Genomic DNA, 67,129 nt, shown 5'->3' with positions numbered 1-67,129 from the left:
GAAAATAAATAGTTATCTCAAAATTTTAAAACAAGTCTTTGTATTCAATGGAAGAGTCAAAATATTTTGTTGAAGATGACGAAATTAAATTATATATTTTTACTATAATAAATATATAATTTTATCATTTTAATAACTTATATTTTTATAATTTTTAATAAATTAAATTAAATTTTTATTATTTAAAAATTTCAAAAGATTAAATTAAAAATTTATCATTTTAGCGGTGATTTACTATGCTCCATCACTATTTATAATAAAAAAAAAGTGAAAAAAAACCCTGAAAAGGTGACAAAATCTTTGCAGACACCCAGGGACATCCAACTGAATATTCTTTATTATGCCCTTTTTTTCATTTTCATGGTATCTTTTGTAAAGTCAAGTAAAATGGAATAAACCTGGACATTTTTCAGAATGACGTGTGACAGTACAAACACATTCACAATTTAAAAGAAAAAAAAGGAAAAAAAAACTTGATTATGAGTTTAGATCGAGTTTGAATTAGGCCAATACTAAATTGTATAGTTTCATTTTCTAAGTTTGAATCCTGATTCCACTTAAAAAATGAGCTGAAATTTATGCCTAAACCCGACCCAGATAAAAAATACTAAACTCAAGCTTGATCCCGCTAGCCTGTATTAAAATTTTTTATATAATTTTTAATAAATATAATACATCAAATATATTAAAAATATTAAAATAATATTTTTAACAAATTAAAAAAATATTTGTACTTAATAACACTAATATAATTGTAACTTAGCAAACAAATCACTTAAAAATAGTAATAAAATCAATAATAAAATAAAAATTATATAATATCCAAATAATAACAACAAAATAATAACAATATATAATAGCAAAATAGTAGCAAAACAATAACAAATCAACATCAAACAATAGTAGAAAAAAAGTTTGTATTTCAAGCGAGTCGGGCCAAGCTTAGGTCAAAAAAATTCTTATTCAAGGCCTAATCTTTTTAAAAAGTAAATTTTATTTTTTGTTTAAACTCATTTTTGACTCATATTTTTATTTAAAGGCTCTCACTTTTCGAACAAACCTTTAAATTTGGACAAATGAATTAACCCATGATCAAATCTAATTGAAAATCAGCTAATCCTATGGACTTGTATTGAATTATGTATACCAAATACATATATTTAATTTTATTTAAAATCTTTATGTACATTAAGAGTTGTTAAAAAATTGTTAAATAGTGCGAAACTAAAAATATTAAATATAATATTAAAAAAAATGTTGCAGACATCATCAAAATCTGAAACACTTCTTTTTTCTTTTTTTTTCCCTGAACTTCCTTTATTGCTAAACTAAAAAGATTTTAAGAAAGAAACTATGTTCAATTGCCTATTTCCCAAGAAGGAAAGAATTTATCTTCCACATGAACAAAGCTATCCCATGAAAGAAATGAATCTACACCATCAACCCAATATTCTTCTTCAACACATGCTGTTTCACCCATTGAAACATTGTTGGATTCCTTCAACCAATCTAAATCAGAGCTTCCAGATAACATCTGGTAATTGTTCAATGGATCATTTGTTTCATCCACAGTTGCTTTCATTTCTTCTGGTCTTTCAGCTTTTTTTGGACAAATTTTCATGCCATGATCATCCTCAGGCCTTGATTCTAAGCTAATTGCTTCTTGTTTATTTGATGAACTAGAGTCTGAATTCATGTTGTTTTTATTACCATAATTTTTCCGGGATTTCTCAATCTCAAAAGGTTTTTGTGAGTCTAAACCGAGCTGTTTTAGCTTCTTCTTGATTCGAGTATTCCAATGATTCTTGATTTCATTGTCTGTACGGCCAGGGAAATGTGAAGCAATCTTGGACCACCTGGAAAATATTCTTTCTTGTGTTACAAGAAACAAATAATTAACTGGTTCAATGTGTATTGAAACATCGGTATTGGATATGTTCCTTCTAATTACATGAAAATTAGAAAACAATCACACTCGAGTTCAAAGATGTTTACCTATTCCCGAGACGTGAATGAAGTTGAATAATCTGATGTTCTTCAGAATCTGTAAAAGACCCTCTCTTAAGGCCAGGTCTTAGATAATTTATCCATCTTAATCTGCAACTTTTTCCACATCTTAACAGCCCTACAACATCACCATACGGTCATTATTTTTAAAGCATATGGATATGATCATAATTTAACAAATTTACCTGCAAGCTTGGGAACCTTTCGCCAACAGATAATACCATTGTTGAGTATGAAATTGGTGAGCTTATGATCTTCTTCGATTGTCCATTGACCTCGCTTTAATCCAACTTTATCACAACAAGGTTGTCTTCCCATTTTGAAAACTCAAACAAGCAAAATCGTAAAAAGGGAAGGTGGTGTTGTAATTCATGATTGAATTTGAAAGGCAAAATTTAAGACATGAAGGGTTTGCATGAGACAGTGGAAATGGTCCAATTTGGTTTTGGTTTTTACGTAAAAATGAAGTAAGAAAATTTATTCCTGCCATAAAAGAAAATTTACATAAAAGAAAATTTAAATCATTTGATGCGATTCTTTGGCCACTAATGCTGGCCAGTTTTGTCGTTGAAGTCACTTTTTTCCTCTGTGGAGGGGAATCAAAAAAGATTCTTCATTTTCCTCGTATTTAGATATTTGTCTTTGGTAATATTATATTTTTCATTCCAATCCAGTATATATACTTGTCCTATCACTTGATATTTAACTGCCTTGGGCTGAGATTCCTGCCATGGATTTTACCTGGTGAAACCGTTCTACTTATTCATGCTTATAAACTTAAAAAATAAAATTAATCAATCAATCAACTTACTCGTGTTTCTCATGTTTATATGTTTTTAGCAAAGCATTAATTCAATGGGCCTTTTAGGGTTAAGTTTAGTTTAAGAAATGTAATATTTTTAAATTAATTTGAATTTCAAGCATTAACTTAAACCCACAACGTCGCATTTTCAATAATATTAATTAAAGATTTCAGAATAGGGGTAAGGTTAAAATTTTTTTTAAGAGCTGGAATTAAATTCTATATTTTATAATAATAAAAATGTAATTTTGTCATTTTAATAGTATATATCTTTATAATTTTAAAAAATTACATCAATTTTTATCATTTTTGAAGGACTAAATTATAATTTTACCATTATTATAAATTATAAAGGGACCTAAATAAAAAGAATTTCATTTTAGGAGATCGGGGACCCTGTTTAAGAATGTATCTGAGTAATCTCAATATATTCTTTTTCTTTAGGTATTATGACATTTTTTTATTTATAATTTTACTCTATTTTTAATGATTTTAAATTATTTACTTAAACTAAAATCGAGTAATAATAACTAATGAATTAAATTCTCTAATTTTTTGATGTGTTTTTAAAATAATATTTTAACTATATATATTTATTATTATAAATCGAGAAAAAATAAATTTTATTAATAATATTATTGGTTTTATCATTCGATCAAATTTGCCTGGAAATCATGTAAAATAATATGTTTTAATAAAAAAAAAACTTCTTTCCTTCCTCTATCATTTTGATTAAAAGAGAAGGCTTTTCTTTCTTTTTCCAATGTCAACTTATTTATTTGAAAAAGGTTATTAAAATTAATTTCTTAGAGAAATACATAAAATAAAATATTATATGCTTCAACTGTTGTATGGTACACAATTAAAAAATAAATTCTATGAGCATAATTTAATAAAATATATTTTTAAATCATGTTAATCAATCATCAAAATTTGACATTTCAATCGAACGAACCCAATAAGATAATATAATAAATAATCTTACATTTTAATAATTTTATAATTTTTTTTAATTAATTACAAAGTTTATTCAGAATTAAACATCCATAAGCATTGACTTAAAATTGTTAATGCTCTTTTTTATTATTATTAATGTAAACAAAGCTATAAATGCTCTAATTTTCTATTTTTAATAGTTTTTTTGATGTTATATTTGTACATCAATACGATAATATCAGTCCTTCAAGGAAAAGCAGTAAGAAAGAAAAATAAGAACACACAGATTTTACATGAAAAACCCTCTTATCGATAAAAATTACAAAAAGAGGAGAAAAAATTTACTATTGTTAAAAAAAAACAATATAAAAAATTTGTGGTTATGCACAATTTTTAAAGGTTAAACAACTCTAGCATGTGTATATATATTTTTACTCAACATTTACTTTTGTACCCAAAAAAGATATAGTATAAAAAAGTAAATTTGATATTATTATAATGGAGTTTTTCTTAAAACAAATGTCTAAGAACAAAAATTGATGAAACTTTAATATTCCATTTATGATTTAATTGTTGCATAATTTTTTTTATAATTTTTTTATAATATAGTTTTTTATTCACATAGTGACAAAATTTTAGTGTATATATATCCCTTTCTATATGCATGAATCACAATATATATATGTGATTTGTTCATGCATGAAGGAATAAATATTCCTTATAATTGCACGATTATCCATTACGAACAAGTTTATATTTTTGAGGCCAGTGCTGGCTTTGTTGGGGGTTGAGAAACTACAAGCTATAGAATATAATACGGATACTGAAATAGCATTGTTTGACATCATAATGATGGATGAAAAAATTATTATTATTTTAACATTTGTGTGTTATTGGATCATTATTTATGGTTGAATTTTTAATTTTACAAACAATGTTAAAAAATTGTTGTATATTTCATTTAATTGGAGAAAAAAGAATTTAAATTTACAGGTTTTAATTGTATTATTATTCACAGTAGTGAATTTAGGGGCTGCCAGGGCTTTAGTCCCCTTAAAATGATTTTTTTTTCATACAGTTCATTTAAAATTTTTAAAATTTAAATTTAATAAAAATAAAATTATGTTTTAGCTCCTTAAAATATAAAAATTTGATTTAATCCTTTAAAAATTATAAAGATATAATCTATTAAAATGGTAAAATTACATTTTTTTTATTGTAAAAGTTACAATTTAATTTTAACCTCTCTAAAAAACATTTATAATTTCACCCCTGATTATTGAAGCAATGTTCGGTGATGCGCAGAGAAAGGCATTGTATAGATTAATTATGATTTAATTTGTTTATTCTTTGTTTAAAGAAAATCTCCATAATTAATATATCAAATATAATTATCTTTTCTTGTTTTATTGTACAATTAAAAATATCTATATGTTTTAAGGGAAAAACTTCAAAACTATATATAAATTTTGGTCCAACATGCAATGTTATACCATGAAATTTAATTTTATGTCTTTTTATATATGGAATGTTGATTTGGTTCAATTTGCAATGTTATACCATGAAATTTAATTTTATGTCTTTTTATATATGGAATGTTGATTTGGTTCAATTTTCACGTACAATTAACATCGCTATCGATATATCATCATTACATATTATATATCAAAATAATTATACTTATCTAATATACAAATAAATTGATGTCTTTATTTCTTTAAATGTATGCAATTGAATTTGTAATATCCTGATTTTGGGCCTAGTCGGAATAGTGGTTTCGTGACCACAAAATCCGAGATAGAAATAATTATTTTATGATTATTTTTAGGTCTATGATATGATTGCATGATTGTGTGAAAATTTCGTGAAGAAATTTTATGCATAAAGTGCTTAAATTGAAATTAGGGACTAAATCGAATAATTTGTAAAACTTGCATTCTAGAAGTTTCTAGTATGAGATTGTTTTGAAATATTAATTAGGAGGTCTTAAATAGCAATTTTACCAATTTCTAAGTCTATGGACAAAAATTGGACATGGATGGAATTTTTGGAAAGTTTAGTAGTAAGGGCATTTTGGTCATTTAGGGGTAAAATGAATTAAAATACAAAATTAAAAGCCAATTTTGCTCATCTTCAACCCCATGGCCGAATATAGCAAGGAGAAACCATGGCTAGGGTTTTGTCAAGCTTCCAAGCTCAATTGTAAGTCCGTTCTAGCCTCGTTTTTAATGATTTTTACGTTTTTGGAGTCTTGGTAGCTCGATTAAGCTTATGCTAGCAATAATTTAACCTAGGGTTCATATTTGAAAAAATACCCATAGGTTAAATTTGTGTATTTTGGTGTTTTATGATAGAATATGAGGTTTTAAATTATGTTAGACAACTTGTACTACTTGGTTTTAAGCGAAAACTAGCAAAAGGGTTTAATCGGTAAAAATACCTAATAGTCATAAGTACATGTTAGAGTGAGAATTTGATGTTTCCATAGAAGGGAAAAATGATCAGTATGTCATAAAACATAAGAAAATAGGTTGAAGTTTAATTTACGAGCTTTGGGGCAAAAGTGTAAATATGCAAAAGTTTAGGGGCAAAACTGTAATTTTTCCAAAATATGATTTTGGGTCAATTTGAATAATGTGAGTCCTAATTAGACTATATTTTAAATGATAGATTAAGGAAAACTGAAATTCGGGCTAAAATAGGGAAAATACCAAGTTGTGGACGAAATGGTAAAAGTATCCATTTTCGCATACGAGATAAGTTCATGTGTAAATGTAGTAACATAATTGTCATTTTAAGCAATTTAATGTTGTTTATATGATATGATGCTGATTATTATCATGAAATATTATGCTTTGTGGTTATTGTTGAATAATATGTAATTATGTGAATTACTTGATGAGTATGAACTATCACCGAAGTATCAATTTTGATATTCCGTGGAAGATGGTAAAGATGTGTGATCGAGGAAAACGCCCGTTTGAACCTTAGGAATAGAATAGGATACAAGTGACATGTCACTAGGATGGTTGAGCATCCGAACTCGTTGAGTTGAGTCTGAGTTCACTTATGGATGCAAATGTCCGAACTCGTTGAGTTGAGTCCGAGTTCGAGAAATGTAACTAGGCATCCGAACTCGTTGAGTTGAGTCCGAGTTCACTTATGGATGCAAACGCCCGAGCTCGTTGAGTTGAGTCCGAGTTCACTTATGGGCGGGTTGCATGGTAGCTTGGCTACATATGTGGCACTTATGTGCAAACTTTCCATGTATCCGAATTATATTCCGACGTGTTCAACGGGTAAAATTCTACTCAAATGGAGGAATACTCGAGATGAAAGGGACATATTGGTAAGTGTTGTGAAATGGTACTTTGAACAGGTATGTACTTAACCCTCGGGTTGAAAAATCGATATAACAACAATTTGGTAAGATGATAAATGAAAATATGATATGAATGTCTTGGTGATGATTATGCAAATGATGTTTTATGTTTGCTTATATGGTTATGTTACTTGCTATTTGCATGTGAGCTTACTAAGCATTTATGCTTACTCCATCCTTTTCATTCCTTGTAGTTTTGACAAGCCAGCTCGGAAATCGGGAACGGTCGGAGGTTCACTCACACTATCTGTATACCATCTTGGCATAATGGCTTGTATATTTTGAGTATGGCATGTATAGCATTATAATCATTTTGTATATATGGTCTTATGATATGGTTATTGAGTGGTATGGAAATGCTTGGTAATGATTATCCATTGGAATGACTAATCATGATCATATTTGGTGTTATGTATGTCAAATTGCTAGCTAATCCATGGAAACCATGAAATGGGTAAAATTTACCATAAAATAGATTCAGACAGCAACAGTGATGTGAGTTTGAAAAATCATTAAAAATAGTAGAGATACAATTAGATGATGAATAAAATATAGAATTGAAGAATTATGAGTCTATTTTCATATGGATGGAACAAAACAAGTATATGAGTTATATTTTATGAGATGTTTAAATTTTTGTGAAATAGGGCCAGAGCGATTTCTGGATCCCCTGTTCTGACTTTAAAAATTTATCATAAATTGTACAAATATAATTAGAAGTCATTCTTTATATGTAAAGATTCCTTATTGAGTCTAGTTTTAATAGAAACAAACTTCATAGTCATTGAAATTTTTTATAGAGAGATATCTAATTCGTAATACACAGATATTAGAGTAGTTGAACCCTGAAACAGGGGAGACTTTAACTAATAAACTATACTAATTGGCCCAACCAAAAATTCTAGAAAAAATTAGTAAATAGATATATAAGTCTAGATTTAGGGAAAATTTACGGATCTTGATTTTGAGTTTCATAACTCGAGATATGAATTTTTAAGCGACTATGACGCAGATTGTTAGCTTGACTGAAAATTTTAAAAATAAATTGTTTGAGCTGTTTAAGTAATGAATTAAGTCTGTTAACACCTCGTGTTCGACTCCGGCGACGGTCTCGGGTACGGGGCGTTACATTTTATGGTATCAGAGCAGGTTTAGTCGGTTCTCGGACTAACCTAGCAAATTTGTAAAAGTTTAGCTATACATGCCACTGATCTGTGATAGTGTGATGTCTTCCGAAGCGTATGAGTACCGTCTTATTTAGACAGGGTACTCTCCAACCGAGCTGCGCCGACCATGTTCAATGTTATGTGAAGGTATTTGAGTAAAATTATGATTATGATAAGTCTCGGTTCAGAAAAGTATGAATAAAAGTTTATGATACATATGTGATGAATATCCATATTTGCTTCATGCTCATATGATGTAGTGTATATGGCTTACTTGATAAGATGAACGGAATAAATAGAAAGTAGTAGAGGTATGAATAAAAGTCATAATATTATGATATGAATGAAAATGTCATTGTCTTGATTTGGACATCGAACGTTGATGAATGCTAATGATATATAATTTTTATGAGATAAAGGATTATAATGAAATGAACTTATCTATGTTAAATTGTTGGACTGAATTATATGATTGTAATGATATGTACATGATGATGCACGAAATGAAAGTTGTGATTGTGATGCAAATATCTATGTTTGTTTGGCCTTATATGATGTCATGAGCATGAATTAATTTAATTAAATGAATGGATAAGTAAAGCTATCTAGAAAACATAAAATTTATGCATAAGTATATTGTCTAAATGGGACAATAGGAAAATTGGTGTAAGCCAACATGAATGTGTATGTATAAGAAAGTCGAGTCAGAGGTCCTACAACCCCTCCCCCTTACCAAAGTGGTACTTATAATGGAATTTCATGAGATTTGTATTGAATAAGTTTCCGGTTGAGAACCCAAAGAGTTCAGTGATAGAATAATTATAAGTATGATCAGAGATTGAAAATGAGCTGATAAGTAAAGTCAGAGCCAGTAAAGTATCGGATTGACGTAAAGATTATTGGAGTTATGCACTGTCCCAGTTAGAAAAATTCTCCTTGGTAAACCGAATTACTCAGGTGCAAGGTCGAGAAAAGTGTAAATCGAAATTTATTCAGAACTGGCATTCTTTAGTGAATGGTTTAATATGAAATTTGTGACGGCAGAACTAGTTGGGGAAATGATATTTGAAATGTGAACTATCTGAGTGTGACAGTTATGACTGGACAGATTTAGCAGTCTCTTTTGAGATGTTCTATGTGTTTACCCGTTCTCAAAAATATTTCTATGGCTATTGATCTTCTGAAGAAATTCTTGTTATATGGGAATGTCTTCTAATTCTGGTGTTGGATGAAAGCATTGGTAGTCTGACTGGTTTATAATTTATATTGCTCTATTTCATCGGGTATTCTATTTCATTTCGTCTGATAAGAATTGATGAGAGAATACGTAAGATATTATGTTTCTGTTTCTTCTACTTGATGCTTCATCTGATATATATGTATGAGAAGATATATTGTTCTTGTTATATTTGATTCCAGTGGGATTAAATGATGTTTTCTTTTGGACTTTCTTTCTTTGAAGAATTATCGGGGTATTCTGTATTTTCTCTATGAGTTTGGTTTTCGATTCTCCGGCATAGTATCATATCTTGGGTTTCTTTATCCTGGATCTCTTTATTCTGGATTTCTTTATTCTGGGTTTCTCTGTCTTGGATTTCTTTAGGTTTTCTTGTTATCTTTGTTCCATAATTTGTCAATTAAGACTCATGTTCGAAGTGCGTTCTTCAGCTCGTGATAATCATGTCAAATATGACTATACTTCTAATTTGATCTTGGTAATGTGGTGATTTTAGTATTGGGATTTTTTCTAATTTCTATATAAGGATTTGACATCAGTAAAGGCATAGGTGATAAAAGCGCGAGTTTCAGTCGGTATGGTGAATTATTTATTTGAAAGATTTCATGTGACAATTATGTCAGGATTATTTTTCTCAAGTCTGATAATAGAATTTCATTTTGTACAGATAAAAGAGTAAATAGTCTGAACGAGAAATGTATATTTATTAGAAAGAGTTGGATATTAGTTAAAGTCACTATGAATGATAAGGTTTTCGTCTTGTGAAAGCTGAAAAGTTTATTACATGTTGACAAAGTTTGGATAGATGAGAATATTGGTAACCGAAGCGTCTGAACTAGACTAGTCTACATTGAGTAAAGACTTCCTGACTTTCAGTAATGTACTGTTGTATGAATTGTGATGTGTTTCAAGACAGTGAGGTAATGTGATAGTTTAGAGCATTCGATGTTACATAAAATCGGAGTTGTTAAAGGGGTTAAAGCCGAACATTGGGATCTATCAAAATTATCCTTGTCAGTGTTGATATTGGGATGAAAATGAGAAGGATTATTCTTGAGGCCATATCAGAAATATTTCCATGGCGGAAAGAGGAAAATGTGATGTATCCTATTGTTAAATGTTTGGCGAGATCTATAAATCATATATGTATTGAATGAATTCCTACTCATCAGATTCATGGAATTTCAGGTCTCTTTGATTGTTGGATTTCTTGGAATTCCGGTCTCCATTAAATCAAGTTGAGATCTGGGTTTTATGTCATGATATCATGGGAAACTGAGAAGGGTTGAAAATTTAAGAACAGTTGAGAGTTGAGACTGTAAGCTTTTAGATCATATTAGAAATTAAAGAGATGTATTGGAGGTACAGCCTAAGTGAAAGTTTTTCGGCACCGAATATGAGATTAAAAGTGAAGACCACTTTTCTGGTAAGATTTTCGGGGACGAAAATCCCTAAAAGGGGGGAGAGTTGTAATATCCTGATTTTGGGCCTAGTAAAAAAAGTGGTTTCGTGACCACAAAATCCGAGATAGAAATAATTATTTTATGATTATTTTTAGGTCTATGATATGATTGCATGATTGTGTGAAAATTTCGTGAAGAAATTTTATGCATAAAGTGCTTAAATTGAAATTAGGGACTAAATCGAATAATTTGTAAAACTTGCATTCTAGAAGTTTCTAGTATGAAATGAAATTGTTTTGAAATATTAATTAGGAGGTCTTAAATAGCAATTTTACCAATTTCTAAGTCTATGGACAAAAATTGGACATGGATGGAATTTTTAGAAAGTTTAGTAGTAAGGGCATTTTGGTCATTTAGGGGTAAAATGAATTAAAATACAAAATTAAAAGTCAATTTTGCTCATCTTCAACCCCATGGCCGAATATAGCAAGGAGAAACCATGGCTAGGGTTTTTCAAGCTTCCAAGCTCGATTGTAAGTCCGTTCTAGCCTCGTTTTTAATGATTTTTACGTTTTTGGAGTCCTGGTAGCTCGATTAAGCTTATGCTAGCAACAAATTTCACCTATGGGTATTTTTTCAAATATGAACCCTAGGTTAAATTATTGCTAGCATAAGCTTAATCGAGCTACCAGGACTCCAAAAACGTAAAAATCATTAAAAACGAGGCTAGAACGGACTTACAATCGAGCTTGGAAGCTTGAAAAACCCTAGCCATGGTTTCTCCTTGCTATATTCGGCCATGGGGTTGAAGATGAGCAAAATTGGCTTTTAATTTTGTATTTTAATTCATTTTACCCCTAAATGACCAAAATGCCCTTACTACTAAACTTTCCAAAAATTCCGTCCATATCCAATTTTTGTCCATAGACTTAGAAATTGGTAAAATTGCTATTTAAGACCTCCTAATTAATATTTCAAAATAATTTCATACTAGAAACTTCCAAATGCAAGTGATTTTGGGCCTAGTCGGAATAGTGGTTTCGTGACCACAAAATCAGGATATTACAGAATCAAAATTAAAATTTAATAGATATATATACACCACAATCAAAATTTTATGTATATAATTACATCAACTCAAAATTTATGTATTAAGTTATATATTAGATCAAAATTTATGTATAATTTTGATATTTATGTCAAATAACTTTGTGCTCAATGGACTTTTCTTTTATGGGCCACTATTGGCCCAAGACCCTTTGACAAAATCCGTTAATTAATGCTCGAAATTATAGCCGTTACAAAAGCCAACAGCTCAAAAAGAAATTCAAAATTTTTTTACCATAATCTCCCCCCCCCATAAAGCTACCATGGAAGGAAACCGTTTCAGTTTCTTTCTGATTAAACCCAGAAAAAAAATCCAAGAAAATGGCGATAGAAGAACCAAAACAAACATCACAAGATTCGAAGCAGGCAAACCCTAATGAAAATACCCAAAATGTTGATGCTTTATTGTTTAGTCCCAGATTCAAATCCGCGGCTGCCATGGCTGGGTGGGACGAGGAAGCCCTAATCGTCGCTACTCTCGTCGTCGAAGACACTCCAGATCGACAATCTAAACACAAGAAACGCTCTGATTTTGTATTTAAAACCCCACCATCCACCAATTCAAGAAGGTAATTTGATAAATAGATAATCCCAAAATATTATAAATCAGTCCCTTTGTTTGCTTTTTTATTTTATTTATTAGTGATATCAATCCCCCCCCCAAAGGAAACGTAGGGTTCAGAGAAGGAGTCCCATTTCAACTCCTGTTGCTCCATTAAAGCTTGATGAAGAAGAAAATTCACAACAAGGTGTTTAATTTGATCTTTTGCTTCTTAGAATCTTTGTTGAGAACGTAAAAGAAAACTGGGTTTTTATTGAATTATGTATGTTGCTTAGAGTGTAAGGAGGAGTCAGTGGAACAAAAATTTGATGTGAAAGCTGAGAGGAACACAGAAGTAAATGAACCATTAGAACAGACCCCTGATGTTTCTTGCTCCAGTCCAAGTCCAGCTCTTCAGTGTATGGATAAACTTAGAGAAGAGCTTTCTTGTGCTGTAAGAATCTTTAGATACTTTTCTATATAGTTCAACTTGTTCAGCTTTGATTGATTAAAGATGATGGATTGATCTTTTTTTATCTTATTGATATTTTCTTGGTAGATTTGTTTGGATATCTGCTATGAACCAAGTAGCACTCCTTGTGGACACAGGTAAAAATAAGATCCAATTTCATAATCTAATCCAGAAAACCAAAATCCGATATCTGGAATGGTTTTTTGATTGACTTTTGTCTCTTTAGTGAAATCCTTTTCTCTTTAATTATAGTTTCTGTAAGAAATGTTTGAGATCCGCTGCAGATAAATGTGGGAAAAGATGCCCAAAATGCAGGCAGATAATAAGGTAAAATCCGTCCAAGGCCCCGATTCCCAGCTATAAATCAACATCATTTTAATGAACCTTGGCGCTTATATAATTCCTCTTTGCATATGCAGAAATGGAAGATCTTGCATTGTGAACACAGTTCTTTGGAATACAATACAGCTTTTGTTTCCCAACGAGGTTTCTGAAGCAAGGAAGTCTGCTGCCGGAGCCTTAAATAGTCAGGAAGTTGAGCGTGGAAGTCCGGAGAGTGGAAGGCGAAGTAACAGAAGGGCTCGAAGTGTTAGACCTCCATTGGTCATCTCTACCAGAGATGCAGCTTTGGCTTTTAGGCAGCAGAGTGAGGATCTTTCGCGGTTAGAAAGCACGAGGACAAGAAGAGGGACACCAAGCCAAAGTGAGGATGTTGCATTAGCTTTAAGGTTGCAAAGAGAGCAATCCATGGAGTCTTTTCGGCGGATTCGTCAGCAAACAAGAATCCCAACCCCTCTTTCTTTAGCTAGAGCAAATTTGAGAGCAATGGCTTCTCGAGCCATTAACATTCATAGGTGAGACCCGGCCCCGTAACTCACAATAATCAAACTTTGTAGTTAGTTCTTTCTTTCATCTTTTAAGATTTCATCCATCGTCTATGAAAAGCTTATTGGATTGGTTGAGTTTAGCATTTTGTTAGTTGTTGATAGCAGCATCTTCTAGTATTATCAAAATTTGAGAAACTCAGTTGCTTTCAAATGGTAGAAATACAGTATCAAACAGTAGCTGAAGTAGATGGATAATGTTATTAAGATGTCCCCATCAAAGCTTGAGTAGAAAATAAAGTGTCCCAAGTCTCCAACTTTAAACTGTCATTTAGTTCAAGTTTGATATTCATACAGCTATTTCAACATGCTTTGAATAGGATAAGAAGTCTGCCATTGCCAAATCTTTCCTCTAATGAAAATAACTTGGTAACTTCAACCAGCTTTTGGTAACATACATGGCAAACACATAGGTGATTTAGGGGGTGATTGTTCCATCAGATTGTGGAGGAGGTTTGAATCCTTGTCGTTTGTCCTCTACGTTTTGAACTCTCCCTCAAAGATGCTTCCTTTATAGGGGCGTATCAACCAGAATATCACGATTCACACCAATGTTTATAGTATTGTCCGTTTTAGCTCACTGGGGGCTTCAAGATTTTGTCAACAAAACCGCCTCGAGATACATGGCTCTTCCATAGGATCATGACACGGGATGCGTCACGGTCCGTGCATGCTCTTTAGCCTCTCCAAGGCAGGCAAAGCTTTTGAATATGAAATGATGCAATGATGCCCAGGGTTTCTACTTACTTGCAAATGGTATTTAAATGAAAATTGGGAGTTTATTTTGCGGAAAACCAACAAAGGGACTGAAATAAAATTATTGTCTTGTCAACAATGGAAAAGACATTGGGCAAAACAAAAACAACTAAGCATTGGAATATATACAAGGTACTGCCAGCGAGGAGTTTTTAAACTTATTTTCAGCATTGGTAAAGTCACAATGTTGTAGGATTAGTTTGATGTCCTTATTCTTAAAGAATCATCCATTGTCTCCCAAACACCAATCACTTATACGTGTTTCAAAAATGTTTTTGATCATCTCTTTCAATTTTTCCCATATTTACAAGTGTTTCTTATGTCCGACACTCAGCCCAAATCGAAATCCGGGTAACATAGGTGGTTGCCATTGCTATTTTAACAGAGTGGTTCATTGAATAAAATTTTATGATGAAAAATAGTGTACATTCCAATTCACAGCTCACTAATCTATTATCATACAAAAAGAACAAAACAGGAAATGGGATAGACATTACTAGATGATGAATTAGTGAAAAACAAAGAATGCACTCTATTATCCCCATCCTTTGTTTGGCATCCTTGCATCATTTTCTTTTTTTGACCAAAAACAGAAATGATGCTTGGCCCCGAGTCTTTTTTTTTCTACGTTTAGAACTTCCTACCTAATACGAGAACTCATGACCTCGCAATGAGATGTATTTCTTAACCCAGATAGCAATGTCCTCGGCACAGGCCTGAGCCTGAGGTGTATTTAGAAGCATGTCAAGGGATGCAAATTCGTGAACTGCATCTTTATACTCAAGAACAGGTGCATCGACATTTACCTTGCGAAGAGCCTCTGAGTAAGCAATAGCTCGGTCTCTCATCCAGTCATGTTCCGCTACAACCGTTAGTGTCGGGGGCATGAACTTCAAAGGGGGGCCCCTGTCTGGGACGAGTGGATTGGCAGCGGGGTGGTCGAGGCTGAACTCTTCCTCGGGGAAAAAGAGTTTCCATGCAAGTAAGCACATTGACTTGTCATAGAAGTAGGAGTTTGCCAAATTTATTTCGGACCGTGTCGGAACATTTCCTGTGAAGAATGGGTACATTAAGACCTGTGCTACAACCTTGACAGGATCCAGAAGCCTTCCAGCCTTGACGGCTTTGCGTGCCACATAATCCGCAATGTTAGCTCCACAACTCATTCCAAGCAGAACACATCTGTTTCAACAATATCACAATTAAAGATCAGGCAAAATAACTTTTTATAAAAGATAGAAGAGGAGAATATTTCACGGTTATAGAACACGGAACAACAACTTCAAAAGCCTCTACAACCAACCGGAAAGAGCAATCGGGCTCGAGACACACTTCAGATATCAAAGACTTATTGCCAAATTTAAATGATACTCGAGAGCACAATCACAAGTTATGTTATCAAGCTAAATTACTTTCGAAAAGTTTTACAACTGAAACCTCATTTACAAGTATGCATTCTACCTGTATCTATCTAACCAAATCTTACAAATTCAGGCTTATAACAAATCACATTTCCCTATTCAAGATGTACTTCCTAGTCCCAACCATCTCAACCGAATAAAAGAAAGCAATGAATGCGTATCGAATCTACACCCGCATCATCGCAACAAATATAAAACCAATAAAAGATTGAATATTTAACTACATTTCATATATCGGCATTGAACGAATTTAAGCTTATAGAGTCAAATTTCCGTGATCAGATTTCACTATCTAATCCCAATCCTTTTAACCAAATTGATGAATAAACACAACAAATCTAACAAAAAAACAACAATGACAATAAAAGATCACAGATTCACAGCATAAATCAACTAAAATCAAAGATCACAGCATCACATTCGTGCCCGAGACAGATATTGTCAGATTTTTCTAAGTTTTTAAAGGATGCTTGGGGGTTAACTGCCCACCACTTTTTCAACCAAGTGAATTCATTAATGAAAACAAAATGAAAACTTTTTGTTAAAAAAAAAAAAAAGACAACCTTGATGGATCTCCATGAGCAGCCAACCATGGCTCAACCATAGAAGCCCCAAAAGCATCCACAAGATGTCTCTGAACTTGAGTCTTGGTAAACTCTGCTCCAACCCCTAGCGCCCCACTCCCCATAGACTTACTACACTCAGCTAAATTCGCTTGCTTTGCTAACCAATACAACACCTTCAATCCATCCTCAAAAGCCGCCGGATACTTATTCTCCGGCGCCAACCTGTAACCGACCGCCACGATTATAACATCGCATAGTTTCGCTATCCTCCGACAAAATATATCGTTAGCTACCGAGTCATTACTCCCACTCACCCAACCGCCGCCGTGGAACTGTAACATTATCGGCAGTCTTCGACAATTTTGAGGTAATGGTTAATAACCTCGGTAGACATTATTGTCGGATCTTAAATTCGACCCTTCAAGACTGCTCCTTCTAGAATCATTAGTCGGGGCTCCGATATTTGGATAACTATTCCTACGGTGATTAAGGGAGTCGGACTCATCCTGTTGAGATGATCCGGGCTTGGATTTGGGTTCGGGTGGGGAAAGGGACGATTCAGGGAGGAAGATCCGAACCGAAAGGGCCGTGGAAGGGTCGATGTGGATGTCTTTAGTGGCGATACCGTCAGTGAAAGAAGGGTTGGCGGCGGAAACGGATTCTTCGGGTCGGGTCGTGACACCGTACGGGTTTGATGATTCGTCGACATGGGTTTGGATACGATTCTGCAAACGGTGCTTCAAGAGGAACTTGAAGAATACACTGTATAATTTTACAGCTATGCTTGGCATTTCCCTTAAAGATCCACTCTTTGATGGGAAAAAAAAAATCCGGGTCTTGAATTTTTTTCCGGGTTCTTCTTGACGAATTTGCAGAAACCGGAAAATAGTAAGACTCAAATACTCGAAATTTTTTTTCTCTTCTGTTCTCTTTTAGCTTCTGAGTTGTGGAGACTGGGTTTAAGCCTGAGGTAAATTCATGGTTTAGGAGAGGGAAAGTTTGAAACTTGAAATGATTAGTTATTGATTGAAAATTCACATGTGAATTAGGTTATTAGGGTTTCCAAACTCGGGAATTGCTCAAGCATTGGGTTTCAAATGGCTAATTGTTGCTTGAAATTTAATTTTTTTTTCAATGGCAAATCACATGCAAGTAAGCAGCAACTTTTTTAAGCTGCTTTAATTTTTTTAAATTTAACTTTATTTTTAGTGCTAGGTTGCTATACCGTATGATTATTCTAGTGAAACCATGAGAAAATTTAAATCATAAGTTGTACTTTTATGACAAAATTGACCTTTGAAGTTGAAAGTACAACAACTGGAAAGGTGGATTTTGTAATTTGATTGTAGACACTAAAATGTATGAAATTTGATAAGATTTTCTTGGAAAATGTTAATAGAAAACATGACTAAGAGAGAAGTAAAGACATACTGATTAAACCCATTATTTTAGTATTTGTTTTTTTGCCCTTTTTTTAATTTATGATTGATCTTTAAAATTTTGAAAATATTACTGAATATATTAATAACACAAATAAATGCAATAAGTTTTTTTTTGTTTACATTTAAAAGTTTTTTTCTATCCAATTTGAAGACAAGTTCAAAAAACAATGAAAATAAATAAATAAACAAACTTTTCATTGGATAATAAAGTATGACTATTAGCATTATTTTAAAATTTTAACCCATTAAAGAAGAGAAATGGTGCTTCAAAATTTAAATAAACACATAAATCAGCATCATCAATGGTACAACATTATAAGCTATAATTTATTTTATCTACAATATACAAATAATAAAATGATTAGTAGAAAAAAATATAGGAAATAAGAAAACTAATCTTAATTGTGGTTTTTCTGACCAATAAAAATAAGAGTGGATTAACAAATTGATATAATTTCATTTTAAAAAAAAATTAAATTGCTATTATAACCTTACAATTTGTTATTTTTATTTCATGTTTTGATTTTTAAGTAAATAAATTGGTATCATCACTATATTAAATATATCAAACGCAGTCGGTATTGGTATAAATTATATTTTAAAAAGAAAAAAGAAAAGAAGCCTTCTATTATTTGAATAGCCCTTCAGATATTTACATATGCAGCCATCATCAAAGTGCTTTTGAAGAGAGAGAAAACTAGGGGGAAACAAACATAAATAAGTAAAATGATCTAAAACATGTGGAACCCATCCTTAAAACAGATTATGAATGGAAAAGAAGTCTACTTTACAAGCCAAATTCATTGGTTTTCTGTCTCCAAATCCATTATATATACACATTTTATGCATATATGAGCAAAAGGGGTTTTAGATTTTACCCCCCCACATGTTGATGAATCCAAGTGACACATCAAAAAATCCAGCAAACCAGATTTTCAGAAGGTGTGAGTGAACACTTGATATGATGGAAAACTCCGCTTCATCTTCATTTTTGTTCTTGAAACCATCATGTCCACCGACCTATGGTTCCCCGAACCGTTCTTGACATGAAAATGTCAGGTAGCTAAAACGGCAATCTCTTGTCCTAGCAAGATGGGTTGCGAGTAGTTGCTTTCGGGGAGACGAGCACGGGTTCATTACTTGCAGCTTTCATTGCAGCAATCTCTTCTAATCGTTTCCATGTGGTTTCGCGTTTCGATTTGACCTCGTTCTCTTGTGCTTGGTCTTCCTCAAACTTATGCAAGCACTCCTCAAAGAGCTCAGGGTCGGTATCCGAGAAAATCTTGCGGACATTCAGAGTCAAGCTCTGCACTGCTGGATTCCAGTGGCTTCTAGCATTCTTTTCCAAGGACGGGAAGATAATGGGAAGTATAACGTTTCGATTCTGTTTTATTAGGGTTTCAATATGATCATTGTTCCATACGAACAAAGCCCTCTCTGCCACCTGCAAAGAAAGTATTCAAGTTTTTTAAGCTAGTAAGGAAATAGAAAGACTACAAGAAATAAGCACTTCACCTTCACAACTTAAAAAATGCTAGTTCTATACATAAATTTAAGCATATATATTCGTTAGTAGCATAACCGACTCGACGCTAGTTCCCAATCTAACGTCCATGTTCGACACATACTTGGTTGTACGCATGGGGATATGATCCTCCAATGACCCTCCAAATGCATAGAAATCTTAGAGAAAAAATTGAACATGCCTGTGTCAAACGCATACCCATATCCGACAATCACACACGAATCTAAGCAACATAGATATCTACAACCATGATTGAAAAGTTTTAAGTACTTAGGAAGAACATCTTGACATTTTCAGACAACAGCATTTCATTTATATAAAAAACTAGACACCATGGAGATATTCCCTTGATTGCTATAAATCAAACCTAAGTTCAAATCCATCCTCTTGTCAGCACATAGAAAACCAACTAAATTATAAAGGACATCAGCAAAAAGATTTACAGATTTTTACATGGATGCTAACACGCTATAATTAAACTTACTAAACACATACAAATCTTATAACCACAGTTACATGCAGGTAAAGTGATGCAGAACTGTTCTACTAGAGAACACCTATTAATCATAAACAACTATATGGAAAGTTTGACAAGAAAGCTAATTACACAAACCATTATTTCAACAGTATAAAGAATTCATCTTGCACGGTTATAAGCAGTCAAAGATTACAGCTTATCGTAATGCATCAGTTTCTTCAAGGACTCTTTTCAGATAACCAGTAAATTACAATTGTAAAGTACACCAGCAAAAGATGAGAAAAAAGAAGATTTTATCGTGCTAACAGGTGGGATAATCAAAGGAACATAACAAGAAATAAAGAAAATCATGTCAACAAGCTGCCATTACTTTTAATGAAGTCACTTCATGTACACAAATAAGACTGCCTCTCTTTTTTAACTTTTGATATGCCTACATAGTTATGCTTTGTCAAGGGACTTTCGCAAAAAAAAAAAGGTTGTAAGTAGTGGACTGACGAAATTCCTACCTGAAAATGCGAGCTACTCAAGCAACGGCCTATCTGACGGAATAAGGGTACCATGCAGCGTTCAAACTCAGCAAGTTGTGTGGCTTCTAAAACTTCCTCCAGCTCACCCAAGAACATGACTTCTTTTGAGCTATTTGTAATTGGCCAATACTTTAGCAAGCCTCTAATAACAGTATCAGCAAGCTTGCAGTCTTTCTCCACAAACTGAGTAATGCAGTAAGATAACTGCTGATGGTACATGGGTATGCACTTTGGTTTGTGAAGTGGTATCAATGCACGAACAAGAAAGAGCTTATGTTCTTCTTTCAATGGCAAAGCGAACCCATTGATTATACTTCCAAGTATTTCTAATAGCTCTGCGATTCCATTGTGTTTTTCGGTTTCAAAAATGAATCGGTAAAAGATGTTGTTGATTGCTTTCCTGATGAACGGACGATGGACCATAAATTTCCCATATATGCGATGCAGAACAGTTTTCAGGTACTCCCTTTCTCTGGGGTCCTCTGAATCGAAAAGATCTAACAACCTTAGAACAAAAGAATGATCGATATATCGCTTGGCCAATTTTGCATCCGTCTCAGGTGATGCCACAAACCTTAAAAGAAATTCATAAACAACTTGTAGATGAGGCCATGCAGAATCCATTGAGGGCTCCTCCTCTTCCAAATCAAACGCTAATAGAACCTTGTTCTCACGTGGTGCAGAAGTAAGTGCTCTAAACAAATTTACAGACACCATCTTGACAATTTCTTGCATAATGATCTCCGAAAATTTCCCATTAGCAGATGAAACATAATCCACGATCTCTAGTAAAGTCTGCCGCTTGATATCCTTCTCTTTGACGTTTTTTGTCAGGTCAGTGAAATCAAACACAATGCAACATATGTTCAATTTTCTGATAAACAAGTTCTGCTTCTCGGAATTTGGAACATCTCTAAAATTAGGCAATGCCTCAAAAGAAGTAGCAACAGTGTTCCCATTCAGCTTTGCATTCACCACTTGAGAAATCTTATTCCCTTGATTCAGCCCAGAATTTGTAGAATGAAAGCCAGAAAACGATGCACCGCTTGAGTTTGCATAATGATTACTCGCTAAATCGCTGTTTCTTGAACTGGTGTAAGCATTTGATGATGAGGTAGAGGTTCCTCCCTCACGATTATCACTCGACTTAGATGGTTTCCGAGGGAGCCTATTAAGTATTTGTTTGATCATCTTAAACAGGAATCTCTTCTCACACGCAAATCGACCAGATGTGAAAAGACAACCCTTTAAAGCAAATGCACCATCAGATACCCAGAAAGGAAAGCATGGATACCGAAAACCATCAAGTCATGAACTGAAAGCCATTGATGAATCCATTCACCAATAAAATTGCAACTCCATTTTCACTAGCAGAGATATTCCTTGTTTCTTTGAACAGCAACATCAACCCAGTTCATTTGTTGAAAAAAAATATCTGAAACACAGAGAACCAGTCCAAGCTAGAGTACATCAATCAACTATGACAAAAGGCCCCAATTAACATAGAAAATCTCAACAAAGTTCATCTTCTTTTCTCCACTTCAGTGGCAAAGCATGCATTGTTTTAGACTTATATCCCCTAAAACCCATACACCAAAACCAGTAAAAGATAGAAAAAGAAAACCCAAATATTATCCCTATTCAAACCATAAATTCAACTCCAAAAGCTTTAATTTCTCTAGCTGAATTACTTTGGAAGGAAAGGAACAAAGAATATTCACCTGTTGTCTCCTTGAAACTAATTTTCGTTAGCTTTCAAAGATTAGAAGAAAAAAAAAGCATTCGGCTAGATCAAAAGATAAAGATCTGGGTTTGATCTTAAAACCCCAATCAGCATTGTCCACCAAAAGCAACCTACAAAATTAACAAAACAACATAAGAAAGAAAGAGAGCTTTGGTCCCAAATGAAGAATAAAAAAAGAAAATGAAGGTAAAATCCTACACTTACAAACACTCTTTTCTTTCTCAGAAAGAGAAAGGGAGACATTTTAGAACTTACAGAAAAGTAATAGATTTAGGGGGAAAAAACTCATCGATCGACCTTCGTTTGTTGTTGTGGTTGATATTTTGTTTTTCTAAGGAAAATAAATGTTCTAATTAATCCCATTTCTTTTTTTTAGATTTGATCTTTTTCTTCTTTTTTTCTAATCTTCGGCCTTCCTCAGAAAAATTTCGCTTTTGATATCCTACGGATGAAGATGGAATTCAATTGACTAAATCACCCTTCAAACTTTTGAAGAAAACCCGCCCTTATCAGCTTTAGGGGAAAAAGAACAGAAGGTTAAGAATGAGAAATGAAAAGAGTTTTATTGAGGCTGTGGTTCTCACGCACTACTTAAAAGCGAGTGGAATTTTTGGAGACATAGGACAGATCCATTTTCACAGCCTACTGTCTTGTCAGCCCCCAAAGCTTCATAGATTACCATATCGCAATCTTAGGTTTAGCACGGTTTTCCGTTGTGGTAAGGCAAACGACCCCACGTGCGTGTTCTGGCGCGTGTATAAAAGGCTATATTTATTTTTTTATTTTTTTAAGAAATATATAATGCGTTGGCACGTCTTTTAGTATAAAAATTTTAAAAAATAGGAACTCACAATAATATTATAATATCACTTAAGAAATTTTTCTATTTTATTATCGGTACATAGAATAGTGATCCTAATTATATTTTGTAATTAACTTCTTTCGCTTTTTAGCAAGTGTATATCGTGAATTTTAATATTGATTTATCATCATTAATAATTATATATAAGCCAGAGAAGTAATTACTTTCTATCACCAAATGACCCCAGTAATTAAAGACATTTTAGGTGAAGCGACAATGAATTTAATCATGCAATTTATAAAAGATTTAACTTTTTTTTCCTTTGGATTTAAGTGAAATTGTAGACTACTCATTTGACTTGACAAGCCTTGAAACACAGTATTTTCTTCAATTCAAGACAGGTCCATCTAAGCCGAATTACTAATTAAAAATAATCACATTATTTTATTTAAAATTTATCACAAAAATATTAATATTAATATTAATATTAATATTTAAAAAATTAATATGAAATGGCTTATCAAGCTCGGCTTGATTTCAGCTTGAGCAAGGAATTTTAAAAATTTACTAGCTGCTGAACACCTTTAAATTAAATCAAGCTCCAAATGCAATAGCTTTCTTTCTCTATTAATCAAAATTAAACTCCTTAAATTCGAAAACCATCAAAAGAAAAAAAAAAACACAAAGTACACACGTAGGCATAAAGGCAGTAGTGAATTTTTTTTTAGCTGCTTGGAAATAAATTAAGCATTTAAAATCCAATGAGGTAAAGAATCACAATCACAATCACTCATCACACGTCGGACTTGAATGACTATAATGAATGAAAGTTTGTCTACATCGTCAAGCACCGAACAAGAAGAAAAGAAAAGGTCAATATATCAAATCTAAAACCACAACCACCCCTAAGAGATCATTTCTAAGCTAAGCTAAAGCCTATGTACAATACACTCTATCCCCAATCCATTTGCACATTTCTCAAAACAAATCTAATAAAACATACGAAGTCAATAAACCTCCTTCATAAGCAATGGTTGTCACCACTATAACCTTCCGCACAAATCAAAGTACTCGGAGAAAAAATATATAATGAATTTAAAGAATACTTTTGCTCTATTGTAGCAAAAAATAATCAAGAAACTTCAAAGGGGGAATCTTACCACAGTACTCATCTGTACCAAAGAAGTCTTTTAACATTCAATACACACAGTATGAATAATAATCAAATTAAAGAAGATATTAACATTATGATCTCAGTGTTGGCAAAATAAAAACTTTTGTTGAGCTTGTGTTACCTTACAAAATAATACCAAGAAGCCTTCAAGCTTTCAAGGGGAGGGGGGGGGGTAGCTGCTCTCGTTGTAGATCTGTCCCTTAAAGTACATACAAGTATCGTGTCAAGCAACAAAAATCAATGTGAGAGTGCTGCATGTCCCAACCAAGGACCAAAAGCGAAACCATCCAAACATAATTGTCCAAACTCCACCTCAGTGCTCCATCAAGGCCGTTTCTGTTTCTGAAAGTGGAGCTGCACAAACAAACCTCCAAATAAGCAACAATCCCATGAGGTAGAAAGCAAGAAGAAATAGAACTCTGCTTGTAAGTCAAAAACCATGATAAAATTCTCAGTTTCGGCACTAGAATCTTGCATTGATTTGGTACATGAGATAATTAGTGGATAAACAAAGTAAAACATTAATACAAAGAATCCTATTACCAGAGGGCCTACATACCGAGCAAATCTTCATAAGAATCAATAAACAGGGACGTGTCCATCAGCAAAGGAGGAGAGAACACCTGATCCTGCGCTTCTTCCAAATCAAAAAGTGACCTTTGCCAATCAGAAGCTGCAGAACTTGAAGCAGCAGCTGAGAGGAATCCATTATCTTGATCATGATTATCAAGAGAATCGAGATTGTTCAACATGTTTGGTAAGTCATCATAGTTACTCCTAATGTGACCATCACTGGGATGGCTGTTGACAAAGGAATTTTCTGTTTGTGTTGAAAATAATCTCTTAGTCCTTATCGAGCCTAGTTTATTTTCTGGTCCCACACGAGAATGATTAGTTGACAAAACAGGTACAAAGAAATGTTCAGAACTTTCATCAGATTGACTGTCCTGTGATAACTCTGAATTGCAGGATGGCACTGACAGTGCAGCTTGCCTAACAGATCTCTTTAGATTCTGAACATAAGAATTATCACTATCTGCACACAAAATCAAGAATCAAATTCTTCAGCTAAAGGAATTAAATTACTTCTCTTTCAACTCGTAAAAACAAAGGCATTAAACCAATAACATGTAGGGGGAAAATGGAGCATGAAAAGCAACAAACCTTGGAGTGTGTTATCTAGGTGATTGTTTGCTAGAGGCTGTTCCATTGAGCTACTTTCAGACAAAGTGTCAATTTGGTTGGTCTGAGGAGCTAATGTATGTCGCTTTTGCATGCTTCCAACCTTTCCAGATGAATTTGGAGTTAAACTAAATAACTGTGGGAGCTTTAAAGCAGGAGGACTAGCTGAATTCTTCTCAAGCTGAACAGCAGACATTTTTGAAGTAATGTCACCAACATCATCAGAGCTACTTTCCTGAATGATCCAGAAAAAGAGATCTTAGAATGAGTCATAAGTTCTACATACACAAATATTCTAAAGTTCCAAAATATTTTCAATATTTGCGTTACAATGAAATAGTGTTTGAACATTTACCAAGGTCCTTCTACTGCTCTGAGCTAGCATAGGTGAGGTGGTTTGACCACGATGTTTGGCCATTGAAGGTAAGTTGGAGGAAATGCCATTTAATTTCTCTGTGCACTCTGATATTGACTTTTGAATTGATGGAGCAACTTCTTTTAGTTGGTTAATAAGCACCTGCATTTTAAATGTATTAGGAATTAATAATAGTAGCATCTTGAGTCCACATGTAAGTGTGAAAAAGACCCTTTAGATATAAGAGCCATAACAGCAATTTATGGATTAGGAGAGGCACGTGTAAATGTACTTGAAAACCCACAAGCGTGCATGTATGAAGCGAAGTGAAGAAAACAAGAACAAAACTCATATTCCCATTCTTTCATTTCTCAATCTCCAAATAATTAAACTAAAAACTTTTATAAGCTAAATAGTTGCCAGACTCTTAGGGTTCTATCATCAAGATTTGACCATACTTTAGTGATTGCCAAGAGAATTTGCCAATTATGGGCTGTCAAAAAGAGAGGGGGGGTGTTCATCTCTGTGTCTGCTAAATTCTATACCAAATACCAAGCAAAGAGTAAATTAAGAACTTTCAAAGACTTCAAAAACCTACTTACTTGCCAAGTATTATTTGTGTTTCTAAGACCTTCAGCCCAACAATTAAGTAAGCTGAAAATCCTACTCGATGAGGATAAGATACACAAGATATGTACAATTGCCCCCGACGTTAATCAAATTAGAAAAAACAAGAATTGCTCAAAACTGTGCTTCAATTTCCAGTACTTAAGAGTAAGTAAATAGCTACTCAATGTATCATAGCTATTTTGTACCTGAAAGCTAGCCAGGTGTTGCTGATGCTCAGTAAGAGTTGCAGCTAATGACTCAGCATGGCCACTTGTCCCACCATCGTGTGCACTTCGTAAAATATCATGACCCTCTCCATCATTAGCCTTTGCCTGCAAAGCAATGGCAATACAGTTATTGCATACTGGCACCTTACTTCAACACTTATGATTAGAAACCTGTAAGCCATGGTTGCATGAAACTGTGAAGCATAATTTTAAATCCACAAATTCCTTTTAAATGATTTAGAAATTGCAAACCAAAAATTGCTTATTTCTCACATACCATAAACATATCTAATTAACATCTCCAAAAGATGAAAAATATTAAATGAAGGGTTTTGCTTATAACTAAAAAAGATTCTGTGCATAGAAATAGAACACAGCGAATATTTCACCGCTGCCACTTAAAACTTAATGTTGAAAAATAAGTATTTGGTCAATAAAATTTACCATATTCATAATTAGTACTATATAGACATAATGCTATTCAGAAGTTGACTATATAACTGATGGCCAAGTATTAGCACAAGCGAACGCATCTCACTTAAAAATTTTATATAAATTAAAATAAAACAGCATACCAGCTGAAGTGACTGTTTATGAATCCGTTGTAAAGCATGCGTCCAACGTCTGATAATTTCTGCCACATCTACAGTCTGATGGACTCTTCCACTTCTATCATCTACTCGAGAAAGTCTCTCTTCAATGACCTGTGTGTGATATCCATCATTCTGCTCTTTGTTATCCAAATCACCAGACTGGACAGATAAAACATCTGTGCAAGGAACTTGAGAACTCTGATCCATAGCTGCAAGCAAAGACGACCCGGAGATGCGGTACCTGGAAGATAGTATTATGAAAAAAGAATAAAAAGTGTCATATGCACCGTCTAAAAGGACCATAATGAAATGTGGTGGCAAATTACCTATGTTCCCGGTGAGCAATCAAATCCTCAATGGGACCTGAAGCAAGAACTTCATGCTGACCTGGACATATTGTTTGATTATATCAAGATTATGAAAATCGAACAATCTAACAAAGAGAAAAAAGAACATGGTTGATTCCATCTTACTTACTTTTACGAGACAATATAGAGTCCCACAAGCGAGTGGCCTTTGAAACCAAATGAGAATTCTGACTTGAAGTAGAGACAAGATCATCCCAGGGCTCACCTTCCAACTTCACTTTGTTCCTCAAGTCATGAAGTTTTTCCAGCTCTTGCTGCAAATAAGCCTAAGATCCAGGTTTTCCAAGGCAATAGTTAAAAGATATTGAGTAAAATCATCCCTTAACAAAAAGGAAAAAGGAGCAAGGGAACTGTATTGATAATTTGACATTAAAACTAAAAAAGAGTTCAAATGAGTGATCAAGGTTTTCCAAGATATTAGTTAAATTTACTAAGTCAAAGTCATCCCTAACAAAAAGGAAAAAGAGGCAAGGGGTCATCAGTGGGGTTTAGGGAGAAAACAGCAGTAAATCAATAGAATCAAGACTGGAAAACATGTATGATAGAAGTTGGAACTCTTGAAAACATAGGGTCATAAAAACCTCTAGTTTCAAAGGAAAATAATAATGTTGTGGCTGTGAACCTATACAGCTTATTTATAACCCTACATTTTCAAGAGTTCCAACTTCTTACTCATTTTTCAGTCTAATTCTACTAACTCATTGCTGTTTTCTACCTAAACCACACCAGCTATATTGATAATTTGACATAAGTACTCAGGAAGAGCTCAAATGACTGATTAACTATTATTTACTTACCTCCTCAGCACAAAGACCACGGAACTCTGCAGTCATTTCATGAGCCAAATTTGACCACATCGCCTGTCTCTGCACTGCTGTTTCTGCATTTTTCAGAAATCTCCTCCTTTCAAGTGCAATTCTAGCCTGTTTAGTAATAACTATGTTACTTTACTGCTATGGAATTCAAGAGAAGCAATTTTGAAACTAATGTTGAAACTCTACTTGAAGTGAACCATGATAAGAGAAAACCTAGAAACAAAGAACAATGAAGTACAACTTAAGGGAAAAAAAAAGGATATAATTGTACTTCATATGAATAGTCAACAGAACAGCATTACCTTGGTTACAGGAAGTAGTGTAGCAGCATGAGAAAATGCAACATCAGTCAATGGTGCAGGCAATGGGTTAGAAGCAACATCTGAAGCAAAAGTCCGTCTATGAACCTCTCTCAATGCGTGCAATGAAAGCTGCCACAAAAGTTCAACAAATCTACAACCAAACACATAAGAAGACCTAATGTAGTGACGAATTAAGAAATTTCATTACTTGCACATAAAACAATTCAGACAACTCTACACTAACACTCAGTGCCATTGTAAAATATTCACTGTAACGAGCCTAGTGAAAATAGAACCAATTATACACTTTTCCAATTAACTTTCTTGAATTTTCTTAGCAACCAAACAGAAATTAGCTAGCTAACCTTGGTCCACAGCAAGTAGCAAGCGAAGAAACCCTCGAATTACTCCTTGGTAGAGTTCCTTGAGCTTCCAGCTCACTAATTATCCCTTGCACAACCTAATTACCAATAAGTAAATAGTACTTCAAATAAATAATAAAATGAAAATGAAATAAATAGAAAAATCAACCTTTCGAAAATCACGAGATTGCGCTGAGTCAAAAATCGGCCAAACTCTATCGAAATCCTGAAAGATCCAAAAGCAAAACTAAACTCAGAACCAATACGGACCAGATCAAAAGTAAACCGAACCGGAAACAATGATATTACTCTGGCGGATTGAGCGGGGCCACGAAGAGAAGAAAGGATGAAGTAAAGAAGCTGTTCGCCTAATTTAGGGTTGGAGTGACGGAAGAGTCCCACCCGAGGGGTACCATTGGATGTTCCGAGACCAATTATAGACGGATCCAAACCTAAAAGCAAGCAATTCGTGTACATTGCGCTTTCGAGCTCTAACTCTCTCTCCTTCTCTCTGTCCATTGTCATCGCCCTCTTTCTTTTCTCGGAAAATCCTTTTCATTTGAGAAACGAGAAAGTTTCAAAAATGGAAAATTAGAAATGGTGGGGCATTTAATTTTTAAGGGGCCAAATTTTAATTTTGAGAATCTTTGGGGGGCTTTGTTCGAAAGTTTGGGATGGGACAGGTTGGAAGGGATAAAGGAGTCACGTTTAGCCGTTTGAAATTTGACAGAGAGAAAACGAAAGGGTTGACGCTAACATGCGCTGGTGAATAAAAAATAGAATGGAGGCTTGACGTGTTCCTTTTGTGAAGTAAGACATTGAGCCTAACGTGCGCAGGGTGAAAGAATTGTCGCCTTGTCTGTCTGCTTTAAAAAATACAAAGCCTATTGCCACCAAAAGCCATTTCTGAGGTACTTTTGCTAAGGTAATAATTATTTGTTAGGGAAAAGTTTTAATATTAGTAGTGGAGTTAAGATTTTATGTGTTATTAAATTTTATTGGTTAAAAATTACAGATAATTATTTAATTATAAAAAATTTTATTTTAGTTATATAAAATAAAAAATTTATAATTTAAATATTCACATTAAAATTATAAACTGTAAGTTGATGTGATTATTAAAAAATTTAACGTAATAATAAATTTAACTCCTAATATTTATATAATATATCGATTTAGTTATAAATTTAAAAAATTATTATTTAAAATTTACAAATACTCTTAATTTGATCATAATTTTAAAAAATTTAAAAAAATATATAAATATATAAATATTTTAAAAAAATATAATAATAAATTTTAAAAATAAAAAAAATATTTTAAAAATATAATTATATTAAATAAAATAAAAATCCCCACCCGTCCCTCTCCGTCTCCTCCACCGAACCTACCCCCACCACCGTCCCCTTCCCCCACCTCCACCATCATCCCTACCCCTCCCCCCACCCCAATCCCAGTTCCTCTCCCCCCATCTGGATTTGAACAACGATGGCAATGGACCAATTTTTGTCACTCATGGACATGGTGAAATTGGTGAACAGTGTCAGAACCACTGTCCCGGAGTTGAATGTTGTCTCCACGACTCCACCATCCCCAAACAATCATGCTGATAATTTTTGCATCTAGAATCAATCAAGGCCATTCTAGTGGCCACAGGAGCCGCCCTCTTCTATTATGGATAGTTGAAGCCAGTCGAATTAGCTGATGCAAAAGCTAACTTTATATTCCTTAATTTGTAGCAGCGGCAGAGAGGGATGGGGTGGGCATTTTTTATTTAATAGTAATATAATTTTATTAATTTAATATTTATTTTAAATTTATTATATTTTTTAAAATATTTAATTTTATGTCTTGTGAAATTTTATATATTATGATTTATTGTCAACAATAATTTTTCATTTTTATATATTTTTAAATTTATTATAATTTTTTTAAAAATATTTATATATTTTTATATATTTTTTGAATTTTTTAGAATTAGGATCAAATTAAGAACATTTATAAATTTTGAGGGTTAGTTTTTTAAAGTTGTCGCTAAATTGATATAATATGTAAAAGTTTAAGGTTAAATTTGTTATTATACTGATTTTTTTAACTGTAACGTCAGCTTGTCATTTGTAATTTTAACAAGAGTGCCAAAAATGGTCAAACTATGTACTGTAAATGCTTAAATTGCAAATTTTTTATTTTAAGTGCCTAATGTGAAAATTATTTATAATTGGGTGACTATCTATTCAGTTTATCCAAATAAAAAAGATTGTGTTAAGATTTTATATATATATATATAAATACATAACATTATAAAAAAGATTGTGTTAAAATATTCTATTGATTATAATTTTAAAAAATTCAAAAATATATAAAAATACATTTCAAAATATTATAATGATAAAAAATATAAAAATACATAACTTTAATGTATTTAAAATTTAAATTTTTTATAAGAAGTTAGTGATCAAATTTAACTCTTTTTACAATATTGAGTATATTTTTAACCAGAAAAAAAAAATAATAAACAAAATTGATAAAAGGCAAAAACGTTAATGATTTACTTTGACAATATATGAATAATAAAAGTAAATATTATTCTTAATCAAAGCTCCAATACCTTTCACTAAAAAAAAAAACCTTATCCACCACCTTTTATTTTGTTTTTGTTGTTGTCGTCGGTCATTGGCGCCATCTTGAAAGGTGTTGTTTGCACTCCTATCCTCCCCTCCCCTCTGTTTAAACTATTATCATATCACTTTCCTCCATGTTTTGTTTCAAAAGTGTTTTACTAGCCTTATTAGATTCAATGTCACTTGTCGTTTGACCACCTTGAGAAACTTGCCACATGTCCCTCTTATCCGACCAAGAATATTGACCATTCGGATCTCCATCCAAATATCCCGAACAACAGGATCTGAGCATGAGATTTAGAGCATTCCAAAGCTTCATTGAACAGTAGGTTGCCACCCATCTTCGCCACTCCTGTTATCGTTTATGGTGTCGGCCATCGACCATTTTTCAACTCAAATGAGGATGATCTTATGGAATAATAAAGTTTTTTGGGGTTCACGTGTTGGGCAGTGCTTTGGCTTCACTTGTTGATAGCTATAGAATTAAAGTCTCATGGTGACTCGATTTCTCTAATCCTCAGAAAAATAATTTGATTTGAGTCAAAGATGTTTTTGTTGCCACCACGACAAGGATTTGCATAGAGATTCACTATTTAAGGTTATGCTTCTTTGATGCTTGAGAGTGCTGTCAATTGAGAGGGTCATAAGTACATGCTCCAGTCTCTCCTTGTTCCCACTTATCGGCAAGGTTGCCTAATTTCTAGTAATGGAGGCTTGTTTTCTCCTTCACAGAGTTTCAGGTTTTACTTGTCTTTTGGGATTCTGTCTTGTATGGAATTAAGGACCTCAAATGCTCTATTGAGTTTGTGTGATTGTGTTTATGATATTGTCCTCCTCTATCTATTATTCATTTTTCTCTCATGGAGTGAAATGAATATTTGATTAAAAAAGAAAAATCAAAAAGGTTAACCAAAAGGTTCCATACAAGGACGAAGGCAAAAGAAGCAGACAGAGGCTTTGGTCCTAAAAATTGGTAGATTTGTCATTTAAGTCCTTAATTTTTATGAAATTATATATTAGTATAATGGTAAAAATATATTTTAACCTCTCAATAATTTATTATTTATCTTTGGCCCCTAAAACGATTTTCTGACACCTAAACCATCGAGAAATGCTTAATTAATATCTCTAACAATATTGAGACTTCTCCCGTGAGCTTGTAGATTGTATATATATATCAACCGAGATGTTTCCTAAACTCCGTAAATTCGATTGGGCTCTCCGCAAAGTTCAGGAGCCAAAATCCTCTGAGGGAGATAATACCTTCTGTTGAGGGTTCGAGACCCAACTCCCCTCAATAGAATAATATGTAAAAAACTCGGGGCGATTTTGAAGATTTCTTTTACTATTAAATTACATTTATACTAATAATTTCAAATAAAATAAATCAATATAAGTATTAAAATAATTAATTAATTCAGAGATTAAATTTATACAATCTAAATGCTGAAAGTAATAAATACTTAGCTGTGCAAATATTTTGGCATGATTGTAAGGAGAATGAGTCTGGCTAGTAAGTTTCAAGTGACGATTCAACGATGGATATGATGATCAGTTCTCGTCGACAAGTTGAATAACATACTTTAGATCTAATTTGATTTGACAATTAGCGTCAGAGATTTTAGATTTTGGTTGATAGATTCATGACATTCAAAGCTATTTTGTTAAAAAAAATTGTGAAAGAGAAAAAGAATGAGAGCTTTTAATTGATATATGCGGTGCAAACATATAAGTCCATAAAACAACGAGCCATCAACTTAAATGTAAACTTTTAAATAGTTTAGTGACAATTTTATAACTTTTTAAACTCGAGTGATCAAAACACCAACTTACTAATAGTTTAGTTACCTTAAATGTAGTTTACCCTTATATTTATAAACATCCAAATGTGATCCTGCACTAATACTATTTTGGTAAAAAGATCTCTCCAATCCCTCTCAATTTTAATATTTTGCAAATTGGTCCATATAAAAAATTTTGAGCAATTTAATCCCTTTCAATTTTGAAAGTGAGCAATTAAGGACAATTAGGCTCAACGTTAATGTTTTCTATCAAAGTTTAGAGATTCTGTTAATGTGGTCCCAATTTAACAAATTTAGCTTGCAAGATTTGTGTAAATATGTAAATGTTTAGGTTACATTTGTTGAACTTTTTAGAATCAAGACCAAATTGACAAAACATGTAAAGATTAAAGGTTGAATTGGTTGTTATACCATTCAAAAATTATGTACAATTGATGAAAGACATTAATACCATAATTAATTGTCCTTAGTTACTCACTTTTAAAATTAAAAGGGATTAAATTGATCCGATTTTTTTGAGAAGGGGCCAATTTACTCAATTTCAAAATTGAGAGGGACTGAAGGGGTCTTTTTACCTATTATTTTCAGTTTTTTACCATTTCCAACGAATCAATCGACGGTTACTAATTTTTGTGGTCGCTACTTTCCACTAAAAATTTCCGTCTATCAGTTGTTCCTTCATTTAGGTTAAAGTCCTCTCATAAATAAACTACCCTTCTCTTCGTATCCTACAGTTATCACTCACTTAGCGCTTCACTCTCCGATCTCTCTGCTCCTTTTATCGTCTTCATTAAGGTTTGATTTCGTTTCTCCGTCATGGCAAAGATCAAGATCGGAATCAATGGTATTTATTTTTTATTCTTTTTTGGATTTTATTTTGATTTCATTTCCTTTCACAAAATTGTGATCTGATTTCTTTTTTGGTGTTTCGTGAAGGATTCGGAAGGATTGGACGTTTGGTTGCGAGAGTTGCTCTCCAAAGCAATGATATTGAGCTCGTTGCTGTTAACGATCCTTTCATCACCACTGATTACATGGTTCGTTTACGCACATTTGTACTTTCCTTTGTATTTGCTTGCTTGCATGTTAGTTGATCGGTCCTTTGGATTAAATCTCGTGTTGAATTTCTTTTAGTAGATGAAGAGCTGATCTGGAGAAGTGATGATCGACTTTAATTTTCTTGATTTGAATCTTACATTTTCTGGCTTACCTAACAGACATAATATGTTTTAACTGGAAATAATTTAAATTCAATTTATTACAGATTATTTATAGATGATCTGTTAACTATTATACTTGTTTTAAATTTTAAAGCCAGAGAACTTATTGTTTATTGTTTGAAGTTTAACTTAATAGTTTGCTTATCGATTCAATTTGGTGATCGTATTTTACAGACCTACATGTTTAAGTACGACAGTGTTCACGGTCAATGGAAGCACCATGAACTTAAGGTGAAGGACTCAAAGACCTTGCTCTTTGGCGAAAGGCCTGTCACTGTTTTTGGCATCAGGTGGTATCATGTGTTCTTTTTAACAGAGATTTTATAATTTACTTAAATATCGTTGTGATTTTTGTCACATATAAACTATTTTATTGATTTGTTTACAATTGATGTTAGAAACCCTGAGGAAATCCCATGGGGTGAAACCGGCGCTGATTATGTTGTTGAGTCTACCGGTGTTTTCACTGACAAGGACAAAGCTGCTGCTCACTTGAAGGTTCGTGATAATACCTTGATAATATGTTTATTTGATGACTTGGCTATATGAGAAAATTTACTGGAACTAACATGTCTATTGTTTATCCGGCCCAATTAAAGTTCTGTGTTTTGAACTGATTCTTTTCTTCATATTTTCATGTTTGGTATTCTTATCCAAAATGTTTTTTAGGGTGGTGCAAAGAAGGTGGTCATTTCTGCTCCCAGTAAGGATGCCCCCATGTTTGTTGTGGGTGTCAATGAGAAGGAATACAAGTCTGACCTCAACATTGTCTCCAATGCTAGTTGCACTACCAATTGCCTTGCTCCATTGGCTAAGGTAATAATGATTTCTCTTATTCTTTAGAAGCATTGGGTAAACTTTTATCGTCATTGTGTTACTTGTTCTGTAAACATGGTGACAGGTCATCCACGACAAGTTTGGCATTGTTGAGGGTCTTATGACCACTGTCCATTCGATTACTGGCAAGTACTTATGATGTTTTATTGCTTCTTGTTGCAAACTTGTGTATTGTTGAATTAAACTAGTCTTTTTAATTTAGCAACCCAAAAGACCGTTGATGGTCCATCAATGAAGGATTGGAGAGGTGGTAGAGCTGCCTCCTTCAATATCATTCCCAGCAGCACTGGAGCTGCCAAGGTATATTTTGGTTGTTAGATTTTCACATGCTAGTACCTGTATTTTACCTTTGAATGAATGAGTGGTTATCAGCATTAGGTATCTATTATATGATTAGTTGCTGGAATTGAATTGTGATGGTTGATTGCGGTGTTATCTTGTAATTGTATAGGCTGTTGGCAAAGTTTTGCCAGCATTGAATGGCAAGCTCACTGGAATGGCTTTCCGTGTTCCCACTGTTGATGTCTCTGTAGTTGACTTAACAGTGAGACTTGAAAAGGCTGCTAGTTATGAAGATATTAAGGCTGCCATCAAGTAAGGATTAGAATGTTTTTAACTTATAATGATAATGGCATTTCAACCTTTAGGGTTCACGCCTTAAGTTGCCCTTACGGTATTTTCATTATTAGACAAATTATATAACACAAGTTCTTGCACGTCTTTTGTTTGTGTAGGAAAGAATCTGAAACCAACTTGAAGGGAATTCTTGGTTACGTGGATGAAGATTTGGTCTCAACAGACTTTGTTGGCGATTCCAGGTGCGAAGCTACATCCCTTTTGCCTTTTGTAATGTTGATACTTTTTCTCGGACGTGGGAGTTTTACGTATCTAATAACCCAGGAACTGCAACCAGGACTAAGATTATATGGTTCTGTTTTGTTTTAACAGGTCTACCATTTTCGATGCCAAGGCTGGAATTGCTTTGAGCGACAAATTTGTGAAGCTTGTTGCTTGGTATGATAACGAGTGGGGTTACAGGTATAAACTATACATATCCTTATTTTTATAGCTCGATAATACTTTTAAATATCAAACTCGTTTATGGCTTCTCCTTTGCTGCTTGTCTAATGGCTTTCTTTCTTTTTTTAATTGTAGTACCCGAGTGATTGACTTGATCAGACACATGGCTTCTGTTAACTGAGTGATTTTGGTGTACCAGTCATTACATCATGTAATTTTTAGCCTCTTTCTTGAAGCTTTTGGGAAACTGAAGAGATTTTCTTGGAAATAATAGAATTGCACGGGACATAAATCAGTGAACCCGTATGCATCTTTTGAAACAGTTTTTATTTTGTTTAAATTGGATTTTTATTTTGATTGTTAGCGTAAGTTCTCAACTTTTAAAGGCAAGTGATTTGAGGCTGGTGACGTTTGTGCCAAGAGATGGTGAGAGAAAAGGTGCTGAATCAACTTTTAATGAAAACTGTAAAGATGCAGCTGACCAAGATGATAAATATCACCTATAACAACGATTACACGTGTACAGTAAAATCATGAATTCTGCTTGTCATTCTTAACGTTTTAATTTGTATGAATAATAATAATGGATAGTAAAATGTTTGAGAGGAAATTGACCTGACAGCATATCCATGGCAGCAATTGATATTTTTTGGGGGGGTTTAATCAATTATGAAAATTTTTGGTAGAAATAAATTTTAATTTTCTATATATATATTATCAGATAAAATTATATCATTATATGTTAATTTTCGAAAGAATATTAGATAAAGTTGGAATCAAAAGATCTGTGCTCTATTATCATATCTGCTACGACTATCCTCTAGATTATTGGAGTCGTGGTGATGAAGGGACTCAGCCATATTCACCCCTACTTTTTGACATTGGGTCCATTCCATTATTGGATATGACTACATGAGCCATTGAGACTGAGCAACTTCATATTTCGGTTCAAAATTCATGAGCCTAAACAAGCCCAATTTTGGTCCAGTCCAATAAAAATCAATTGATCTCCATTTAATTTTATTCCAAATCTAGAAACAAAACCATTTCTTATTTTTTGAACTCCTCCCCCCCACCCCCCAAAAAAAAAAATTCTTATTTTAACTTTTTTCTTTCCATTATACTATTTTTGACATAAATTTTGCAGAGATGCATAAAAATCAGATCGGATGAAATCGTCGAGAAGTGTGATTATTGGCAAGGACTAGAGGAGGCAGTTAGGATAGGGCCAAGCAAGTGCAACAAATGTAGGCTGCCGACCGGGCACGCAAACCCAAGAAGGGCTCTCAAGGGGCAGCCAACGCTGCTCCAAAACCATCAATTCTGTCAGCCGAAGAAGTCAAGTCAGCAATAGTAGTTGGTCGGGACCAATATATAATCAAGGACGGAGCAGTTCTAAAGATCATATGAGAATAGCAATGAAAAAGTGCGTCTGGATAAGGGATGATACCACTAGTTCTATAACGTTAGATAATCTAATTAAATATCGGTCGCAGTCCGATAATCCTCATCATTAAAAAAAGAACACACACGTCTGAAGAGGATTGTTGCATAGCTGCTAGTGGTACCTCTTCTATTTACATTACATTGAGCTAAAAACAAAAGATTGGAAATTATGAGATAAAGAGTTACAGATCAAATCACATAAAATCTACTCTCTACGTTAAATATACCCCACATTTCAAGGAATCAATTGGTTGTTGTTGCATTCCTCTCTGTCTCCTCTACTCAAATCAACACATTTATCATGTACGGCTACTTTCCATGTGCAATTGAAAGGTTCATTGCATCAGTCAGTTGGGTCCCAAGTCTCTAATATTAGCCATTGTAACTTTAAGTGGAAGTCAGAATCCGCAACTTCCTTTACTTTATGTATGCAATGAGACATCCAATAAGTTTTTAAAATCCCAAAGGAGATTTGAGAGACCAATTGGTGTGTTTTCTGGCAATGTGAAGATGAGTTTCATAATAATGGCCATTGAAGGTAAGAAAGAGACCTGTAAGAAGATAATTTAAGAACAAAACAACAATGGTGGGAAGCATGAAAATCATACAAAAGCACAGCAAGGGATTTGACATATCACATGCATTATTGTTGATAAAGCAGGGAACCCCACTCCTCTATTTTCAGCCTTTTTCAATGTATTAGTAGCCATTAAAACTATATATATATTGTTAAAAAGCTGCTTTTCACATGGCATTCTTTGCTTTCGAAGCTGTGAAATCCAAGTATTTTTGAGTAGTTGGATATGGTTCCACCTCACCATGTCTTAATTTCTATCTTTGAAGTAACAGATTATTCTAGTTTCAATCTTGAATTTGATCTTGCATGTTAACTTCTTTAAAGTCTAAACTTAAAACAAAGGTCTTGGAATCCAAACTTTACAGCAGAAGGTGACATTTTTGAAGCCTTTCACTCTTTATGATGTAAAATTTTCAAACTCGACAAGGTTTCTCATAAACCAAACCTTCAAAACCTGAACTTCTTCTGTTAGCAGATCTGGGAAAATATATACAAATATAATTACAATAATATAATTACAATAATATCATTCTTCAATACTTCCAAGTTTCTCAAGAGTTCAGGTTAGAAATTTAAAATTAAGTTCCTCAACTGTCAATATCATAGGAGGAGAAGAAAGCACTTACATAGTGGTAGTGGTAGGGGTTGCCCTGTTGACTTGAATCAACATTAGGCCAAATGTGTGTTAGAAGATTAACTACATTAACTACCAAATTAATCAATAAACTTGATGGACCATTACACAAATGGTAATTAACTAAATCTTAGATTAAAGTAAGCAGAATTTACCTACTTCATAATATTTGAAGATTAACCGATATGATCTTGGAACAGTTTATTATTCCAATTGAGGAACATACCATCCTTTCATGTTCTTCACCTTTTTGTGAGACTGATCATTGGCTATTCCCTTTCATATACCATCTTATAGTTGATGTTATTTATCATTAACTCTCAAACTCTTGGCTATCAAGACTAGAAAGAAAGCATTTATTGTCTAATCATGCTTTCTTGATCTACTTCATTTCCTTTTCAGGGTGTTTCAATGGTTTTGTTATGCTGGTAGTTCAACTGCCTGAATATTTTCATTAATGAAGCTTTAGTTTCTTACAGTGGTTAGTTAAGCCTTTTTCCCTATTTGAGCTCTTGCTTTGTTGCATTGAGTCCAGTAGGGCCTTTGCTTTGTTAATCTTCATAATGCTTCCTACATACTTCCCTCTTCGCTGGGAAAGCACTGGAGACCAATGGTGGTATGCTTCTCCCATTGATTGGGCAGCAGCTAATGGCCATTACGACTTGGTCAGAGAGCTTCTACGGATCGATGGGAATCATCTCATCAAGCTGACCTCTTTGAGGAGGATCCGCCGGCTTGAGACTGTATGGGATGATGAAGAACAGTTCGATGATGTTGCTAAGTGTCGTTCTGAGGTTGCTAGGAAGCTTTTTATCGAATGTGAATCGAAGAAAACAAAGAATTCCCTTATCAGGTGTGGCTACGGTGGATGGCTTATGTACACGGCTTATGTACACGGCTGCCTCAGCCGGAGACTTGGGTTTCATTCAAGAACTTCTTCAAAGGAATCCTCTACTTGTTTTCGGAGAAGGAGAGTATGGTGTTACTGATATTCTTCATGCTGCTGCCAGGGGCAAAAACTCTCAGGTTTTCACGCTTATATATGACTTTGCAGTGTCACCGAGGTTTATGACAGCAAATGCAGAAGGGTTCAAAGAGCACATCAGGGAAATACCTTCTGTTTATAAGTGGGAGATCACAAACAAAGCTGTTCATGCTGCTGCTAGAGGGGGAAATTTAAAGATTTTAATGGAGCTTCTTCATGGCTACTACAAAGATATATTGGCTTATAGAGATAAGCATGGTTCGACCGTATTACATGCTGCCGCTGGCCGAGGCCAAGTCAAGGTTAGGCTCAAGTATTCTATGTTTATGTTAGTGGTTAAGTTTCATTACCTTGACTAATGCAAGCATTGTTTCATTTTATAGGTGGTTGAAAACCTCGTTTCATCTTTCGATATCATCGACTCCGTAGATGATCAAGGCAACACCGCGTTGCATATTGCTGCTTATAGGGGCCAAGCAGCCGTTGTTGAGGCTTTGATTCGTGTGTCTCCCTCGTTGATCTCCGTAAGAAACAACGCCAGGGAAACATTTCTCCATTTAGCGGTGTCTGGTTTTCAGACCCCAACTTTTAGAAGAGTTGACCTACAGATCAATCTTATGAAGCGACTGGTACACGAAAAGAAGTTCAACATGGAAGACATTGTTAATGCTAAAAACAATGATGGAAGGACTGCACTTCACTTGGCTATCATTGGGAATGTCCACAGTGACCTGGTTCAACTCCTTATGTCTGCACCATCAATTAACGTGAACACCAGTGATGCGAATGGAATGACTCCACTTGATCTACTTCGACAAAGGCCGCGTTCCGCTTCATCGGATATGCTTATCCGACACTTGATTTCAGCCGGGGGAATGTTTGGTTGTAAGGACCACACTGCGAGAAGAGCCATTGCTTCACACTTAAAGATGCAGCATGGAAGCAGTCCCGGAACTTCTTTCCAAATATCGGACACCGAAATCTTCTTGCATACCGGTGTTGAGACTACACAGGATGCTTATGATGCTAATGATCCCAGTAGCGGAGGAAGAAGTCGTTCATACTCAATTGATTATGATTCTGGTGATGAAAACAGGAAATCATCAGTCGATATAAAACCGAGTTCGAAGAATAAGGCAGCACAGAGATTGAAAAGTGTTCTCCGTTGGCCTCATATGAAAGGAAAAAAACCGAAAAGATTGAAGAAATCAATTGAAGGTTGCTCTGAAGAAACTCCAATCCCACTTAGACAAAGATTTTCAAAGCCTTCATCATCACTTCCTAACAACAAGAGAACACTATCCGTGAGGAGTAATCAATCCAGTCCAATTGCAAAGAAAAAACTTGCATCAGGGATTATGAAAGGTGTTATGCAAGACATGCCGCAGTTAACGATTCAGGGAAGATCTCGATCGAGTTCGTTCTCGAGGTCATCCCTTTCTTCTCCGAGCTCATTGGATAAACAAAAGGGAATTTTCACTGAGGATATTGGTGGACCATCTTGCTACGTTCCAAGTACTGATGATGAAAAACCAAGTACAATTGAGAAGCAAGGATCAAACAAAAAGGGGTTAAAGAGACAGTATTTCTGTTTTGGAGGTTCGGGCCTGACTATGAAAACCACAGTTAGCAGGCAGAGGCCGAACCTGAACCTGAACCAGACTACTGTAAATCCAGCCATGGCCTCAATGGCTTGATATGGTTGTCTCTGACAGGAAGAATTGGGTCCTGAAATGATCTCAAGACCAACAATCTGAATCTATATAGGAAGCAACTTACAAAAGAAGAAAGATCAGCAATATCTGCATCTTGCTGTCTGTTTCATATATAACAATTATATAATAAAATAAACTTGTATGTGGAAAATAAACTTTTATGTTTCTAAGTAGTTGATATGATGAAATCTGAAGTTTTAGACAAAGAAAAGCTCATTTTAGATTGCATATAAGCATATAAACCTTTGTATGAGAAAAGGTATAAACCAGCCTATCTATTAACTCATTTTATTGGGTATTCAAGTCATTGGTTATAATATAAACAAGCTTGTAGTCTCTATGAATCAACTGAACTAAACATAAGGTTATAATTAAACTGACTTTTTTTCAACTAAATGTTTGTTTCCAGTCGATCTATTATTGAATATTGTAAGCTGAAAAAGGCATCAGTAAGAAACTTCATGCTTGTTTTACTGTTAGAAGGTTTCAGCACATTGATCCCAGAAACTGAAGAAATGTGGGAGAGATAGAGAAGTGTCAAATTTAAGACTGCAAATTATATGAATTAAAACAAGATACAATGTTTTTTTTTGAAAAAAAATAAACATAAACATAACACGAGTATACAAATTGCCAAGTTAGAGTCAGCTCTAATACAAATTGAGTTAGAAGTAAGGGTAAATTCAACAAGTGAAAGAAATCTGATTAAAAAAAAGGGTCATCTAAATCTACAGTTACAAGAACTGGCCAACATTCGTGGCCGGAATTATTCTATGCAACCGTTAGGTGAAGATTCTTGGACTCTTTCTCTTCTCTGCAAGACTACAGCTAGAAGACACTCTTGAAGTTAATATTTATGTCGAAGAACCATTCACTAAAGGCACACCATGGCATCCGATAGCTCGGAAAAGAAAAACCATGATACTCTCTTCTAAAACCCTATTGGATCCAGCAACAAACTTCCCATGTTCTGTTCGAGGTGCCAATTCTTAAACCACCTGATGTAGTACCCAATGTCAAAATGTCCCTGCATAAGTATTTGGACACTTGCCATTGTTAATAGATTGTCCTTGTTGCTCTAGGATTAAGATGCTTCTATACATTTTTTTTAGTACATTGTAAAAGAGTCTAGAGCTTCTCAAGCACCCCCATTTTTTGAACATTATTTTTTGATTTATAAAGGCTGGAAGAATCATGAAATGCGATTGGTTATACAGGGACAGATGACAAAGGCCAAAGGGTGCTAGTAGATTCAATTTTTAGTTGGCTGGTGACCATGTTACTCGGACTCGAGTGCAAGTGTTGGACACATGTAAATGTCTAATATGGGTATAATCGAATTCTTTTGAGGACTTCCATGTATTTGGAATGTCCTTTTTAAGATTTCATCTGAGCAATATAGGCTGCCAGAATATACACTGTTTTGCTATGTTACAATTGAGACAAGTAATTCTGAAGAAAGTTCATTCCAAATTAACAAGAAAATGAATTAGAAGTACAGAGGGTGAGTGGAGATACCTTTCATTTCAACAACGGGGCATAAGGTGCAGGGCATGGAGACACAGTCAGGTAACTCATCTATCAGTTCAGTTGTTGCTTGCAGACAAGCATGGAGAATTTTCTTCTCCAACCTAACTAACTCAGTGGCAACTCGTCTCCTGGGATTCAAGTTAGGATCTGACAACTAACATAAAAAAAAAAACATGTTAATCAAAACTAACATTCCATTACTTCAGATCTAAACGTCAACTTGATCAAGACAACAACAAAAATTACCAATGACTCATCTTCGTTCAGTGTAGTAAGGTAGCCAGCCAGACGTCTATTGAAGTAATCAGCAAGCTGGTCTCGCACTGCTCGATCCATACAGGGACTCACCTATTATGAAAAGTATGTCACCAGAATTTTAGTGGAGGAAAAAGGAATTTCACTGGTTCTAAACTAATATCTGGATTTTAATTGGTCAATAAAAGGTGCAAGTAGAAACAATTTTTCAAAGGAAGAAAGGGCCACTTCTGAAAACCTTTTTTTCTACAAGTAATGATCTTTCTCAATCACGTTTGTTCAGTCATCTAACAGAATTAGCTGGATTTCAATTTGAGTAGGACATAAATCTTAGATTCAATTACGATTTAGTGATGCAGTTAATAAAGTATGCAAATAAATAGCAGTTTGCAATAAACAAACTAACTGGGCACACTGGACCTTGAGAAGAAAGAACAGATTGCATCTCAGAAGGATCTGAAACATAGCCCAACCGCAAATATGGAAGCATATCAAAAACAGCTTCTTTTTCCTTCCCTGCATAAACCTGCAGCAGGCACAAAGTAAGATCAAAAGGATAACATCCTACAAATATAATCCAATTAATACGAGGTTTGAGTTAATACATGAAAAACTTGAACTGATAGTTTGCCGTTTCTTTGAACAACCAGTCTCTTGTCCTGATATTGAGGATCTTCGGTATTCAAAGCTGCCTGAACATACAGTAAATAAAAATATCAACATGGTTGAATGAAAAAAAAACACAAAATCTCAATCTCATCAATACCATATCCCATCACTTCAATAAATCAAATTTTCAACATATATTAGACATTCAAGCACAGAAGCATAAATATCTTTTCATTCATTAAGCATATTAGCATGGTTGACAAAGAAAACTATGAAATTGCATATACAAGTTAGAAAATCCAGATTTTACCTCAACAACCAGGCGATCATAAGAATTATCATCATCAACAAATCCGTAGTTGATGAGCAGTTTTGAATTTGGCTGTGGTCCACACCTGAATAGACAACAAATTCACCAATGTCAACTTTTGTTCTGAGCGATAAAATTTCATTGCTTTGATGCTAAAGCATGACAGAGAGAAATCAATGTTATGGACAAATAATAAGACATTATATGTTTATATTTATACCAGACAACAATGGGTTCCCCAGCCTTACATGCGCGATCAACCACTAGTTCAACAGCACCATTAACAGCACTTAACATTGCCTTGCAATTGCTTCTGTAAGCTAGCAATGGGGGTCCAAGAGGAACCAATGCAAATCTCTGAGCCAAAGGTACTTTCTGAGAAAAAACAAGTTTTCAGTTTATCATTCAAACATATTGTTTCAAAATTTTCAAGAAAGGAGAAAAAAAAGAGGGTTTCGGTATACGTAAAGCTATCAAGAAGGTTTAGCCAATCAAGTTTTTAAAATTTTACAAAACGCAAACCATAAAGACTACTGCCAGAGAATAAGTCAGTCATATCCACAAGGGTTGAAAACATATTTCTCGAAAATTAGGGAAAATTGGAAAAGTTTATAACCAGCTAGAGAGAAAATTACCTGTAAATGCACCACACAAGACTGAACAGCAACAAAAGCTTGTTTGAAAATCTCAAATGGAAAAGCCTCAGTAGGTATATCATATGGATATTGCTGCAATGCAAAGAAATAAGAAAACATTTACGATCACGCTCTGAGCTCTAAGATTCAGAAATGAAAAACGAAAAAAGGATGAAATACAATACCTGAAAGAGAGACCCAGCCATAAACCAGACAGTATCAAGCTCATCATACTCTCTTTTTATTCCTTCAGCCCTTTCAAGAACTTCGGCCTAACTTATGCACAATATAGAACACAGTCATGAAACAGTAAATCGGGTATAGAAAAGGGAAAGCGGATAACAGAAATTTGTGTCATCCTTGGTACCTTAGTGGGGCTACCAGTTAGGTAAGCCAATTCTTCCTCTGACCATAGAAGGGGAGATTCCACAGCCAGCTGGCCCCTTCCTCGTTGGCGATCGAGCTCTCTAATATAGGGATACCAGAATGATTTCTTTCCTTGCTTCTTCTCATACATTAAATATAAAGCTAAGCATGCCAATTCGGACAACTTGTTCGTTGTCAAAAGTTCAGCTGTAGGCAAGTAAACATAATTACAAAACCAAATCAAGTTGAAAAAAGAAAAGAAATTTGCAGCAGTTTGTGTTCTCCCTTTTCCACTCAATTTAAATCTACAGTTAAATATAAACATAAATGCATAGATGTTCCACAAGTACTGCAAAGCCACGTAAGCTCGCAAAACAATTAAATCCTACTTTATAATTTCTTGTTTTGAGAAATTTACATGGAAACTGTTGTAACAACGGTCTTGACTATCATCCAGGGCCATAATCAGCTTTACAAGTTGAGAGAAAAGAAAAACAAAACAATGTCTATATATGAACCAAGTTTCCAATATTGAAAAGAACATTCAGTGCTTTATAAAATGTTCAACAATTTATATAGTGCACCTTACCAACAGTCTCGTTTCCCAGCACTCTCTCAAGCGTAACAACCAATGAATTGGGCACCGAAAACGCCACATCACCTGCCTACAAAACCCAGAACAGGGAACGCGAATTTTACAAAACCCCATTAATAAAAACAAAGGAAAAAAAACCAAAAAAAAAGCTATTTTAATTACCGGAAGATCGTCGCTGGCAACGACATAATGTACAGGCATATGCTTCTCATCGTGTGAAGTGCTCTCATTGAGCACAACTTTACAACGGGGCAAGCCATTTCTGTGCATCCAAGATTTCAAGTCCCCAAATTCATCATCTTTCTTGCTGCCAAGTTCCTTTATTGAACTAGCCACAACAGTATCCGAAGCCGAAGCTAGAAAAAGAATGTTTATTTTTCGAGGGAAGACTCTGGGGTTAGGGTTCTTGAAGAATGGACGTGAAAGGTGAGGTAAAGAAGGAAAATTGAATTTGTTATGCAAACAAGTGAGCTCCATTAAGAAAGTCTCTTGACAGAAGTAAAAGTAAAAGCTAGGATTTTAACTTTTTGAATATATTAGAAGTGGAAGAAGGATTTAGGGATAAGAGAAGACGAATGGGGTCTGAGGTTTGAGATTAAGTGGATTGAATTGGAGGGAAGCAAAAAATCTTTGGGCGTTTTTGTGTGTTTTGACCAGTAGATTTTGAAGCTACTCAAAATACCAAGAAACTACTTCCGACTGGGTTTATCACAAATTAACTAACCATTTGAAAAATAATTATTTATTTACAAATAATAAATATTAAATTAAAAGTATTTTATTTTTATATAAAACTTTTTAAATATTTTTTATTGCATCATAAGTTTATCATAATCTGCTTTTTCTATTTATTTATTAATGCAATTGAAATTTTTATTTCTTCATTAATTGCAACTATTCATTTCCTATGGAATTTTTAAAAATTAGATTATGTGGCATGATATGGGTAAGAGAAAAAAAATTATATTAAATTTTATGTAAAAACTAAATGAATAAATATTTTATAAATATATTTTTAATATAATTTTATACATAAGTAATGTTAAAAATTAGATGGTCACATCATGATATGTGTGAACTTTTTTAAAAGAGTAATAATATAATTTATTTTTATAAAAATAATAATTTTTTGATTATCTCCCAAATTGGATTTATACGTAGCTTGAGTGGTGGATTTGGTGGCTTTCTTTTAATGTTTTTTTCCTTAGGATTAATATGGTTTCACTGTCGATGAAGGTACTCTGTCTTTAATTTGTATATCTTTGAGTTTAATTTCAATGTATTGAGACTTTTTCTTCCTTTCTTTGTAAAAGTTTACAAATCAATGAATGCAGCTCATCTTTAAGCTAAAATATTAAACAAACCATAACCAAGCGAATCAAAGGTTAAGTAACGCAGATAAGCTATTAAGCTTTGTTTACTCAAGCTTTATAGAAAATTATACTTCATCTTGTTGAGAAAGAAGCAAATTTTACAATAGAGGCTTTATTGAAGATCAAGGTGTAATGATCATTGTGGTACTAGTCATCTTTGTTGCCGTTTGGTGCCTCAGTTTCATCTTTCTTCTGTGAATTCCTGTAGATAACAACTTAATTTTATTTATATAAATTTTGAGTTGTGTTTCTCTTATAGTGCTTAATATTACGAAGGCTTACTGTTGAGCCTTGATCCAACGGGAGAGCTGATAAAGCTGCACGGTTTCATTACAGGCATGGCAGACAAGAAGATGGAGGTTGCGTGGCTGTACCACCCATGCAAACCTCATGAATAATGCTGAGTAGCCGCACATTACTTCAAAACACATCAATCACTTTAATTTAGCAACGTATATCTATATTACTGGGATTAGAGTTGGATATGGTAGGAGTAAGTTTGAATTAAGAATAAAAAAAGGGGTCAAACTTAGAGATTGGCTGACCTGCAGTCATGTTGCCTGATATCACTTCTGGGGGTTTCTTGGTGTCTAAAAATGCCTTTAAAAGAAAGAAAGCGATAGGCACAAGAGTACTTGGATTAATCTCGTAGAAATGACATAAAACAGCAATGAACTATGTAGAAATAGATTTGAGTTTGTAGCAAATACTGCAATAGGGAGGCTCCAGTTGAAAACAGGGCCCCAGAAATGAGTTGTTTTAGGGCCAATGGGACTGTTCACAAAAGCTCTTAACACCTCCATTCCTCCTATTTCTGCAAATGAAAATCTCGTTTGTAAAACAAATAATAACGAAACTGAAAAAAGCAAAAAAAAAAATACAAGATTGTATCCCCATATAACAATTGTTTCTTTCCATTATTGAAAATTCATGAGCACCATAAAAACCCACACAAACATATCTTACCAAAATATGACTATTGCTGCAGTTTGATGAACCCAAAACTTGAATAGGCAATAGTCAAAAAATGATAAAATGTCTTCCCAGAATGTGGAGGATATATACGAATATTCAGTAGTAGAAAGATTCAATTGCGAGTCCAACAAGCAACCATTAACTGACAATTTTTTTTATAATTTTACATTTTTAAAGTAAATTACTACAAAAATATTCATTTAGATCCAAGTGTATCTTTAATCCTTGTATTTTAACCAAAGTAACCAAGACTTCTACTTCTTCCCCTCAAATCTAACTTCCTTCATGTTACGTTCCTTCTCTCTCTATATATAATTGAAAATGACAACTTGTTTATCTTCCATGTCATTTAGCTTTTAACACTCAACAGCTTTCATAGAATAATAGTCAATGGCGGCTCCTTCATCACATTAAATATAATCAATGGCGGCTACTTTATCACATTAAATTTTGTTTTTCCAATCTGATCAAATCCTTGAGATAAGGTTTTCTTGCCAGGTTTAGTATATATTTGGAATATGGATTGGCTTTCATGAATTATGCACTCACATTCACCCACTCTACCGGTCTAGCTGCTCAACATTGTTAGAGGATGAGTATTCACTCGGTACAGTTGATTCGGTTATATAGCAATAATCGATTAAACCGACCAGCCATATCACCACAAGCAGAGGAAATAATGTACCAATCTCTAACTGTTTGTAAGGTACTAACAATAGTTCATAACAATGGCTGCAGTGGAGATTGTCTAAGGTGTTTCAGCTGGCACAGACTGATAAAATACCTGTGAGGTGATTTTATGGTGGAAGTTCGTGCCGGATCAGTAGTTCAGCCCGGAAAGTTTTGTAGCTGATTCACGTGCAACCCATATCAGTTTCTTTAGCAATAAAACAAGCCAGACACTAATCCAAGTAAAGATTTACCCATTAAAACCAGATCGATGCTTACTGATATAATCATGGCCATGGGATTTAAGATATTTTTATTCAATCTTACTCTTGGAGACTGAACAATCTTGGGAGGCTGCTGCATCTTCAATGGTGCTAATCCTTGTTGGGAACAGTGGATTTCGGAGCACACTACCATTGAAACATATTAATTAAGCAAGCTAATCCTTGTTGGGAACAGTGGATTTCGGAGCACACTACCATTGAAACATATTAATTAAGCAAGCATTGTATTTTACTACAGGATTAAGAGATTACTATATCCGATTTTATCGTGTTGAACAGCAGGATACAGTGTTCTGCTCCTATGAGTATCAAACCTATGTTTCTGTAACTTCCGAGAATTTTCTCTATCGTGGTTTCAGAAAATCCAAATATGTTCTTCCCACAATTTAAACTATCATCTTTATGGACAAATGTTAGCTATAGATGCTTTTTACAAATGTTGCCTCCATTTCTGTGCTCTCCACTGCCTGGCAATATATCGTAAGGCAAAGGCGATATCTGAAAAGAATCCCAAATAAAATCCGATTGATCAATACAAGGAAAGTTCCATGTCTCCATCAATATAAAAAAAAATGTAATAAACTGAAACACATACAAGGTGATAGCAATGCGAAATTGTTAATGGCATGTACAAACTCCTCATTATTAGGAAAATATGACTGTACTGTTACCCATGGAAAGAAAATGGATATATATTGCATGTAAAAAGGTTATGGAAATTTGAAAATAACCATTAAAATCAGACCTATTAAAGCTGTTTTAAACTATGACTTTCTCCAGGTTCAGAGCAGTGCTAAACCTCTACTACATGCTCATCTGTGTTGCACGTTCAAGAAGACTTCTGTATTCACGACTTCTTGACCACTCGTCAATCTCACGAGCTCGTAGAACAGGTAGTGGATGTGAAAGTTGCCGTGTTTGGGCATTTCTAAAAATGAGGTAATTAGACAATCAAAGGGAAAAGCAATATGTGAGTTTTGAATGCTTCACCAAAACCATTCCTCACCTTATATACCACCCGATTGGGCTTGAAGAAGCCTTTTCATAAGAGTGAGCTTGCTCCAAAAATGCATCAACATTTAGCTGATCAGCCATTGACGGGCAGCCACCAGTCAATTTCATCAAAACAGAGATGGCAACCTCTTGTATGTGCATCACAATTAGAATTAGATAATGGAATCTCAACTATTTGATCACAGATTATATTAGCTCGGAGACATTTTGGCAAACCTTGGGATCTTGAGCAACAAGAAGGGCTGCACGATCACAAGTTAGCTCTGCTGCCCTAAGCCAGCGGATTAACTGTTCCTCTAACCTCTGAGCTATAAAGCCACCAAGTCCTATGAGAAACTAAGGTATTCAAAACCGTGTTGTTTAATAACTGCAGTAGAGTACTATAACCAAAACCAAAGGTGGTTCAGAAAATATATATATATATTTTTTGGAGTATAACATGCCATCTAAATTCCCTTTTTTCTACTTCAGTAGATTGGAAACGTTATTCCTATTTCCTGTAAAGACAACTACTATAAGATGCATGCTAGCAAATGACAAGCAGGCCAATGTATATGTATACTGTCAATAACTTAATATATATGCACCCACACCGATACATAAAGTACTCTTCTAAATGTAAAGTGCAATGTGATTAACTAAGAATCGCTTCTAGAAGTCCATTAGCTTGTACAGTCTTGCCTAAGATCTTGTTTTCCCATACATACTAGTTTGAACTTTTAACTAAACATTGCACATAAAGGATATTAGATATAATTAATGATAATGTACAGTATAAGAACAAAAGTATTAAAAAGATGTATAATATTAAAATATAATTCTATTTTTCAAAATAATAAAAAGATAACATTTCAAGGATTAACAGTTCTTATATACTCCAATAATTAATTGATTAAAATGATTTGGTATATTCATTGATTATCAAGGCTAACTATGACATAATAGATGTGGATTATATAGAAGATGTATTACAAGATACTTATATTACAAAATAATAAAATGTGCTGTCATTGAACTAAGAATGTACTAAGTAGCTAAGTTGTTCCAACTGATGGATAGAACCAAAATACATACCAGGTAAATGATAGGATCCAAGAGTGAGAAGATTTGCAAAAGTAAGCCATACACCATGATCGCATTTGAGATGACCTAACTCATGAGCCAAAACAGCCTACCTTGAAGTAGCACAGAAAAAAGAAAATTAATGACATTTTATCATTCAAATCACAATACTGCTATGGATGATAAAGCACATACAATTCGATTTAGACTTTAATAATCACATATATAAATAGGATTGGAGCAGCAGTCCAGACACTAAAAGGAAATAACAAAAAACAAAAAAGGGAAAATAAGTTTTGGCTCGTGATGGAAAGGGAGTGTGAAAGAAGTGAAGACCTGTAATTCTTTTCGTGTCAGAAGCTCCACAAGACTAGTATGGATAATAACAAATGGTTTTTTACCACTTATAGCCAATGTATAAGCATTCGGAACAGGACTTTGTCGAACATAGAGATCAGGAGGTTCAATATTCAATATTCCCGCAGCCTCAATCATCATTTTATGAAGCTCCGGAAGCTGATACAAGGAAAAAAATTGGAATAATTTGATGCAATTTACATAGGATACAACCAGGAAAACAACTTCAAATAAAAAACACTCTAAGCATCAAATAACCTGATCTTTGGAAACAAGGATTGAGGTTCCTATATTCTCAAGAAGCATGATTTGCTCAGTCACGGTTCCTGCTATAAAGATTCAAGTTAAGGCTTCTCTAACATCGAAAACTCACGCAATTTACAGTAATGCTGCATTTTGGACATTAGGTATTCGATTTTCCTACTACTTGCTTTTTGCTTTCAAAATAGAGAAAGCAATGGCTTCGAAGAACTAAATAGATGACAAAATCACATGTATAATCTTCGAATTGACGTTACATCTAACTAATTTCCTTGGTTTTAATCAGATTTTAATTTTGTTTTTAACTAACTAATTTTGGAAAAAGAAAAGGAAATCAAATGTACAAAAAGTAAATAGAAAAAACAACAATTGAAGTTACCTAGTATAGCTCTTCCTATTTCGTTAAGGCCTGGAATCGCTCTCAATAGCAACGTATTCTGCATCCAAAATCCAAACAATATATATCTCTTTAATTGTGTATAAAAGAAAATTTATTAAAATTGTCATAGAAAACCGGACCTGTTTATCGAGCGGGTGCCGGAAATCGTCGGCGTCGAGGTCACGAAACACAAGCGGATGAGCTGTGGAGTCAACCGACGCCTCGATTCTTCCATTTCTCTTCTTGACCGATCCGAATCCGACAAATAAAGGACCACCGAACCTAGAATCAGTCGGAGCTCTGATTCTGAATCGGAGAGAAGAAGACGTAAAAGAACAAGACTTTTGAGAAGGGAAACAGAAAGAAGAGAGAACCAAAGAAGCCATTGTTTTTTCAAACAGGCCAAGCGAATGACATGAGCTTAGCGTTAAGTAAGAGATTGAATTTCTTTTTTAAAAAAATCTTTTAAGGTAATTTTCCGAAGATTTTCTATTTTTAATTTCTTTGTAGTTTTATGGTTACCGTTTGGCGCCACTTCGTTTTGCCGTTGGCTGATAAGCTTTTTCGTAGTTTCAGGCTAAGTTCAAGGAAAGATCTGGTAAATTACTATCACAGTCTTAAAGCACCCAGACGTTGTCGTTTTAATAGACTGCGTCGGTTTTTTTTTTTCCTAATTTTTTATTTTTCAGAGCTTTAACAATGTGTAAAATTTTTTGCCCTTTACAGGAAACATTCAAATAATCGACCACCAACCCCAGGTGCTACAGAAGCTCAAGGAAAAGAACTGACCCTTCAAGAAATTAATAACGTAGTGTTCTTTATATATATATAATTATTGCAAGTTTTTGGGTGTGGTTATTTATATGTTATGATTTGATTGAATTTAAGAGTTAATTGAGAGTGGGAAAAAAGGAGAGTTTAATAGAGATGTGAATGAAAGCTCTTTTGCTTTCTACAAGTTATTTATGTTAGAACTTTGAATTGCCTTGCCGTAAGAATCCAATTTTCCTCCAGAGTTATTACCATTCGATTCGATAGCTCGAAGCACAATGGATCAATTATAGCAACGAAAATTAGTTCATAAGGTGGGAAAAAAAAGAAGCTTGGCTTGACAGTCCCAGCTCCTGCTTGTTGATTCACTTACCGGCTCTTAAGCTCGTGACTCCAGATGTCATCGAGAGGACCCTGTATTAGGAGTAAACTAGCCCCTGTACTTTGCTCTCTGATAAAGTATTCTCTTTTACAACTCTACTGAAGCCCAGCTGACATAAAAGGAGACAGGAGACAGTTATAAAGCACAAAACAGACATCAAATTCAAGGCCTTCATTTCTTGAGGACTTTAAACATTACACATAGTAGTCATTGTCTTTCACATTTTGCAAGTCTATCTATATAGGATTTTTAATACATAAGAATATAATGCAAAAGTTTACAAAAGTATCTTTCACAAGACACAAACGCAATTTTATTCAGCTGGCTAACGCCATTTCCCACTTTTCCTGAGTTGATTCACCAACTGGTCTTTAACCCACAGCTTGCGCTCTATGGAAAATCTGTGAAAAGCAGGCAGCCTTATGCCCTTAACCCTAGCACATTTGCACTCAGATAACTTTTGGCTTATGGAGAGCCTGCTTGTTCACAAAGGTCTAATAGATCCAACGTCTGCAAAAGAATGATATGAAGCTCTTGAGCTTCAGTTAAAAGGATCCAATATTTTGATTACCAGAAAGTTCGCATGAAATAAGAGACCAGAAGAAAAATTATAATTGCTTGCAGTACCTCAGGAACTGAAAGCTCGAGACGAAACTTGGGGCCATCATAGTGGTGCAAGACTGGCCTAAATGCATCCTCTTCCAATGCCTTGCAGAGTTTCCTAATACGGATTCTCACCTATTTATTTGGGGAACAAATTTAAAAGAATTAGAGCTCATGCACTCTTACAAGGGAATAAGCAAGTAAGTTAATACAAATTATAAACACAAACTTTACCTGAGCAGGAAACCTTGACTCGCCTTTGCATTTTTTGTCTTCCCAAGCAGTTGGATCGATGTTAGAACCCCCAAAAGTTGCTGCCTGTATGTATAGAAGAAAACATCAATGACACAAGAGAGGAAAACAAAAGATGTTGAAATGATTTGCTACAGTACTATAAACATCAAACATCCAAGGCCCTTTTTTTTCCCTTTGGGACTGAGCTGGAGGTGGAGCGAAGGAGAGAACAGTCTTATAATAGACCATACATCAAAAGATTACACTGATGAATCTTATTGGCTGTTGGACAACCAATTGAAAATAAATAACATAATCATAATTTGTTCCCTAATTATTCCTCGTCCAGCAAAAGTGCGCAACATGCAAACATTCAGAGAAATAAATGAACTCCTAATAGAACAGCAGCATCAATCATTATAGAGGGATGTATAGGAATGTTAATTTACAAGTATGAAGTAGGTGAACAAACCTCAAAAATACCATGCAACTGATGAGTAGTATAGTTATAGAGAAATAGAGGTAAGCCAGGTGTAATTGCCCGAACAGAGTCCCTATATCTTGGTGGTAAACCTATCAAATGAGAAAACAGCAACATGTAAGAAATCCCACCTGAGATGTTAATAATAGAAATCACTTAAGTGATGATTACATCAATGAGAATGGGAGTCTTCAAACAGACAGAATAACTTATTTCCAGAACACTAAACCAGAAAGAATGAAAGAAAAAGGTTGGCAAGAGAAAATGACAATTACCAAATAGCTGCCGCTTTAGATCTTCCTGCATTGTATCATTGTTACAAACAAAAATGTATCCTCCAAGCACCTCATTTCTCGGGAGTGCCTCAGCTGCAGGCAATGTCTTGAACCGTTTGTCAACAGCATTGTTTGCACTGTTCTCATTGCTGTTGTTATTGCTGGTACTGCTGTTATTATTGACATCTTTGTTGCTATGATTATTGCCGCTATATTTGTTGCCAGCCAGGTCTTCCAGGCTATTGATATTATTTTTCTGGTAAACAGCATTTATATTGTAGGTACCATTTCGGAATGAGCTTTTGCTTGCATTATCTCCAATCTTGGAGTCCAAGTTTAACATATTGAAGTTAAGGTTCTCGAATTTGTTGTCTTCCCGGAAACCAAATTTATCCCTTGTCCTTATTTCGGCTGGACCCTTCGAAAGATCAAGATTGCTCAGGCGTTCACCCTTTTTCCTCGTCTGCTCAGCCAGTTTAGAGGCAACCATCAGCCATTGGTTATCCTCTGAGGCTTTTGATTGTCCTCGAAGATAATCCCCCAGCTGCCAAAAGCTATCCATGCTCCCCATCTTGCAAACTCTAATAAGAGAGGAAACGTAATTTGTAAAGAATTGTTTAATTACACAAAAGAGGCATAGAAACAGGGCAAAGACTAAGCAAAAATAAAAGGAAAATGAAGGAAAATATAATAATTCATCAATTGATTTTGTTCAAGATTGGCCTAACAATAACAATTAGAAAAGAGTAAGCAAATATTAACCAGTCAACGCCAAGAAGCTTCAATTCCTACACAATAACCAATGAAAATCTCAAGAATTAAGCAATAATTTGATAACCAACTGTAACGCACCAAAAACTTGAAAGTTCACACTTCCTTTTTCTTTCCCGCACTTTTCACAAACAGACAAACATAAACCCAGAAATTCTAAAACTTAAAGAGTCAACCACACTGGACTTAGAAAAGAACCGAAAATTTTTCTAATCCAAACCCAACACAACAAAATTAACCCCCAAAAAATAAAACCCAAAGTATAATCGTCTTTAGAACAATACCTACAAAGGCAAAATCATCAAAAAAAAAAGAAAAGATAATAAATGTAAAGCGCTGAACATAGAACTAAACAAAGAGATGCAGACTTCACCAAGCAAGGTAAAGCTTCAATGTTTTAACCCATATTTAGGGATCGAATGAACCCTAGATTTGGGGGATCCAAAAAAGGAATAGTACCTTTAGCTTTGCTAGCTATGCAAGTGAAACCCGTCAGACACGACACAGAGGGAGAAGGGGGTGGGAGAGAGAGAGAGATTATGAAAGAGGGCATTTTCATTGTCTTGAACAATTTGATGACGAAAATGCCCCTCAGGAGATGGAGTATTTTCGGGCTTTCCGAACAAAAATTGTGGTGCGGGTGGAGTTCTCGGGCACGCCGCATGTACACACTTTTCCCTTTCCATTTTTGGAGTAATTAAATCCAATGGACTTTTTGACCGAACTTATTAAGTGAGTTATTAAATTGTGATTAGTTTTGGCTCTGATTAACCATAATATGTGTTTTAAAATTTTTAAATATTTTAGGTTTAGATTATTTTAAAATTAAATAATTTTCCATTTCTGTTATTTCATATAGCGTTGAATGTTTTTATCATAATAATTTTAAATAATTTTAGATTTTGATCACTTTAAGGGTCTGTTTGATAGGGGAAATGATTTTCCGGAAATGGTTTTCCCCATTTTCCGGTGTTTGATTGGAGGAAAATGATTTCCTTTTGGAAAATCAATTCCAAAACACGGGAAAATCAACCCTATATTTCCGGAAAATGTCTTACCCCTTAGAAATCGGTAAGACATTTTCCACAGCTCATCTTCTCACCGTTGAAACCATTTCCATAGCTCCTCATCATCTCTGCCTCATCTCCTCTGCTATTGTTGCTAATTTTACTGTATCCACAACATTATTGTTTTGTTTTACTGCCGACAGTCTTCCCTAACCCTATCTCCCCTCCTCCATTTTTTTCCCAAATCCAAAATCAAGGCATCAAGCTACCTCCGTCCTCCATCGATCCACCTCCGGTCTACCTCCGGTCCTCCACCCAGTTCCAGTTCCAGAAAATCAAGGGTTTGTTTATTCCCGAATCGCCAACAAATTCGTATTTAAGGTAAACTCTTTGTTTACTCGTTGATGTTCATAATTTGTCTGTTTAGCATCACTTGTTTGTTTAGCTGGTTTAGCTTCTTTGCTAAATGTTTGATTTATCAGTGATTTATTTGATTCATTATTGCATTTGATTATGGTAACTTATTTTAGATTTCTGGGTTTGATTTCACGTCTTTGATGATGCTTCGGTTCTATTCAGCGTTGTTTAATTCATTTTGAGTTTGTTATTAAAAAGAAAAAGAAATGATTGCTTTTCTTGGCATTATTATTGATTTTGGGTAGGATTTTCTTTTTATCTTTTGGGTTTGCATGGATGTGATTCAGATTGGATCGAAAAAGGCCAGAAGATTAGTATTTTGGGTCTAACTGATTGTTCGTGTTCTGAATTTCATTTTGGAGGTTCGGTTTTTCTTTTTGGGTTTCTTGTTTTGGAAAATCAATAAAAAATGAGCAACAATGGGATTGCTAAAGGTTCGGTTAGGTAATTAGTGTTTCATGTAGGAGTGAGTTTCATTGTTAGAATTGATTGGATCATACTATGTGGAGAGCAGTAGAAATTGTTTTATAATAGATTCTATAAAGCTCCTAATCTGATAAGAGCCAACACTCCTATTTCGATGAGGACTACCATCTGAGCGAACTATATTAGAAACTTTAAAATTCTAGCAAATGAGTACTCAGAAAATATTCTGCAACTTCAACTTAAAAGACATGTGAAATGGTGATTTAAAGGGGAAAAAATAACTAAAAATGACTACTCAAATCCCACTCTCTAAAGTGATAAAATTCTTTATAATAATGCCTACTTAAGCACCCAACCTAGCATGCTTCTAAAGGATGGTAGAGGTTGCTGCCAGTGTTTGAGAGACCTAGTTGTCACATTTTTCTGTTGATCCCAATGGCTCTGTTTATCGGTCAAATAATGCTGTTATTTATGCCACCTCAAACCAACTACAAAATCCAAGACAAAAACCATTATTTATGCCAACCCAGAAGAACAATATGACATGTTAGCAAGATCCATAAACAGAATTCCCACTGGGGGTGATGCCTTTAAATATGGAATGATAGGGGGTGTATAAACCAATTCTTATCCCAGAATTTTCTCCTGCCAAAAAATGAAACAGAATTATTCAACTCCCAGAATCTTTACTTCAGAGAACAAAATGTCCTTACTAATGCATCTTACAGTCTAGAAGAGAAAAGTACCTTACAGAAAATTTATGTGATATTATTGAGGAGTTTTAGGTGACTCAAAATCACTAGATTCCCTCACAAAGCATCTTCAAAGCTGTGATGTTCAAATAATTGATGTTCAAAATCACTATATTCTGTACAGTAGGAGGGTAGCATAGAAAAATTTGGCTTCAAAATGTTTTTAGTTATCTAGGGAGTCATGAATCAGAGGCCAAAATGTTTTTAGTTAAAAGTAAGAAGCATAGAAAAATTTGGCTTCAAAAATTTTCTCAGGGTTGAAGATATTGATACTTTTATGTGTTGTAATATTATGCACTTAGACAATGTTGTTACTATGTGGTGTACTACTAATTATGTATTTGGATAATATTATTTCTAGTACTCATTATGGTTTCGAAGCAATTTATAATTATTCAATATTCTTACTAGTATTCATTGTGGATAATATTTTTTCAATTTATAACGATCAATATTGTAGCTTATTATTGAGTATTATTATAAATAATCATTGCAATATATGTAAAAACAATTTAAAATATAAAAATTTATTAATATATATTAATATATGTAAAAAACAACTTTTCCGGAAAATATTTTCAGGAAATCTGTCAAACAGCAGAAAATATTTTACACAGATTCAATCAAACACCAGAAAATATTTTCCAGTAAGTCATTTTACAGAAAAGTAAAACATTTTTCAGAAATCATTTTACGGAAAACATTTTACAGCCAATCAAACAGACCCTAAGTTTATATTATTTCGAATTCGAAACATTTAGAATTGTAGTTAAGTTGAATACAAATTAAATGAATTTGAGTTTTTGGCTTTCTTTGATCAAATTAAGTTCGATTGGATTTGAACTGTTTTGGATTAATTTTGGTCATTTTTTATTACAAGTATTCTACGTTTAAATTGTTTCAAATTTAGGTTATTTTGAATTTATGTTATTTTATATTAATTTCTTTTCATAAATGGTGTGTTCTTTTAGACTCAAGTAATTTAATATCAATTCTGAAATTCATGTAGAATAAATTTGAGTCATTAATTTTTTTATCAGCTCAAACTGAATTAAATTTAAATTCAAATGAATTAAATCGGATTCTCAAATTCACGTTAATAGTTGATTGAATAACAAATTATCAATCATATTTTTAATTTTTATTATCATTGAATTAAATAAATAATTTATGTTTTGAAGATTGAAGGATGATTGTTATTGTATTAGCACGACATGTTGTGTGCATTTTAAATCATACTAAAACATGATCCCAACATGTAATGCACAAAGTGAGCACTAAATTATAACTAGTTAGTGTGGCTGACAACAAGAATGAATGGATGAATGCATTTTGTTTGTTGGTCAAATTGCACACCATGTGACATCTTCATATTAAATTAAATGGTCAAAGTAAGCATACAGTATTATAATTATAGGAACAAAACATTTTAAGCTGTCCATTCAATCCAAATAAATATTAATGTGGCAAACATCTGTCTAAAATTAGCTGGCAAATCAATTCCATTTGTCCCTTTTTTTTTCACTTTCATCAAGGGAAATGGACCAAATTATAATTTTACCAAAGCTCAATTGTCATTTTAACCCAAAAGAAGTAACAATAAATAGCATCCAACAAACAAGGGATGGGGCCAAAAAAATGAAGTGGGAGGGATGAGATGAAAACTTGTAGAATTTAATTTATATGGGGATAATTTTAGAAAGTTATTTTTAGTCATTTAATAAAAATGTATTACTTTATATGTACATATATTGACACAATGTCTAATTTTAGGCATAACATCTCAAATATTTTGAAACTGAATTATAAATTTTTTAAAAGGTTAAAATGTAATTTTATCATATAATATTTTATAATTCCATATTTTAAAGGGAACAAATAGAATTATTTTTTCACATTTGGAGTTAAAGTGCAATTTTATTATTTTTAAAATGATTTAACTAATTTTTTTCATTTTTAGAGGATCAAGGTCTTTGCCATCTCCTCCTAACATTACCTCTTCAGACCCTTAAATCAAAGAAAAAAACATGCTTAAGCACGCTTGAACTCACATTCTTCTTATTGTTGCAATCAAGACAAAGTTAGAAAAATTTTTTAGGAGGCCAATATTAAACTTTAAAAGAAAATATTAATGGGTCAAAGTACAATTTTACTTTTACTAATTTAAAATTTAAAATTTAAAATTTTTTAAAGGACCTAAATGGACAACTTTTCATTTTAAGGGTTGCTACTAGCCCCAGCCCCCTAAATTGCAACCGGTTGCAATAGCAACGAGACTAATTGAGTTAAGACACAGTCATTATCACTTTATATTTTTAATTAATATCAACCACTTTCTAATGCAAAATAAATTCTCTTCAATAATATTTTAAAATTTAACTTTAATTAATGTTGATTAATTAAATAATTTAATAAATAATAACATCAACACAATGTTTATTCGGTTTATGATATGTTTAGAATTTAAAATCTTAAAATTTACGATTTTAGGATTTTAAAATATTGGGTCTTGAGTTGAAGATTATTAGGATACAAAATATTAAAATTTTATTAGAAAAATGAATTTATTTTAACGGATGCTCGCAGCTGGAGAGACAGCTAGAAATTTATATTGGGCCTAAATACAGTTGTAGAAACAAGACCCAGACAATTGTGAGAGTAGGGCACAATACCTGATAATATTTCAACAAATGTATTTTATTATTACTAGAAATTCCATCACAAATGTATGTGTGTAAAAATCATGAATTTAAAATATAAAAACGCATTTAAAAATAACATATAATAAACAATAAAATTTATCGTTTGAAACTAATTAATCATAATAACACATGAAATATATACGATATTAAAATAAAAATAGATTAAATTGTGAGTAAAACTAAATTTAAATACATCATATAAAATAAACAATATTAAATGCACTATAATTATTTATTATGATTTTATCAACGATTGTTAGTGTCAAGTTAACTTATAACACCAACTCAATTAACAACATTATTAATATATATAGAACCGTTGGAAATAATAAATTGTGTATATTAAAAGAAAATTATATAAAATATATTAAAAATAAGTTTTGATTAAGTAGTAAATTTAAGGTTTTATTAATCTAATTGATATGAGTTCAAATCCCATTATATGTATATTTTAATTGATTTTTGTTAAAATAAAAATACCAAAATACTCTCAAATAGTATAACTTATTTTAAATACAAAAGAATATTCTCATAATTTCCTAACCGAGTTGGTGACTCGATTAAAGGTGACATTAACTCAAAAAAACATTTCATAGATATAAATAAATATTTATTATTATACCGGATCACATGTTGGATGTAAGAGCAACATAACACGCAAAGATAACAATAGAAAAAGAAAATAAAAGTGAAAAAGATTAAAATATGCTATTAATCCATGTATTTTTATAGAATTTGAGATGTAATCCCTATATATTAAAAGTTAAAATTTCAATATTTTTATTTTTTTAATTTAAAAATTCTAGTTCAATTATTATCACAGTTGACAGTTTCAATAAAAATTGTTAATTTAATATATTTATTCTCAATTAATTATACTTCATTTTACATGATGACAACTTAATCAATATGTTAAATTGATAATTTTTTACGGATAAATAAATATTATTATAATAATTGAATTAAAAATTTAATTTGAAAAAATGATTTACTAAATCTCAAATTTTATAAAAGTAGAAAAAAAAACAAAACATTCTATTCCCGACACTACACCCTTCACTCCAAACTGCCCTGCTGGCCAGGTTGATGAGTGGTCTCTTTGTTAAACCTTCTTGATTATTGAATTTCAAACCCCACACCATTATTGCGAGAGATCATGTCCAACCTCTGGTTTGGTGTAGTTAACCAACTTTTCACCAAATTGAGGCTCCACTTCCCTACTCCCCACATAATGCAATTAGATAGATTCTTTGACACTATTTCCAGTACCACTTTCCTAATATTTGCACAAAGGTTAACTTCAGTTAAATAAGAATATTTTTCGAGAATTGGTCCCCATTTAACCCCGAAAACGTCAGAAAAAAGGTGTAGATCTCGTATCAAATTTTCCTCCTTTTTTTCTTTTCGTTTTTTCATGTTAGGAGGAAAAGAAGGAATATAGGGCTCCTGCTCATTGATTAAAAATCATGACATCATTTCCTCCATAGATAACGTTAATTCATTTTCTTTTCGTTTTTTTCATTTTAGGAGGAAAAGTAGGAATATAGGGCTCCTGCTCATTGATTAAAAATCATGACATCATTTCCTCCATAGATAACGTTAATTCATTTACTAAAAAGAGATGAAATTTTAGTTCAACGGTGAGATTTGATGGTAGAAAATTAAAGCTATCCCAAATGAATTTGCTAGACAATAAAAATAGTGGTAAAAGTATTATAAAAAATCTTATATTAATAATTTGATTGTCTTTTGTCCCCTCCAAGAAAGAAATAAATTAGTCATTATACGTTAAATTAAAAGATAAATTGATTATTTATATGAAAATTTTTTGTATTATTAAAAACTAGTGTGATTGACAAAATAATCAAACAATGACACGTGACGAGTTACATATATCTTATGCTGACATATAATGACTAATTTTTAATAGCAAAAAATGGATGAAATTTTAAATAGAAAGACTCAGTAACTTAATATACAATAACTAATTTGCCCATTTTTGAGCAGAGAGAATATAACACATAATTTGACTACTTGCAAAAGGACATCCATGGTACTTTTACCATGGATGAGCATTGATACAAGGAAAAAACATAAATCATTGGACCAAAACTCAAGGATTGTATTTGCTTCAAGTAGTTTCCATTTCAACACTAAAAACTAAACCCAAATCCAACAAATATGAATATAGAGGAAAACCAAAGTCTATACTGAAATTAGTTCGAGATCTCAGGCAATTTATCTCTCGATCTGTGCTGTTGAGTCAGTAACATGAAAGCAAGCCTGCAATTTATACAAAAGATTCGGAGTTAGCACAATGCCCCCAAAACTAGCAAACTCAAGTCCAAATGAAAAGCATGCACATTGCTGAGGTGTTTGTGGTGTATTTCATAGAGTTCTACTCAAAGAAGATAAATTAATGGCTATATCTATTTGTTAATCTGCAATTATTTGGTTTATTTGCTTATGGATGCCACCCAGATACAGAAACTTAATCCAACATGATCATGTCTAACCCTGCTGCAGAATCCAGTATTTGACATGTAACAGATAATTGATACTTTATGTTTATGACCCTAAAACAGCTTCAACAAATATGATCTACGAAAGTGCTCGCCTTCGACGCTTTCTTAGTTCTCACCCATTCTCATTGCTTTATCTAGAATGTGAGTTTAGACCACTTTATTGCTCATTAGATATAGCGAAATTGGGGCTTAATGAACTATAGCATGAACAAGTCGAGCTCGATACCGTCCAAAAAGGTTTCTAAGACAATCCTATGAATCACCGTAGCAGGAAAGGAGTTTTCCCCTTATTATTTTACCATGACCAATTGTTTATTCCTTTTTCTACGTAATACCGACCCTGGGACGCCAAATGGGGATTCATCAATGAAGAACAATACTATGTAGTTAAAAACTAATTCAATTTCCAGGTTTTCCCTACCACTCAAGAATCTAAACTTCAGAAAATTTTCAATTTTCATAGTTGTGGAGAACAGATTTTCACAAGATCCAGAAGATTTCGTTTTCCAATGCATTAACTTCCAAAACGATTCACATAAATACAGATAAATACCGAATCAGTGACAGATCTATAGTAATTAAGACAGCGAACCTCGTAATAATGTGAAAAATAAAGTAAAAACAGAAGGAACCTAACCTTACCTAACCGGATCCAACAATAATGTTGTTAATGGGGATAAAGATGAGCTTGACGAAAAATCCTACAAATCCCATAACCACGAATCCGATCGCTGTACGGAACGCCACCTTCGTAAATTCTAAAACAAAAAGAATCTTCCAATCAGGATTCTGACGGATCAACAAAATCTAATCATCAAGAGAAAAAAAGAAGAAGAAGGAAACATCAGTAACCTTTGCGATCCGGCTTGTGGCATCTCTTGACGAGACGGACACTGTCCTTAGCGAACTCCCTTAGCGGATCAAAAAATGAGTCAATTGCGTCCATTTTTCCTGTTTATTTAGCTGATTTCTGCTTTGCAATTTGAAAGTGAGTTTTGATTTCTAAGATCCGTTAATCTCTTATGAGGCTGTCGACGAAGATAGGATTTTATTTATTTGGACACTAATAGCCCCATATGTTCATTTAAATGGACAATTTTACCCCTATATTTAGGGATATGATTGACCTTGGGTAGATCTCTATAATAATAACTTAATAAGCAGATTTGGGTTTCAAATCATAATGATATTACATTTGATTGATGGAATCTTTGATCTTAACTGCTAATATTACCTTTCAAAATAAAATTATATTATTTTAATTCCTCGTAATTTTATATATTTTCAAATAATGTTAAGACTAATTTCATTAATCTTACATTTTCGAATAAAAATAAAATTTAAGTATAGCTGAAAACAAAATTACTCATTTTTCTTAACGGTGGTCAAATTTTAAATTTATAACTATTATATTTATTTTAAATATTTATTTGTTATTATATTAATGAATTATAATTATGGTGGGATATGAACAACTTTTCATCAATTATTAGAATTATGATTTATAAATTTATTTTAACATCATATATTTCCTTATATATATAAATTGTAATATAAATAAGAATTATTATAAGTTATCATAATTTCATGGAATTTGAAACAAAAAAATATTTAAAAAAATTAAATTTGTTTAAAATAATCATATATGTTTTTCTTTCCGAAATAATGTCTAAAATTACTTATAGCCTCACTCTAAACCATAAATAAGAGGATAATACACTTTAATATACTTAAACCCACATCCTCCTACATTGGTAACAATACCTATACCAATCAAATTAAGACTCAATCGACAATAAACAATTGAATCTTACATTACAACAAAATAAATCAAATAAGTTAATGAAACATACTATAAACTCCTCCTTAAAATATTACATTCCTGTTATCCTATCATGAAATATTCATTCAACTAATCGTTTCTAAAAATTATTTTAAAATAAAAATTATATTAGCGTAATTCTCTTGTTTTAGGTTGTAAGACTCAAATTCAACTGGTAAAATATTTAAAAAATTATTAATAAGTAATAAATATTATTATAATTTTATATTTACATATACAATTTTATTTATATAAAAATAATTAAAAATAATTAAAAACACTATTCAAAATAATTATGAATTTAAAGAAATTTATTGACTTCTTCACTTAAAACTCATTCAATAAATAGTTTTTTTTTACAAATATATTTTTGCAGCTTAGGTTCCCATTGCTTTTGCTTTTTTAAAGCCTTTTCTTTTTTTGGGTTTTTTTTTATTTGTTGATTTAACTTCACTCAATTCTTTGACAATGATGGGAAAATAATCAATTATTAGACCTAATCATGGCCAGAATATTTGTTTAGATTCAGATATTTATTCGAAAAGTTAGAGGGTTTGAGTAAAAATATAGATTCAAAAAATGAGTTTGGACAAAAAATAAAGTCCATTTAGAGAACGGGCTAAGCTTCGGGAAATGCTTTTTTGGCCCAGGCCCAATCAAACTCGAATTCGACAAAAAAAATCTATTGTTGTTTGTTGTTGTTTTGCTACTATTTCACTATTATATTGTTACTATTTTATTGTTATTATTTAGATATTATATAATTATTATTTTATTATTAAATTTGTTACTATTTTAGAGTATTTGTTTATTATGTTGCAACTATGTTAGTATTATTTAAGTACAAATATTTTTTATATGTATTTCCAACATGTTTAGGAAATATTTATTTTAATTTTTTAGCCTATTTGATATATTATATTTTTTAAAATTATTTTTATATAAAAAATTAATACAAACAAGTCAGACTAAGCTTGAATTTAATATTTTTATCCAGATTGAACATATAAAATAGACCTGATTTTTTACACTAATCCAGCTACACCCATGATGAGCTTTAGGTAGAATTATATATCTCAGCATATGGTTTGAAGAACAATGGCTTCCTTAATTTATCAAATGGCAGTCATCAAGGATGATATTTGTTTTATAAAACTTAAATACCACCTCTTATTCAAACATTTATTATAATAATTTGACGATTTTCCTTTTATAATTTCATTTTTTTTGTCAAATTGAAAT

The 67,129-nt window shown here is 33.2% G+C and overlaps 11 protein-coding genes, 2 long non-coding RNA genes and 1 pseudogene across 24 annotated transcripts; 4 read left to right on the top strand and 10 right to left on the bottom strand.

Annotated features, from left to right (window-relative positions):
- Window positions 1-1,309: 1,309 nt before the first annotated feature.
- LOC107923815 (myb-related protein 315) lies at window positions 1,310-2,358 on the bottom strand. The gene is made up of 3 exons (XM_016853963.2): window positions 2,193-2,358; window positions 1,996-2,125; window positions 1,310-1,856 (listed from the first exon to the last, which is right to left on the bottom strand). The coding sequence occupies exons 1-3, from the start codon at window positions 2,323-2,325 to the stop codon at window positions 1,358-1,360; spliced, it is 762 nt and encodes a 253-aa protein (XP_016709452.1). The 5' UTR covers window positions 2,326-2,358; the 3' UTR covers window positions 1,310-1,357.
- Window positions 2,359-12,260: 9,902 nt separating this feature from the next.
- On the top strand, window positions 12,261-14,201 carry LOC107924720 (DNA repair protein RAD5B). 2 transcript variants are annotated; one of them, XM_016855293.2, is made up of 6 exons: window positions 12,261-12,609; window positions 12,716-12,789; window positions 12,878-13,035; window positions 13,141-13,190; window positions 13,306-13,380; window positions 13,473-14,201. In XM_016855293.2, the coding sequence occupies exons 1-6, from the start codon at window positions 12,362-12,364 to the stop codon at window positions 13,909-13,911; spliced, it is 1,044 nt and encodes a 347-aa protein (XP_016710782.1). In that variant the 5' UTR covers window positions 12,261-12,361; the 3' UTR covers window positions 13,912-14,201. The 2 variants fall into 2 exon arrangements, with proteins under 2 accessions (XP_016710782.1, XP_016710781.1); XM_016855292.2 differs by having other exon boundaries at window positions 12,268-12,609; window positions 12,707-12,789.
- Window positions 14,202-15,083: 882 nt separating this feature from the next.
- LOC107924719 (probable carboxylesterase 11) lies at window positions 15,084-17,686 on the bottom strand (annotated as a pseudogene).
- Window positions 17,687-18,849: 1,163 nt separating this feature from the next.
- On the bottom strand, window positions 18,850-22,902 carry LOC107924184 (serine/threonine protein phosphatase 2A 57 kDa regulatory subunit B' theta isoform). Of its 4 annotated transcripts, none has more exons than XM_016854508.2 (4): window positions 22,655-22,902; window positions 22,377-22,509; window positions 20,635-22,090; window positions 18,850-19,566 (listed from the first exon to the last, which is right to left on the bottom strand). In XM_016854508.2, exons 3-4 carry the CDS (start codon window positions 21,844-21,846, stop codon window positions 19,207-19,209), a joined length of 1,572 nt encoding a protein of 523 aa, XP_016709997.1. In that variant the 5' UTR covers window positions 21,847-22,090; window positions 22,377-22,509; window positions 22,655-22,902; the 3' UTR covers window positions 18,850-19,206. The 4 variants fall into 4 exon arrangements, with proteins under 4 accessions (XP_016709997.1, XP_016709995.1, XP_040936749.1 ...); XM_016854506.2 differs by having other exon boundaries at window positions 22,604-22,897; XM_041080815.1 differs by having other exon boundaries at window positions 20,635-22,115; window positions 22,655-22,897.
- Window positions 22,903-24,269: 1,367 nt separating this feature from the next.
- LOC107924620 (AUGMIN subunit 6) lies at window positions 24,270-29,864 on the bottom strand. The gene is made up of 13 exons (XM_016855148.2): window positions 29,498-29,864; window positions 29,358-29,414; window positions 29,192-29,286; window positions 28,827-28,977; window positions 28,507-28,632; window positions 27,819-27,975; window positions 27,668-27,728; window positions 27,324-27,582; window positions 26,728-26,853; window positions 25,913-26,074; window positions 25,540-25,792; window positions 24,935-25,411; window positions 24,270-24,729 (listed from the first exon to the last, which is right to left on the bottom strand). The coding sequence occupies exons 1-13, from the start codon at window positions 29,711-29,713 to the stop codon at window positions 24,689-24,691; spliced, it is 2,181 nt and encodes a 726-aa protein (XP_016710637.2). The 5' UTR covers window positions 29,714-29,864; the 3' UTR covers window positions 24,270-24,688.
- Window positions 29,865-34,234: 4,370 nt separating this feature from the next.
- Window positions 34,235-37,008, top strand: LOC107924026 (glyceraldehyde-3-phosphate dehydrogenase 2, cytosolic). The gene is made up of 11 exons (XM_016854278.2): window positions 34,235-34,455; window positions 34,548-34,648; window positions 35,006-35,121; window positions 35,230-35,329; window positions 35,501-35,647; window positions 35,733-35,793; window positions 35,871-35,968; window positions 36,120-36,262; window positions 36,403-36,486; window positions 36,617-36,706; window positions 36,824-37,008. Exons 1-11 carry the CDS (start codon window positions 34,428-34,430, stop codon window positions 36,867-36,869), a joined length of 1,014 nt encoding a protein of 337 aa, XP_016709767.1. The 5' UTR covers window positions 34,235-34,427; the 3' UTR covers window positions 36,870-37,008.
- Window positions 37,009-39,908: 2,900 nt separating this feature from the next.
- LOC107924023 (inversin-like) lies at window positions 39,909-42,751 on the top strand. Its single transcript, XM_016854275.2, is given in 3 exon segments — window positions 39,909-40,229; window positions 40,231-40,632; window positions 40,714-42,751. Coding segments are annotated over 3 exon segments (2,037 nt in total). The 3' UTR covers window positions 42,028-42,751.
- LOC107924024 (actin-histidine N-methyltransferase) lies at window positions 40,934-47,055 on the bottom strand. 4 transcript variants are annotated; one of them, XM_041080809.1, is made up of 12 exons: window positions 46,508-47,055; window positions 46,340-46,415; window positions 45,752-45,957; window positions 45,570-45,656; window positions 45,385-45,477; window positions 44,970-45,124; window positions 44,750-44,834; window positions 44,436-44,522; window positions 44,237-44,356; window positions 43,822-43,923; window positions 43,564-43,729; window positions 40,934-41,410 (listed from the first exon to the last, which is right to left on the bottom strand). In XM_041080809.1, the coding sequence occupies exons 1-12, from the start codon at window positions 46,820-46,822 to the stop codon at window positions 41,403-41,405; spliced, it is 1,500 nt and encodes a 499-aa protein (XP_040936743.1). In that variant the 5' UTR covers window positions 46,823-47,055; the 3' UTR covers window positions 40,934-41,402. The 4 variants fall into 4 exon arrangements, 3 of the variants coding, with proteins under 3 accessions (XP_040936743.1, XP_016709765.2, XP_016709766.2); XM_016854276.2 differs by lacking the exon at window positions 40,934-41,410 and adding an exon at window positions 42,607-43,072 and having other exon boundaries at window positions 46,508-47,052; XM_016854277.2 differs by lacking the exons at window positions 40,934-41,410; window positions 46,508-47,055 and adding an exon at window positions 42,607-43,072 and having other exon boundaries at window positions 46,335-46,416.
- Window positions 47,056-47,730: 675 nt separating this feature from the next.
- Window positions 47,731-49,786, bottom strand: LOC107924165 (mitochondrial pyruvate carrier 1). Of its 2 annotated transcripts, XM_041080814.1 has the most exons (6): window positions 49,642-49,786; window positions 49,478-49,542; window positions 48,429-48,532; window positions 48,264-48,318; window positions 48,001-48,136; window positions 47,731-47,920 (listed from the first exon to the last, which is right to left on the bottom strand). In XM_041080814.1, exons 3-6 carry the CDS (start codon window positions 48,519-48,521, stop codon window positions 47,866-47,868), a joined length of 339 nt encoding a protein of 112 aa, XP_040936748.1. In that variant the 5' UTR covers window positions 48,522-48,532; window positions 49,478-49,542; window positions 49,642-49,786; the 3' UTR covers window positions 47,731-47,865. The 2 variants fall into 2 exon arrangements, with proteins under 2 accessions (XP_040936748.1, XP_016709964.1); XM_016854475.2 differs by lacking the exons at window positions 49,478-49,542; window positions 49,642-49,786 and adding an exon at window positions 48,685-48,833.
- A 71-nt stretch (window positions 49,787-49,857) lies between these two features.
- Window positions 49,858-53,317, bottom strand: LOC107924163 (protease HtpX homolog). 3 transcript variants are annotated; one of them, XM_041080811.1, is made up of 9 exons: window positions 52,860-53,317; window positions 52,720-52,777; window positions 52,338-52,405; window positions 52,059-52,238; window positions 51,735-51,831; window positions 50,877-50,986; window positions 50,653-50,786; window positions 50,392-50,574; window positions 49,858-50,144 (listed from the first exon to the last, which is right to left on the bottom strand). In XM_041080811.1, the coding sequence occupies exons 1-8, from the start codon at window positions 53,103-53,105 to the stop codon at window positions 50,451-50,453; spliced, it is 1,017 nt and encodes a 338-aa protein (XP_040936745.1). In that variant the 5' UTR covers window positions 53,106-53,317; the 3' UTR covers window positions 49,858-50,144; window positions 50,392-50,450. The 3 variants fall into 3 exon arrangements, with proteins under 3 accessions (XP_040936745.1, XP_040936744.1, XP_040936746.1); XM_041080810.1 differs by having other exon boundaries at window positions 52,338-52,408; window positions 52,860-53,312; XM_041080812.1 differs by lacking the exons at window positions 49,858-50,144; window positions 50,392-50,574 and having other exon boundaries at window positions 50,652-50,788; window positions 52,338-52,408; window positions 52,860-53,312.
- On the top strand, window positions 53,193-54,152 carry LOC107924166 (uncharacterized). The gene is made up of 2 exons (XR_001691719.2): window positions 53,193-53,317; window positions 53,446-54,152. It is a non-coding gene; the product is annotated as an uncharacterized lncRNA (long non-coding RNA).
- On the bottom strand, window positions 54,025-56,880 carry LOC107924164 (B2 protein). Its single transcript, XM_016854473.2, has 6 exons — window positions 56,696-56,880; window positions 55,466-56,046; window positions 55,182-55,282; window positions 54,710-54,793; window positions 54,500-54,610; window positions 54,025-54,382 (listed from the first exon to the last, which is right to left on the bottom strand). The coding sequence occupies exons 2-6, from the start codon at window positions 56,034-56,036 to the stop codon at window positions 54,338-54,340; spliced, it is 912 nt and encodes a 303-aa protein (XP_016709962.2). The 5' UTR covers window positions 56,037-56,046; window positions 56,696-56,880; the 3' UTR covers window positions 54,025-54,337.
- Window positions 56,881-57,806: 926 nt separating this feature from the next.
- Window positions 57,807-59,129, bottom strand: LOC107923273 (uncharacterized). Its single transcript, XR_001691560.2, has 2 exons — window positions 58,833-59,129; window positions 57,807-58,731 (listed from the first exon to the last, which is right to left on the bottom strand). It is a non-coding gene; the product is annotated as an uncharacterized lncRNA (long non-coding RNA).
- A 4,331-nt stretch (window positions 59,130-63,460) lies between these two features.
- LOC107922879 (protein transport protein Sec61 subunit gamma) lies at window positions 63,461-65,142 on the bottom strand. Of its 2 annotated transcripts, none has more exons than XM_016853085.2 (3): window positions 64,918-65,142; window positions 64,703-64,823; window positions 63,461-63,823 (listed from the first exon to the last, which is right to left on the bottom strand). In XM_016853085.2, the coding sequence occupies exons 1-2, from the start codon at window positions 65,009-65,011 to the stop codon at window positions 64,708-64,710; spliced, it is 210 nt and encodes a 69-aa protein (XP_016708574.1). In that variant the 5' UTR covers window positions 65,012-65,142; the 3' UTR covers window positions 63,461-63,823; window positions 64,703-64,707. The 2 variants fall into 2 exon arrangements, with proteins under 2 accessions (XP_016708574.1, XP_016708573.1); XM_016853084.2 differs by having other exon boundaries at window positions 64,708-64,823.
- Between the last annotated feature and the right edge of the window lie 1,987 nt (window positions 65,143-67,129).

This window comes from Gossypium hirsutum, chromosome A11, assembly GCF_007990345.1.
Source record: "Gossypium hirsutum isolate 1008001.06 chromosome A11, Gossypium_hirsutum_v2.1, whole genome shotgun sequence".
Lineage (NCBI taxonomy): Eukaryota > Viridiplantae > Streptophyta > Magnoliopsida > Malvales > Malvaceae > Gossypium > Gossypium hirsutum.
This window is presented reverse-complemented; position numbering and strand designations above follow the sequence as displayed.

Bases quoted from the DNA above. Each gene is read 5' to 3' on its own strand.
- LOC107923815 (XM_016853963.2), bottom strand. From the start codon at position 2,325: ATGGGAAGACAACCTTGTTGTGATAAAGTTGGATTAAAGCGAGGTCAA. The intron at 2,126-2,192 runs GTAAATTTGTTA...GTGATGTTGTAG, and splicing joins AAAGGTTCCCAAGCTTGCAG to GGCTGTTAAGATGTGGAAAA. The intron at 1,857-1,995 runs GTAAACATCTTT...AATATTTTCCAG, and splicing joins CATTCACGTCTCGGGAATAG to GTGGTCCAAGATTGCTTCAC.
- LOC107924720 (XM_016855292.2), top strand. From the start codon at position 12,362: ATGGCGATAGAAGAACCAAAACAAACATCACAAGATTCGAAGCAGGCA. The intron at 12,610-12,706 runs GTAATTTGATAA...CCCCCCCCAAAG, and splicing joins CCATCCACCAATTCAAGAAG to GAAACGTAGGGTTCAGAGAA. The intron at 13,381-13,472 runs GTAAAATCCGTC...TTGCATATGCAG, and splicing joins AAATGCAGGCAGATAATAAG to AAATGGAAGATCTTGCATTG.
- LOC107924184 (XM_016854508.2), bottom strand. From the start codon at position 21,846: ATGATCAAACAAATACTTAATAGGCTCCCTCGGAAACCATCTAAGTCG. The intron at 19,567-20,634 runs GTAGGAATTTCG...CTTTCTTTGCAG, and splicing joins TGAGTAGCTCGCATTTTCAG to GTGGCAGAGAGGGCTTTGTT.
- LOC107924620 (XM_016855148.2), bottom strand. From the start codon at position 29,713: ATGACAATGGACAGAGAGAAGGAGAGAGAGTTAGAGCTCGAAAGCGCA. The intron at 29,415-29,497 runs GTAATATCATTG...TGGATCTTTCAG, and splicing joins GCCCCGCTCAATCCGCCAGA to GATTTCGATAGAGTTTGGCC. The intron at 26,075-26,727 runs GTACAAAATAGC...TTTAAAATGCAG, and splicing joins AACACCTGGCTAGCTTTCAG to GTGCTTATTAACCAACTAAA.
- LOC107924026 (XM_016854278.2), top strand. From the start codon at position 34,428: ATGGCAAAGATCAAGATCGGAATCAATG. The intron at 34,456-34,547 runs GTATTTATTTTT...TGTTTCGTGAAG, and splicing joins GATCAAGATCGGAATCAATG to GATTCGGAAGGATTGGACGT. The intron at 35,969-36,119 runs GTATATTTTGGT...GTAATTGTATAG, and splicing joins GCAGCACTGGAGCTGCCAAG to GCTGTTGGCAAAGTTTTGCC.
- LOC107924024 (XM_016854276.2), bottom strand. From the start codon at position 46,822: ATGGAGCTCACTTGTTTGCATAACAAATTCAATTTTCCTTCTTTACCT. The intron at 45,478-45,569 runs GTATTGTATTTC...TTTGCATTGCAG, and splicing joins TGGCTGGGTCTCTCTTTCAG to CAATATCCATATGATATACC. The intron at 44,835-44,969 runs GTATAAATATAA...TTGTCTATTCAG, and splicing joins GGGGAACCCATTGTTGTCTG to GTGTGGACCACAGCCAAATT.
- LOC107924165 (XM_041080814.1), bottom strand. From the start codon at position 48,521: ATGGAGGTGTTAAGAGCTTTTGTGAACAGTCCCATTGGCCCTAAAACA. The intron at 48,137-48,263 runs GTCAGCCAATCT...TGTGTTTTGAAG, and splicing joins ATCAGGCAACATGACTGCAG to TAATGTGCGGCTACTCAGCA. The intron at 47,921-48,000 runs GTAAGCCTTCGT...TGTTATCTACAG, and splicing joins CGTTGGATCAAGGCTCAACA to GAATTCACAGAAGAAAGATG.
- LOC107924163 (XM_041080810.1), bottom strand. From the start codon at position 53,105: ATGGCTTCTTTGGTTCTCTCTTCTTTCTGTTTCCCTTCTCAAAAGTCT. The intron at 52,239-52,337 runs GTTATTTGATGC...TCCTTGTATCAG, and splicing joins TCCTTGTTTCCAAAGATCAG to CTTCCGGAGCTTCATAAAAT. The intron at 50,575-50,652 runs GTGAGGAATGGT...CCTCATTTTTAG, and splicing joins CCAATCGGGTGGTATATAAG to AAATGCCCAAACACGGCAAC.
- LOC107924164 (XM_016854473.2), bottom strand. From the start codon at position 56,036: ATGGGGAGCATGGATAGCTTTTGGCAGCTGGGGGATTATCTTCGAGGA. The intron at 54,794-55,181 runs GTTTGTTCACCT...CTATACATACAG, and splicing joins AGTTGCATGGTATTTTTGAG to GCAGCAACTTTTGGGGGTTC. The intron at 54,611-54,709 runs GTAAAGTTTGTG...CCAAATAAATAG, and splicing joins AGTCAAGGTTTCCTGCTCAG to GTGAGAATCCGTATTAGGAA.
- LOC107922879 (XM_016853085.2), bottom strand. From the start codon at position 65,011: ATGGACGCAATTGACTCATTTTTTGATCCGCTAAGGGAGTTCGCTAAG. The intron at 64,824-64,917 runs GTTACTGATGTT...TTTTTGTTTTAG, and splicing joins CCACAAGCCGGATCGCAAAG to AATTTACGAAGGTGGCGTTC.